The sequence below is a fragment of the Gymnoscopelus braueri genome (assembly GCF_963280865.1).
Source record: "Gymnoscopelus braueri genome assembly, chromosome: 3".
In the NCBI taxonomy this organism is placed as follows: Eukaryota; Metazoa; Chordata; class Actinopteri; order Myctophiformes; family Myctophidae; genus Gymnoscopelus; species Gymnoscopelus braueri.
In genome coordinates, this window is record NC_137612.1 from 3,930,546 (window position 1) to 3,990,872 (window position 60,327).

Genomic DNA, 60,327 nt, shown 5'->3' on the forward strand with positions numbered 1-60,327 from the left:
ACTCCAAACACATTCCTGGAGGTGAATATGTCTTTCTCTTTTTGTCTCTCATTCTACGTCTGTCCTGAACTACCAGAATGTTACTACTAGGCCTGCAAACTCATGGAGGAGGAGGGCAGGTGAAAATCTACGGTGACAAATTATTTTGTGACATAGCTGTAGCAAACTACAAGCCTATCTAATCTACTCACACCTTGACTAACCTGTAAGAACTGTCTCAAAACAGTGTCAGCCGTCTTTCTATGGGTTTTTATAAATATTGAACCAATGAAAGGTATTAAGAGCTTGTGACTAAATAATAACTACATTTGATCCATTGGAACACAGGTTCTTTTTTTCCCCCATTTTCCTCAAAAGTAAGTTTTTGATATACAAGGTTTCCCACCCGACGACATTTTTAGTAGGCTACTACTAACTGACTGTCACTGGGTTGGGTTCAATCAAGGACACCCCTCCTGGTCAGATGGTGTGAGTTCACCCATTTGATTGGATGGCCCTCCTCCATGTAGCTTTCGTTTTGTTTGGCAAGGCTGGTTCCACACAGTTCAAGAGAATGCCATATTGAGTATTCAAAACAGCACGATTTCAGCAAGAGGCGGTGAGGTTGCAGGTCTGTTTTAGCAATAATAATAATAATAATAATAAACCTCCACAGTAAGGTGTGTGTGGCGTGCGGCTGCAACTCCGTTGACCACGCCCCTGGAAGTGATGCAGACGACGACCAGCGAATGGGGCGCCTGCTGACCGACTCACCGTGCTCCCATTTGACGGCCAAGGTGAAAGGAGCCGGGGGCCTGCGTCTGTACAAGAGGAACAGGATGACAGTGACCAATCCTGTAGTGACCCGCAAAGACCCCTCCTTCAACACCACCTACTATGATTGGACTCCATTTGGACTCACTCAGAAACTGGTCAGAATCCTCCTATCCTCTCCTCCTTTTAGATGCGTATATAGGCCTATAAGGCCATGTGTCCACCGAAGCATTCTGTTCCAGTTGACAACTAAACGCACGCACTATTCTAAAACACTCATCCAAACGCCCAAAGTTGAAATTATGCTGCTGGCATTTCCAGCATAGTATAAATATGCGGTGCTCCCATTGAAAACTATTAAAAACATACGCTGTGCTCAGGACAAAAAGCCTTAGTGGACACATCCCCTTAAAGTTGAAATATTCTCAACTTTTAGCACCGCACAGTGCTTTTAACCAAGAGTGCGCTTGCAGCCCAAAAAAAGAAAGGTTCTGGAAACAACCCCTGTTTGCACCTGTAGTCTTGGTGTGATCGTCCCTGTAGTGGGCCTATATGCCCTATATCCTCCTCCTATCATCTAACCCTCCCATATACAGTACTCCATCCTTCTCTTATATAGCCATACTCTTATGTCCTCCTCCTTTATATCGAAAAATTGCAGAAACCTCTGTGTGTCTGTCTGTCTGTCTATCTGTCTGTCTGCCTGTCCTGGGCATAACTCGAGCACTGTCTCACCATTTGACCTCAAAATTGGCATGTGTGTCGCAGATGACCGGATGGTGTGCAGTGCGGAGTGGCCAGTAGGACCAACGGTGTCAGAGAAATGAAAAACCACGAATATATCTATATCTGTCTGTCCACCGGTCTGTGTAGGGTGTGTTTGGGGGGCGTGTAGGCACCGGCTCCCCTGATTAGCCAAACCCAACCCGTCGGCTTCACAGAATGGTGGAGCTGTGGATTTGTGCCGCTACGCCAAAGTGTTAGCGTGTCCAATGGGACTCCATTAGAACTCCAACTATTGTATATTTAGTCGATCGATCCCATGGTAGTGGACACCGCGCTGGGTACAACGGCATCGGGTACTCTGACAACAACGGGTACTGTATAAACGGGTGGGTCATGCATCCCAACTGGCATGGTTCCCGACTTGCATTATTCCCGGTAGGCCAGTGCCCGTTTATATAAATAACCTGTTGATTGTAATATGTAACATATTGTACTATATACTGTACATATTAGTGCTGTGGTAATGGGTACCACACTGGGTACTCTAACAACGGGTACAGTGAGTCCGATGACAGGTACACAGTGGTGGAAAAAGTACTCAAATTCTTTACTTAAGTAAAAGTACCAATACTGCAATATAAAAATACTCTGTTACAAGTAAAAGTCCAGAATAAAAAATGTACTCGAGTAAAAGTACAAAAGTATTGGCATCAAAATGTACTTCAAGTACCAAAAGTAAAAGTACTAAATATTTGAAAATAGCCGATCTACAAGCTCACAACGCGTCGCGATGCGACGCGTTGTGAGCTTGTAGATCTGCTATTTTCAAATAGCCTAGGTATAAAATAGGGTTAAAGTGGTTAATGTATGTTTCATTATATCATAGTTTATATCTGAAAAGTAACTAGTAACTGAAGTTTTCAAATAATTGTAGTAGAGTAAAAAGTACAATATTTGCCTCTGAGATGTAGTGGAGTAGAAGTAAAAGTACTGAAAATTGGAAATACTCAAGTAAAGTACAAATACCTCAAAATTGTACTTAAGTACAGTACTTAAGTAAATGTACTTAGTTACTTTCCACCACTGCAGGTACAACAGGTATTGCATAACCGGGTGGGACATGCATTCCCAACTTGTGTCTTTCCAGACTTGCGTGGTCCCTGAGTACTCTTCCATACTTCTCCTATTAACCTCCTCTCCTCTCCTCCCCTCTAGGCTATGCAGTACATGGACTCACTCCCAGAGGACAGGCGAACGATCTCAGGGACAGAGGGGTGGTTGTTTCGGCGCAGGCAGCTCCTTGGACAACTACCTGTCTATGATCAGGACCCCATGAAGTGTCAGAGCCTGACCAGCGAGGACGAGGTTGGAAGGACAATGGATTACATTATATCACATCACAGCACAAAGCAATCCATCATCACATCACATTTCAGTACAAAAAATGACAATACTTTGCATTACGTTATGTTGCATCGCATGACAAAACATTACGTTAGATGATATTTTCTGCAAACGTTTTCAAGCGGCCAACTCTGGTAGTGCAAGTTTGGGCCCAAAACATGAACGAGCCCGTCAGGCTCGACCAATGAGCTCGACTCACAGGCTTGTGCACAAAGGTAGTTTGTGACTTATACAGACGAATAAATGACATGAATGCACATTCTTATGGGCCCGCCCATTATTATTATTATTTTAGCTCTACATTTGGGGGCCGTGTATGCACCGGCTTCTCTGATTAGCCAACCCAACCCATCGGCTTCACAGATTGGTGGATTTGGTGGACGTTTGTGCCGCTAGGCCAAAGTGTTAGCATGGTTTAGTTGAACTCTACAATAAAATACTGCCTGTGCTCCTCTCTCCTTCTAGATCTCCTCCATGTTGTTGTTCGTGAAAGGTTACAAGCAGGAAGTGCTGGGCGTGGGGGAGGTGTCCCTGCCCACTGAGGGAGGGGCTCTTGCAGAAGCAGCCAATCAGAGGAGAGCAAAAGAGACCAAGGATCAGGGCAGCACCAATAGCAAGGCAGAACTCCCAGGCCGGGGACTAACCAATAGTGCTGCTGGCTCTACCAATGGAGTGCAGAATCCAGACATCACGTCTGAATGTGTGAGAAACATACTCAAAGTTATACAGATAAAGTGTCAACATTATTATTATTATTATTAGATCCTGACATTTCATGACATGGCAGTCAAGTTTGTCAGGGTGGATAAACCTCTCCTCTCCTCTCCTCTCCTCTCCTCTCCTCTCCTCTCCTCTGTAGTTTTGTACCGGTTGTCATGGCGAGTTCACAGACGACTCTCTGGTTGTTTATGCCGAGCGTGCTGGTTACCATGACTCCCGTTGGCACCCTGGCTGCTTCCTGTGTTCAGAGTGTGGCCAGGGATTGGTGGACCTGGTGTACTTCTGGACTAATCAGAAGCTGCTATGTGGCCGACACTATTGTCAGTCTGTCTGGCCGCGCTGCTCTGGGTGTGATGAGGTGAGACACACACACACACGCGCACGCACACACACACTCACACGCGCACATGCACACACACGCACACGCACTCACACGCACGCACGCACGCACGCACGCACGCACGCACGCACGCACACGTACGCACATACACACACACACGCGTGCGCACAAGCGTATTGGGTGTGTATGTACACACAAACACAGAACACACACGTGCATTGTCTGCATTCACTCCTTAATAATCACTAACCTTAATTTTAAACTTAACATTAAATTAAATTGAACCACAACCACTTGGAAAGTGAAGACCTTTTAGACCAATATGTATGAATGTACCCGTTCTGTTTACATTTCTGTCTAATAAAGCATTCAATCAAACCAAAGCGATGACCAAAGCTCCTCTCCTCTCTTCTCCCAGCTTATTTTCTGTCAGTCTTTCCATTTGGGGACAGATGGACGGACATGGCATCATGACCACTACTGCTGCTGGCGCTGTGGACAGAGTCTGGACACACCCTGTATATGTGTACAGGGGTGAGTTTACAAGCAGACATACTGTAAAACCTTGTAATATCAGTCCTGATACGATGGTAGTTGTACCAATGGAGGTGTAGTATATAATAATAGTGGTCGTAGTAGTAGTGCAGTAGCAATAGTTGTAGTGCTGTAGTAGTAGTAGTAGTAGCTGTGTGGTAGTAAAAGTTGTAATAGTGTAGTTGTAGTAATTGTAGAAGTTGTTATATTAGTATACTGTAGTAGAGGAGAAGTGGACATTAAACAGCTACATGCTACCTATCAATCATGATACATAGGTGTATGCCTGTAAAATAATATTTTGAGAAGTTTTCAAATATGATGGAAATGTTCAATGTGTGTGTGTGTGTGTGTGTGTGTGTGTGTGTGTGTGTGTGTGTGTGTGTGTGTGTGTGTGTGTGTGTGTGTGTGTGTGTGTGTGTGTGTGTGTGTGTGTGTGTGTGTGTGTGAGAGAAAGACAAAGAGAGAGACAGATGTTGACATTAAAGACACACTGCAAATCCATTTGTACACTCAGAGTTAAATCAATACTCAGGATTTTACAGTGTAGTATAAGAGAGAGAGGAGAAGTCACAGAGGACAAGTATTGCACTCGTTCTAAAATAAATATTTAGTGTGAGACTTAGTGCAGTACTTAGCAAAGTACTTAGGGAAATGCTTAGTTGAATGACTGCGGCTTAAAATACATAAACATTGAGACATGAGCAACGTGAAGTTGTGGTGTGTTGTTGCATTGTTTGTTTTAAATATTACAATGTGACCCCCGGATCATATAACACACTGGATTAGGAATTGATTGATTTAGCCGATAATGTTTGTATGAACACAGTTTCGTATAGACCAATACTGGATACAAACAAAACAAAACAATTAGAAGAGAGCAATTTAAATCAGCTTATTTCTATATAAACAGTTTTATGTTGAATTTGAATCATTTCACTTAAGATAGACAAAAGACAAAGCTAACATAGTATTGAGGAATATTTTAACACATGATTCGTTTACATGGACAACTATGTTGAAGAATGAATCAGCATTTGTCTTCTTGCAGAGAGAACACGAGAAGAGAGAGAACTACTCAGTCACTTTAAGAGCATTCATTTATAACGTGAAGATTTATGGAACTGGACCTCAAGTAAAAAAACAACAACAACATGAATAATTGCTGATGATAAAACACATCTTAAAAATTAATATTGCTCTAAATTCTTCTCTTTCTTCTCAACATATATTTTACATATCGCCCCCCCACCCCTGCCCTGTATAAATTGTGTGTGTGTGTGTGTGTGTGTGTGTGTGTGTGTGTGTGTGTGTGTGTGTGTGTGTGTGTGTGTGTGTGTGTGTGTGTGTGTGTGTGTGTGTGTGTGTGTGTGTGTGTGTGTGTGTGTGTGTGTGTGTGTGTGCGTCTGAGTGCATGATATTAAAGAGATGTGGATAAATTATGCATGTCATAGTTTTGATGAGTTAGAGCCTAGCCAATACTGGATTTGGGGGCCGATACCGATAGGTACAAAATTCAGATATCTGCCTGTATTCTTATATACAGTACAGTTACAGTATATACAGTCTTTATATTATCACACAGTTTTGCAATGATCCCTCAAATGTGGTTTTCAAACTTGTGACAAAGATATGTTATGGAGGCAAGATATTTTACAGTTTGACAGTAAACGTCATTGTCAAAAATGACATCAGTGAGTGTACTGAAACCGTAAACTTCACTGGGAATTTAATAATTAGCCTAAGCATCTTTACTGCGTTTTGTAAAAAAATGGTTTTCATATTGGTGCATACTGGACAACATACAGTATATGGCTATACGCCATTACCGATATATTCATAGGCAATATTGGCTATAGCGACCAATAAATTGGTCAGGCTCTAGACATTTTCTCTAAAATATAGATTTTCGTGTTTATTTTGAAACATGAGATTTTGACTTTCCGTATAGTAGGCAGGCAGGCAGAGAGACCGAGTAGTGAAAAGACAAGCTAGTGTTTGGGGTGTGATTATAATGTATAATGTTTTTGTTGTTGTTGTTGTAGGCGTATTTTTGTGAAGTACATTTGCACATTATCTGAAATTCTGTTATTTATCTGAATCTGAATCTCTCACAGTAGGTTTAAACCTGTTGCTCAGAAATGGTAGTTTCTTGGAAACTAGAAAATATGCCCAATAGAACAAGATTTTGAACCTAAATCCCATTGTTATCATCGGGTGAACCGGAATGTATGCCCGATGAGTCAAAATTTGAGGAGAAAAGCACGACAGAGAGACAATTTTTAGAGTATAGAATTGTTTTTCCCCACGCTATATTATAATCTCTTCGGTTCAGAGCAATGGGATATACTATAGGTTCAAAATCTGCAAAGTTTCCCTTTAATGATGCATGCGACCCATTATCTTCTTTTTTCAAAATTATTGTGGTGTGGTGTTGTTATGTAAATTAAAGCTGCAATCCTTAACACATTATGTTTTACCAAAGCGAGCTCCACGATTTCTACTTCTGGGCACAGGAGATATTACAGTTTGGTCGGGTAAACAAGGATATACATTTCTCAATGGAAGAGCAGGGAGACAGACCACCAGCAACCACTATACAGATTGGTTCAAATAACATTTTATGTACTAAAGAAGTTATGGATTGCAGCTTCAGAAATTGTGTGTGTTTTTGGGGCAAGCCAGGGGTCAGTTGCACCACCTCACACTAAGTTCAAACTTAGCCTAGTTATAGCTTAAACACATTCAATCCGGGGACACATCTCTGTCATTTTAGATTTCTTTGGCAATTCAAAAATAGCAGATATACAAGCTCATAGCGCGGCACCGAGTGCAGCACCGAGTGCTGCGCTATGAGCTTGTAGATCTGCTATTTTTTGAAAAATCGTGAAAATGAGTGCAAATATATATTTTTAAAAAATTTATATATTTAAAGATTCGCACAAATTTTCACATAAAAAAACAAAAAATAGCAGATCTACAAGCTCATAGCGCGGCACTCGGTGCCGCGCTATGAGCTTGTATATCTGCTATTTTTGAATAGCCAAAGAAATCTAAAAATGACACAGATACTTTACTACCAATGCTATAACTAGGCTAAGTTTGAACTTAGTGTGAGGTGGTGCAACTGGCCCCAGATATCCTGCTCACAGTCAGCCTCCTTGGTGGAGTTAAAGTAACGTTCATGTGTTTTGGTTTGTTAACACTTTAGGTTGTAATAAAGTTTTATTTAAATTAAATACATGATGTCACATCGTATTATTGGACGCGGAGAAAACTTTGGAATGTGGAAACATTCTCTTATATGGGATGCGCGTGAGTTTATGTGTGAGTGGGTATAGTTATGTTAACCCTTTAAGGCCGGGAAGGGAACGCATCTGTGTCATTTGAAGATTTCTTTGGGCTATTCAAAAATAGCAGATATACAAGCTCATAGCGCGGCACCGAGTGCCGCGCTATGAGCTTGTAGATCTGCAATTTTTTCGAAAAATCCTGAAAATTTGTGCAAATCTTTTATATACATTTTTAACTCAAATCTTTGCTTCTGGGGGACCCTGGAACAAAATATTTTTTAGATGGGAGGGGGTCCGCGGTCAAATACATATTATTTTGGGGGTCCTTGACAAGTTTGAAAACCTTTGATAATAGCAACATAAGTAAAAAAAGATAAATAAAAAAGAAAACTTTAGGAAAAAAGTACTTTAGGATTTAGAAGACATTTGTAAAATCCCCAGAACCAACATTCGCGTCAGATCAAGGGTGCGTTCGGAAATGCGCACGGGGGCACCCAGGTCAGTTGCACCACCTCACACTAAGTTCAAACTTAGCCTAGTTATAGCTTAAATGGCTTTTAAAAAAGCCATTTAACCCATTTAGCCGGGAAAGTACCTGTGTCATTTTTAGATTTCTTTGGCTATTCAAAAATAGCAGATATACAAGCTCTTAGCGCGGCACCGAGTGCCGCGCTATGAGCTTGTAGATCTGCTATTTTTTGTTTATGTGAATTGTTTTGCAAATCTTTAAATATATATATATATATTTTATAAGCTATAACTTTTTTAAGCTATAACTAGGCTAAGTTTGAACTTAGTGTGAGGTGGTGCAACTGACCCCGGGAGCACACTCACGTGTTGTTTGTATTGGCCAGTGTGCTCAGTGCCTTATTTCCGAACGCGCCCCCTGCCTAGGTGAGACATGACCTTTGACACGATCTAAATGTCTCAATAGAAGAGCAGGAAGACAAAATACAACCACCCCAAGTGTATAAATGATATTGTCTTAACATACTCTACCATACAGAGCAAAATTACATTTTATTCATTAAAGAAAAGTTACATAGTGAGGCTTTAAGCCATTGTTCATTGTAAAAATGATGAGCTTCAGTCCTATTTAATTGGTGTTTGTAATCTAATCCATATGAATGATTATCATAGTAAAACAAACAGACTTCCCATAGGATCAGTCTGTTAAAGAATCAGTAAGAAAAATTACCTGATTAAATATTCTTCATTCTGAAACTCTGCATGCTAATGTGCTGTGTGAGGCACATGTACAAAACATGTTTCACACACACACACACACACACACACACACACACACACACACACACACACACACACACACACACACACACACACACACACACACACTTTGCTTCAAAAGCTTCAAAGCTACCAAAGAAAACAAATTCCATCACCGTTAGGTCTATTAAATCTCTAAAAATAGCCTAATCTCTGTTTTCCTGTCATGGTGTAGGAAACGTCTGTCAGCCTGATTCCACGGTGACGTAAGGAGCCGGGAACGTTGTCCTGTGGAATGTTGGAATGTTGGAATTCCTTTTTTTCCATTTTTTCCCCTCAGAAAAAGAGAGAAGTGGTGGTTGTTCTGCTTTCATTAACAGAAAGATACACTGCAGTGCTGGTCTAAACCGTCTCCCTCTCCACAGTCCTACTGTCTGTCTCTCCAACACTGTCTCCCTCTCAGTAGTCTGTTTCTCCTACTACACTGTCTCCCTCTCAATTATCCTACTGTCTGTCTCTCTGACACTATCTCCCTCTCAGTTATCCTTCTGTCTGTCTCTCCTACAATGTCTCCCTCTCAGCTGTCTTACTGTCCATCTCCCTCTCAGTTGCCATGCTGTCTGTCTGTCTGTCTGTCTGTCTGTCTGTCTGTCTGTCTGTCTGTCTGTCTGTCTGTCTGTCTGTCTGTCTGTCTGTCTGTCTGTCTGTCTGTCTGTCTGTCTGTCTGTCTGTCTGTCTGCCCTATACTGTCTCCCTTTCAGTTGTCCTGCTGTCTGTCTCTCCTACACTGTCTGTCTCTCAGTTATCCTACTGTCTGTCTTTCACAACAGTGTCTCCCACTCAGCGTTCCTACTATCTGTCAGTCCCACACTGTTTCCCTCTCGGTTGTATTGTCTGTCTCTCCTACACTGTATCCCTCGTATCTTTCCTTGTCTGTCTATCCTACACTGTCTGTCTCACTCTGAGCTGTCCTACTGTTCATCTCCTCTACACTGTCTCCCCCTCAGCAGTCCCACTGTCTCTCTGTCTTACACTGTCTCCCTCTTAGCTTTTCCATCATCTGTCTCAGTAAAGACACATCTTACTGTAGCTTTCCCATCATCTGTCTCAGTAAAGAAAGACAAGCTATAATTAAATAAAGGGAGTGGACCACCAGTTTAAAAAGAGCCAGCTGTATTCTGACTGAGCGCTGAGCACAGCACTTAGACTTTTTCTATTGGAATGAAAAACCAAACATGTTTACATGTTTGACCTAAAACAACAACATTATAAAAGCAGGTACTCAGATGTTAAAGTAACAATGTTACAACAAACAAATACTCTGTTAAAAGGAATGTGTGTTACAAACAAGTAAGACGCGCGAACGCGGGAAGCGAACGCAAAAAAAATTAAAGAAATTATGAAAAAAAAAAGTTACAAAAAAAGTAACCAATGAAAAAATAAAAATAAAATACAAAAAAAATCTGCGTTAAAAGGAGCATCTTAGAAAAATACAAATTCACAAAAAAAAAACTTTGAATGTTTTTGAACAATTCAACAAAGTGTTTGAAGTGCCTGTTTCACCCACTTCCGGGGGGCGGAGCCAAAATCCGAGCCCGAAGTATTTGTTCGTAGACCCCCACTTAGGGGGGGTAGAAAAAGTTTCGGAGCGATTCGGGCACTTTTCATTTAACATGGGGTTTCAATGGGGAGTTTTTAGGAGCCTTCTCCGGGGCGTGGCTTCCGGGGGAAGGGGCGGGCTTAAACGCAACCTTGACAGGTGTGTTCAGTTTTCAAAGACCTTTCATTTGATGTATGGTACGTCTAAATTGGACATTTACTTATGTCAGAGGAGCTGCACACAGGCAGTGCACACAGAGACACAGAGAGAGACACAGAGAGAGACACAGAGAGAGACACAGAGAGAGACACAACCCGAGCACGGTTTCATAGTAAGCTCCACTTGCGCGGAGGCGCGCCTTCGGCGCGCCTCCGCCTTCGGCGCGCCTCCTTCCGCTGCGTTCGCAATTATTTACAAATTAGTTACATAAGTATTGGCATTAAAATATACTCACCAAAGTGAAAGCTGAGTGTTATTTTGTATCTATGATTTGTATTAATAATCTAAATCTGCAAAGTAAAAAGCTATCAAATAATTAGATAGTGGAGTAAAAAGCAAACTTTAGTACCTAATAATTGTACTTAAGTACAATACTTGAGTAAATGTACTTAGTTACTTTCTACCACTGGTTTGATATGATCTATACGAGAAATATAATACAATTGTTAATGGCTGAAAAATGAACAATATGACACTTTTACAACATGCGGAATGTATAGAATATAAAAAGTATACAATTCTCTACTGATTGGGCTGATGAGTATGGTCTCTGTTACTATGAAATCTAACAACATATGTACATGATACAAGCCCAACAAGCAGCATTTAGCAATAATATAATCCATTTTATATTAAGGGATGAAATACATGTGAACATTCAAAGGTTTTGGCAAACAAAATTATGGAAGACTGGGCACCTCCCAGTGACCACGGGTAGAATGTGGTGGTATTTTGAAGCTCCTTCTCTGGATCAATTAGAGAAGAGCTCCCTCTTCTGGAAGACTTACACACTGCATTGTTTGGCAGGGTCTAGAAGTGACAGACAGACAGACAGACAGACAGACAGACAGACAGACAGACAGACAGTTTAGAAACAGGCTAGTTTGAAATGTTTAATATATTCAAGAAATTAGGTATTATTTTAAATTCAATCACAATTATGAAACCGTCGTAGCTACATGACAGTTGTGATACAGAGTCAAGCCTTCATTCATCATTTAAAGCTATATGAGAATGTTTATGCTCAAAGCTATAGTTCTGTGTCTGATGAAATGTTGGGTAGTAGTAGCTACACCACAGGGGGCCTCTCTGGGAAAAGAACTTCAGTTACTAGTTTTTCTAGCCTGTGATCAAAACTTTCCTCTTTTGATTGATTGAATATTTTATTAGGCAAAAAATGTAAAACAGCACAATTACATTTAAAATACTTTGTCTAACAGGTCCGTTCATGAAAGTCCTTGCGGACTTGTTTCCAATGAGGGCCTTGGTATTCAATTCATAGACATATATAGTGGCACCACAGTTCAAATATCAATACAAATAATACAGAAAAAGATAACTATGTACAACAACAACAAAAAAAGTGGGGGGGAAAAACTATATGTACAAGAACAGGGGGGGGGGGGTCGTCTGTCTAACGGGAAAATGGTACTACCTCCTCTTTTGGCCTCCTGAAAGGTGAGTTTTTAAGGCTCTTCTAAATGAGCCCAGCGAACTGCATTTTTTGAGGGATGGGGTTAGAGTATTCCAATCCTGGGTGGCAGTGCTGTAGAAGGAGAATTTGCCCATGTTTGTTTTATGGGTGGGTGGTACCATATTGTTGTTAACGCTCCCTCTAGTATTGTGACTGTGGGTGTCGCTAACTTTTTGGAGGTATTTACTCAGATATGCGGGAATAGGGAGCATTTCGGGCAAATTTGCATTTACAATTTTGAAGACCAGTCCCATTTTTTGTTGTTTAACCCTGTCTTCCACCCTGAGCCAGCCTAGGCTGGCAAAATGGGTGGGAGAAAGGTGGGTCATGGGCCCCAGTCCGAGGAGTAGCCGAATCAGTTTGTTTAGGGAGGTTTGAAGCTTAGTCTTCAGTGACACTGAGGTGTTGGAGTACCAAGAGGTGCAAGCATAGTCAAAAAGTGGCTAGAGATAATTGTGTCATCGACTTTGACCTTGAAATCATTTACATCCATCTGTCTGAGGGAATGTTTGGTCCCAAAGAGAATGGATGCAGTTTTCCCAAGGTGTAGTGACAGTTTGTTATCGGTAAGCCAAGTACGGATTTTGGTGAGTTCGGAGCTGAGCGCTTCCTCAACTTGCAACTTGTCCTCTCCCGAGATCAGGAGTGCCGAGTCATCAGCGAACAGAAACAATTTGCAGTTACAGGCAGCATTCATGTCGTTAATGTATAGAAGGAACAGTAACGGCCCTAGAATGCTGCCCTGAGGAACCCCACAGCTCACCGGGAGGGATGAGGACATGGTTCCGTTGATGTAAACCACTTGTTCTCTACCCTCCAGGTAAGATCTCATCCAGTTTAGTGATGTGCTATCAAAACCAATCGCCCTCAGCTTATCAAGTAAAATTGAATGGTTTACAGTGTCGAACGCTTTTTGGAGGTCCAACATGACCATGCCGCAGTATTTGCCCGCGTCTACCTCACGTTTGATGTAGTCGGTCAAATACAGTAGGCATGTGTCAGTGGAATGGGAGGTTCTGAAGCCCGATTGGAATTCAAACAACAGTTTATGCTCGCTGAGGTAGCTGTTGATTTGTTCTTGAATTAATCGCTCTACAACCTTTGAGATGGAACAAATGATGGAAACAGGCCTATAGTTGCCAGGTTCTAATTTGCTTCCTTTTTTATGCAGAGGGATTACTCTTGCCAACTTGAAATCTTGTGGGACGTGACACTGGCTGATGGATAGGTTTGTGATTTGGGCTACTATGGGGGCAATAGCAGTAGCTGCGTCTCTGAGGAATCTGGTGGGGATTTTGTAAGGCCGGTGGCCTTGTTTGGCTGGAGGGCGAATAGTTTTTTTAAGCACATCATCAACATTTACTGGTTTGAATGAGAAGGAGTCTTTTTTAGCCCCTAGTTTGTCATAGTGAGCATGGATGTGGTCAGAGCCGTACAGACCTGAATGCTGAGGAAGTTTGCTTACCAACTGGGTTGCAATGGTGGTAAAAAAGCTGTTAAAACAGTTTGCTACCGCTTGCTTGTCGGTAATGAGCGCGCCACTTGAAATAATGCAGATGTTTGTAGTTTTGGTTTGAATTTTGTTGTTGCAGCTTAATTTCGGTAGCGCTTCCCACAGCTTTTGTGGGTGGCTTTTGTTTGCCTCAATGTTTTCATATAAGAAATTCTTTTTGGCAGTTTTGACCATTTTGTTTACTACATTTCGTTGTTTCCTGCATTTTTCAAGTAGTTGCACATTTTTGCATTTCCTGAACTCAGAGTACATTTTGTTTGATGGCATTTAGGATGTCTCCATTCATCCAGGGTTGTGTACGGGCTCTGACTCTCACCACCTTCTTGGGCGCTATATGCTATCAATAACAGACAAAAAAGCAGTTTTGAAACCAGTCCTGGTTATGAAACCAGTCCTCTGCTATGAGTCGACATACCAAAGGAAAGGAAAGAAAAACACTGCCTGTATTTCATTCATTATCACTTCTGTTTTTGTGTAAATTACGGGAATTTGTCTTTGTGTATGTTGTGAGTCATTGCTGGTGACCAAGTTCTCAAGAGTTATTATAATATGTCATGTGTTCACAATGCAGTAAAGATAAATATTCAATAATTCAAGGCATACAAGGCAACAGATTATATATACAGTACACTGTGTGTGTGTGTGTGTGTGTGTGTGTGTGTGTGTGTGTGTGTGTGTGTGTGTGTGTGTGTGTGCTGCCTGACTAGGCCGATATGTCAAGCTTGTGGATCTGCTGCTTTTGATGCTTTTGTGTGACGCTGTGGTATGATCAAGTACGGCATTAATTCACAAAAAAAAGTTAGGGTTAAAGTTAAAATATGGAGATAAGAGGTTTCTGCCCGACAGCAACGATATATAGCAACATAGGGTTTTCAGAAAACTGTTAGGATTTAGAAGACATTTTTAGAATCAGCCTCAGGTCTTAATGGGTTAAGGATGTTGTTTCTGACAACGTGGGCTCTTTATCATTCTGCAGGCCAAAGCATACAGTAGGTCTACAGGTCACTGTGGAAGTGTCATTGTGCTTCCTAGATCATCATGTTTTCTATCTATTCCTACACAATCTTCTGTAACAGTCATATCTGACTCACATAATCATCCTGTCATGTAATGGGGCATACTGTGCAAAGGCATCGGTGTGACTTTAACAACTTCAGAACATGGCTGCCTTGGCGTCATTTTGTCCTCTGAGCTCGGTTTACAGATGAATAGGCTAATTCAACTGAATGACCAGTCACAACCTTTATGCAAGTAATTAGAGCTTTTAGGATCATAAATAGGATTCTAATCACATGTCCCATTCAGAGTAGATCCTAATTCCTGCTTAATCACTTGAACTCTAGCATCCCTATTCTGGGGCAAGCATTTTGGCATAAATAGCGGATCTACAAGCTCAGATTGGGTATTTTCGACAAAGAGATTTGGTGTAGGGCAATATCTACCATTAATATGATTGTGAAATGGAACGATCTACATTAGAACTTAACAAGTAAGTACATTTTGATGCCAATAGGCTACTTCTGTACTTTTCTTTTACCCAAGTAAAATTTTGAATACAGGACTTTTTCTTGCCTATAGACTGATCTGTCAACAAGCCAGGTAGGTAAGGTTTGAGGGTACAATACAACAGTGGTTCTCAACCTGTGGGTCAGAACCCCCAGGGGGGTCCCCAGATGACAGTGAAGTGACAATTTAAGCCTTTTTAATACCTAAAGAGAAAAGAAAGAAAGGAAAGAAAATACCATTTATCAAAAGTAATCAACAAACTATACAATAAAAATGGGCCAAACATTGGCCAAATTGTCAAATAACATAAGAAAAAGGCAAAACATTTGAAAATAGCTGATACAAGCTCACAAGGCGTTGTGAGCTTGTAGATCGGCTCATTTCACAATATTTATCTGACGAGACAAAAACTAAATGTAATGCCTCAACTTCTACACTAGGTGCTTGTCAGGGTAGGGGGCCCCCAGTTCAAATATGATTATTTTGGGGGGTCCCCAGTTCAAATATGATTATTTTGGGGGGTCCCCAGCTCAAATATGATTATTTTGGGGGGTCCCCAGTTCAAAAATGATTATTTTGGGGGGTCCCCAGTTCAAATATGATTATTTTGGGGGGCCCCCAGTTCAAATATGATTATTTTGGGGGGTCCCCAGTTCAAATATGATTATTTTGGGGGGTCCCCAGCTCAAATATGATTATTTTGGGGGGTCCCCAGTTCAAAAATGATTATTTTGGGGGGTCCCCAGTTCAAAAATGATTATTTTGGGGGGTCCCCAGTTCAAAAATTATTATGAAACCCCCTGTACAAGTGTGCTATTGGATCCCATAGCCCGAACGGTCGTGTGCTACAATTGGCTACTTGCTCGCATGACAACCAACAGTTCTTTCTTTATGAAGAACTACGCATGTGCGCTGTTTGAAGGGTGTCACGTTGGTGCAAACTTAGAACTGTAGAACTAGTTCACCATTCTGCTGCCATAGGTTGTCATTGCCTTGTGTTTACCTGTCAACAACATAGACAGATTCATGCGGGTGGTAAGTATGAGACTGAACTTAACCATGTCTAATTCATGAGCCTGTATCTCCATTAGCTAACAATGCTAACGCGTTGGCTAGCACACTGTCACACAGCAATGCTGTGTCTTAGCCATTAGCTAACCTAGTGTCAGCAGCATCCACTTCTAGTGGCTGACCGATTAGGTGCATTTCAACCACATTAAAGTGAAAATTACACAACTAATTAACAGTGGTGGAAAAAGTACTCAAATTCTTTACTTAAGTAAAAGTACCAATACTGCAATATAAAAATACTCTGTTACAAGTAAAAGTCTAGAATTCAAAATTTACTTGAGTAAAAGTACAAAAGTATTGGCATCAAAATGTACTTCGAGTACCAAAAGTAAAAGTACTAAATATTTGAAAATAGCCGATCTACAAGCTCACAACGCGTCGCGATGCGACGCGTTGTGAGCTTGTAGATCTGCTATTTTCAAATAGCCTAGGTATAAAATAGGGTTAAAGTGGTTAATGTGTGTTTCATTATATCATAGTTTATATCTGAAAAGTAACTAGTAACTAAAGTTTTCAAATAATTGTAGTAGAGTAAAAAGTACAATATTTGCCTCTGAGATGTAGTGGAGTAGAAGTAAAAGTACTGAAAATTGGAAATACTCAAGTAAAGTACAAATACCTAAAAATTGTACTTAAGTACAGTACTTAAGTAAATGTACTTAGTTACTTTCCACCACTGCTAATTAACCAGCCCGTAATATATATTGACTGATCTAACCGAACCTGACAGGACAAGGACCTGGGCCTGGATAACACTGGCTAACAGGGTTAGGTTAGATTTTACTTACAAGCATGGTATTTATTATTGATTTGATTATTTTCTATGTCTCTCCCCCCTCCACCCCCCCCCCCCCCCCCACACACACAGACAGACAGACAGACAGACAGACAGACAGACAGACAGACAGACAGACAGACAGACAGACAGACAGACAAGACAGACAGACAAATTCACTTTACAGAGACATTTGCACTCAAATTATGGTCAGGTGTATAATTGTATTATGCAATATATTATCATACAAATATCAGTCAATCAAAACCAATATCCATATTTGGACCATTCATGTAAACAAGCCCCCAGGGCTTTTTGTGTTCTCCTTTTTAACAATCTTTGTAAACCTGTACAATCTGCAAACTGTTAAAGGATCTACACCATGAATAAATATCATATTGTTTATGTCCCTCAAACGTTTTTCAAAAGGTTTGAGCCTAAATCAAGCCTCAGATATACTCATTCCAACTAACTTCTCTCTGGCTTATAAAGCACTTTCACCTGTAATACCACATTGTCCTGTTTGGCACGGGGCGCTATTGAGCCAGTTTGTATGCATGTTATCTCCTGGTTCTGTGTGGAAAAAGTAAAAAATAAAAATAAGAAAAAAATAAGATTTTTTATTTTTTTTGTTGGAACTGAAAAACGGGAGGGATTGTACCCTGGCGTGACGTCACGTCAGGGTGCAAATCAGCTTGGCCTGTTTTGAGACCAATTTACAGAAAACCCCAGATTTGCTGTGAAAGCCTGAGTGTTCAAACTGGGGTATTTTTGGGGATAGAAGAGAGGTAGGGGAGACCAAAAACACACAAAAAATGCAAAAAAAAGTTATAATTCATGGTGTAGTCCCTTTAATAAAGTAATCAATCAATTCATGACCATATTTTGTATGAGCTGTATATGTGTCTCAGCCAGGTCCCCAGAAATCTCTCCATATCACTCCATGTTTGTCATTTAAGGACGTGGGGGGGTCCAGTAGAATGAAGCACACTGACAGAACGGAAGAATCTGCAGCTTTCCAAAGAGTCGTGTTGAAAAACGCATCACGGTATCACTATATAAAGTTTTCTCTGTGAGTATAATTATAGTACTGTTGTTACTATGTTAGTTTAACTGTATGTCAGTGTGTGTGGGTCTGTTGTCTCTGTACCATGTGTATGTACTGTTTGTTAGTTTCTTTTTATGACTCTAAGCCAATTTCAAAGGCATCAATCAATTCAGTTTGTTTCTGATAGCATGTGTGTATTCATTCAGTGAGTTGGGGAATCCAGATGTCAGACTGAGTGCTGTGGCTCTGAAGCTCCACATTATTACAGGCCTCAAAAACCTTTATGGAGAGGTAAGATGACCAACTCACTTCCCGGTGTATTTTGGGTAAAGGTACCCACACTGCCTTGTATTATAAAAGTGTTTTCATAAAATAGTGATATTTATCACCACCATAGTTAAACGTGTGTGTGTGTGTGTGTGTGTGTGTGTGTGTCTCTCTCTCTCTCTCTCAGGTTGGTGCCGCATTTCCCTTTGACCTGTTATCGTATGATGAAGACTCTCTGACTTTCGTTCTGCGTGTTTACAGCAGGTAACCTCAGAATCCCTGTTTAAATCAATCTGTTATGTTGAAGAATTCAGTGTATTCATTGCCCAGTCCTACACACTGTCATGGAATTATATCTTCCATCTTGTTAAATTAAACCAGCACTTGTTGATTTTGAGGCTTTTACAGTTTGTACTATGTGCACAAAGAAGTGCATTCAACAGATAGCAATGCATTTCTCTGCCCCCCGTGTGAATTGCAAGCAGTCCTTATTCGTGTAGATAAGAAGCATAACCTTGAGATCTTCCTGAGACCTTCCGCTTTCCCACGCATTCCTGGGCTGTGAAGAGAGAAACATTCAGCCAGTCTGTTCTATGTGTGTGTGTTAGGACTGCATGATTATGGCTTTAATGATCATCCTGATTATTCTTTTGCTTAATATTATAATCCTGATTATTGATAATGATGATTTATTTGGTGTGGGATTTTTTTTTTTTTTTATCATAGTCTTAACACTTGGCTTTGTTATACTTGTGTAATGGTGAGGAGACCAGGGCAAGGGGTTTCAATTAATTGCCATGTTTCATGATTACTGTACATAAGTTGTGAAACATTAAATCAAAATTTGAGACTGTGCAGCTCTAGTACATTGTAAAAATAATAGTGTGTGTGTGTGTGTCTGTCTGTCTGTCTGTCTGTCTGTCTGTCTTACAGAGGTCTGGCAAAGTTGTGGAGCTCTCTGACTCTATTGGGATACTATCAGAACCAACGCTGTGCCTTCATAATGCTACAGGTCAATAATAACAATAGTAGTAGTAATACATATTTTATAAATAATATAAATGTAGTATTACTAAAGGGGTATGAAGTGGTTTTATTATAGTTCTTATAGTTTGTTTTCCTGTACAGGTTAAAAACATACCTTTTATAGTACACCATGATGTACAGTAAGCAATGCAGCTGCAGCTAATAACATTAATAATGGGGGGGGGTGTTAGATTTAGGTGTGCCAATATGCAAGCACATTGACAGTAGTCGGCAGTGTTGCCAGTGCTAGCACACCTAAATAATGCACCGTTATTGTGTTAGGTTCAGCTGAGTTACTTACATCATGGTGTATTATAAGGTCAGTCTGCCATGTTTTTACCCTTTTAGTAGTTTTTAAAATAAACTACAAAATTGGCTTAGGGTTTCACACCCCTTAATGATAGTATTTATGTATATGTTACAGGTAAATTGGCATTCCAGGTAAATTGGAAAAGAAGCGCTTGTTTTCACCGCCACCCCCAGGCAATTCTGTAGAATCAACGCTAGAGGGCAATGCAAGCCAGACATGAGCCCCACACCACACACGCACGCATGCACACGCGTACAAACGAGCATGAACACACCACACGCATGCGCATACGTGCGCGCGCACACGCACACACACCCGCGAACAGCCATATTCCATGCAGTTGAAGCACAAGGGGGCGAGGGGGCGGTGCTGGCGGTGCTGGCGGGCTATGTTAGTGCAGTGAGTGGCAGTTGGGGCAAACGCAGTCCCCACAACATCATTTAAGATTCTGTGCCTATCGGTACATAACTCGGACGGCGCTTTAGTCGACTAGCAGACCATCGGCCGGTCGTCGCGGGCACTCGCGCCTGGAGGCGCTCGGGCGCGACTCCTCGGCCTCAAGGTCTGCTGAGTCGGCCCGCCTCCGTCATGGTCCAAAACTATACTTTATCGGCGAAAAAAAGTAGTCCGCGGTTGTTTGAAAAAGTAATGTCCCAAGCGGGAGTCAAACCCAGACTCCCAGTGGTAGTGAATGGGGAGTCCAATGATTATCGAAGTGCGCCACTGAGGCAGGTGCTTGCAGTTCCTGGTTGCTATGTTCTTGTTGTCTTCCTCGCATCAAAGCCTCGCCTCGCAGCCCCGCGCCTAAAAACAAGCGCTCCACTTCCAATTTACCTGGAATGCCAATTTACCTGTGACATATACATCACTGAACAGCACTATGGCACGTCAGTCACCATTGATGTCCGGAACCATGGATTGATTGATTGAATACTTTATTAACAGTTTGCAAAAAGTACAGTAAGTTGTATAGTTATACAATAATGTTAAAAGAATAACACAAAAAGCCCTGAGGGCTTGTTTCCATTGTGGTCCTACAGTATGTATTAAATTCATCAAGGCATATAAAGACTTACAAGAAATGATCAATACTAGGAGCAGTAAAAGTATATTACAGAAAAACAGTAGGGGTTCATTTCTTTTGGCAATCTAAAAGACTTGTCTTGGTCTCTGTCTATAGTCAGTAGTACAGTAGCTTAATGTCAATATAGTAGCCTGAACTATGGATTTAAAATGTAAAAAGGCATTCAATCTCTCTTTTAAGGTCAGTTTTGCTCCTTTGATGTTTGACACTGCTGTGTGACCAGTAAAGTGACGGTAAATGTGCTTGTGTGTGTTTGATTCTCCAGGTGTCTCCTTTCCTGTTGGCTCTGTCTGGCAATAGCAGGGAACTGAAGCTCGACTGACACACACACACACACACACACACACACACACACACACACACAGTGGAAATGAGTTACCTGTGGAGACGCATCCTTCCAAGGTCACGCCCACCTTTTCACTCTTGGACCATGACTGCTGCTCAGACACCAATCGGACCACATCCTCCTCTCACCACCGCTCCTCCCTTCCACCTCTCCCTGCGCCTCCTCCACGTCGGCCAGAGTGCCTCCCTCGTACGGACGTTCACCTCCCGTGACCTGGAGCTGTTCTCTGAGCTGACGGGAGACACCAACCCCATCCACGTGGACCCGGCCTGCCTCAGCACCACCTCCTCTCCGTTCGCCTCCCCGGTGGTCCATGGAGTCCTGGTGATCGGCTTGATGGGTGCCGTCCTCGGCACCCGGCTCCCAGGACCCGGAACGGTCCTCCTCCGACAGGAAATCCGCTTCCCGGCTCCCCTCTACCTGGGAGAGGAGGTGCAGGCTCTGGCCACGGTGAGGAAGGTGAAGATGAATCTGGCCTTCATGGCCGTGAGATGCTCTGTCCAGGAGAAGGTGGTGATGGAGGGAGAGATCGTAGTCTCGATACCGTAGGAGGGAGGGAGGAAGAAGCAGACAAAAGATGAAGTAACACGTTGAGGAGGAGAAGATGGGCAGGAGGCCTCGGAGGTGCAGGCAGGAGGCCTCTGAGGAGGAGAAGGAGGAGAAGAGCAGAAGGAGGAAGAGTGACTGAGAGGAGGAGAGATGCATCTCTTGTAACCATTGGGTTGTGGTTTGATTCACACAGCAGACTATGTCCTGTTAAAGTGTCTTTGAGCAAGGCACTGATGACCTACCTGCTGTGGATCACATTAGTCACTGTGCCTGTTTAATCTGAATGGACATCTGTATTGATGTTTGACACACGGTTGAGTGGAGGAGTATAGATTATCTCTGTATGAAGTCTGAATCCCAAACTACCAGGTACAAAGGCTTTATATTAGTAAATGATAAAGTCATAAATATGCACGAATGTTCCAGTTGAAGTTGTGAAAGTGTAATTTAATGACTAAAGGCTGCAGCATATTTCTTGTGGAAATTGAGTTCTGCACCTCAAAGATTTTCTAACAAGTGGAACATCACTAGCCTGACACTCAGCCTGAATTTTCATTTAGTTTTCAAATATTTGTTATGGGTGTGGCTAGCGATTCAGGGGCTGGAGCCAGGCTAGAACATCACTACAGATGACACCAATGCAAAAATTGTGTGATTGGTCAGAAATTCATATTCCATACTGAATAGATATTATTAGACCGGGTCAACTAATGTTCGATGCTCAAAGTGGAGCCGCATTGAGTATAGGCTATTAAACAAATCTGTTGAGGACTAATTCAGTTTCGGCAAGCTTAAAGAAACAAATCTTTTGAAGTATCCGGCTGCAGCCATAAGATATTATTCTCAACCAGCAAATGTAATATAATTTCAGCATTCTGTTTTAGTTTTACTGGTAGTTGAAATAGGTCATTAGGTATTGCACGGATCCCGTTTGACTGGAGTTGAAAACATGTATGTTGAGTTTAAAACAAATAAATACAAATACAAAAGGATACAACTGTGGTCGTGTTGATAGGTCAGTGGACAATATGTGTGCACATTTTGTCATATTTTTTTAATCTTCTCTATCTTCATATTCCGCAATCTTCTCTTCTGGGGGTCCCTGTTACAAAACCTTTTCAGGTGGTGGGTCCGCGGTCAAACACATATCAATTTTGGGGTCCACGACATGAAAAGGTTTGAGAACCACTGCGTTAATATCAATATATATATTTGTAATTCTCCTCTCTGCGTTTTCACTGACTTTTAATTTGGGAAATAACCAGCCGGAAGTGTCTGTGTGTAATTCTCGGTAACGTGACGGTGTGACCTGTGTTGCCATGTCCGCTTATTATAAGCGACATCGGGCTTGTTTTTCTGTAAAGGTTGCGGTTTCTAGTGTAGTTGCTTATGTGGGCATGTTTCCTAGATGTTGTTTTAACCAGTGTTTCTCAAACATTTTCAAGTCAAGAACCCCCAAATTAATGTATTTGTCTACGGACCCCCATCTGAAAATGTTATACCAGGGAACCTGGCCCCATACAAGGTTGGGTGGGGCGGCCATAGCTGAGTGGTTAGTGAGCCCGCCTAGGGAGCCAGAGGCCCTGGTTGCCCCAGGTACGATTCCAGGCCAGGCCAGCATATGTGTCGATGAAATGAAATTTGTCCCTGAGCAAGACTCTTAACCCCTAATTGCTCACAGGCCCTCATTGGAAATAAGCCCGCAAGGACTTTCATGAACGTCCTGTTAAAAGGAATTAAAGGTTGGTGTTATTAAAATGTCAAATTGTTTTCAAGTTTTTGTTTTTCTCCAAATAGCCAACGTATAAATGTAAAGGGCGAAGGCCGGGCTCGCTTCTTTTGGCCTTGTTTTCATAGACCTGGTTGCTTGTTTCTCTCTCAAAACCTGGCAACACCTGGCTGGGTGTGACGTCGAAAAACAGAAGCTGCTCCTCTCTTCCTGAAGCTACGAGGTCCTTTTTTCTGTGGAGCTCACAGTCTGACATGTCTGTCATCATGTCCTGATCTATCTCTGACACCTCTGGATACTGAAGCCACGGTGGTCGTCCGTTAAAGGACGTCTTTAGTGTAGTACAACTACAATGTCTTTCCTGGAGAAGCCGTCCCCAGGCAGGGTGTTGTTGGATGACACCGTCCCTCTGACGGCGCTGATAGAAGCGAGCCAGAACCTCCACACACACACGGTGAGTCGGTGGAATAATAACACACAACACACGCACACGCTACGCAGACACACACTGTGAGTCGGTGGAATAATAACACACAACACACGCACACACACACACACACGCACGCACGCACGCACGCACACACACACACACACACACACACACACACACACACACACACACACACACACACACACACACACACACGGTGAGTCGGTGGAATAATAACACACAACACACGCACACACGCTACGCAGACACACACACAGTGAGTCGGTGGAATAAAACCGTGGTTCTCAAACTTTCACATTTTAAGGACCTCTCTATAACTCTGACAGTGTACAAATGGAACCAAATGGACCCGTTAGGGTTCATTTGGTTCCATTTGTACACCGTCTGTCAGAGTTACAGACTTGTAAGGGTCAATTTAGAACCCCGAGATTCCCTGGACCCCACTTTGAGAACCACTGGAATAAAACACACACACACACACACACACACACACACACACACACACACACACACACACACACACACACCAAGCAGGTAGACTTATAGCTAGTTATAAGTCATCGTTAGGCTACTGTGTTCTTTAAGGTACAGTGTTTGTGTTCTTTAAGGTCCAGTGTTTGTGTTCTTTAAGGTCCAGTGTTTGTGTTCTTTAAGGTCCAGTGTTTGTGTTCTTTAAGGTCCAGTGTTTGTGTTCTTTAAGGTACAGTGTTTGTGTTCTTTAAGGTCCAGTGTTTGTGTTCTTTAAGGTCCAGTGTTTGTGTTCTTTAAGGTCCAGTGTTTGTGTTCTTTAAGGTCCAGTGTTTGGGGTCAGACGGGTGGTCTTGTGTTCACTGGCCGACTGAGAGCTGAGCTGCTGACGTTTTGTTGTTGACAGTTGGGGATTTGCGTTGTTACATCGGAAACGGTTACCTGTAGAAACCAGTGACTACAGCTAGGTTTCTCTTTTCTGGCAAGTCACGTGTATAGCTGCTCTGGCGTATTTATTTTTTAAAACCAGAACACGAATTCAGGTGGCAGTTTGGCACGTACGGGGGGACTTGGCAAACGTGATAGTGGTTCCAGTTAGGTCAGAGGACAAAATGCGTCTGTACTGCCGTTTGTCATGAAATGACAAAAAAAGGCAAAATCCTCAGCATTCTGGTGCAATAACCATTCATAGTCGTAGCAGCCCTTTAGCAGGCGCTTGCTAAATGTTACCTCAACACATTGTGATGATAACTCAAACTAGATGTTGCGAATCTGTTGATAGGATCTTATGGTTAATCCCGAAGTTATAATAGTGTTTTTTTTTTTTAAACAAGTTTTAGGATTCACATAACTGAATAGGTCACCGATTAGCGTGTGACACTGTTGTCAGCTGAGGTAACCCTGACCCATGGTTACTACCGCGCTAACGTCACGCCAGGACACCGGAAACTACTTCCAATCTGTGATTTGTTAAACTAGTGGCAGATTGTTAGCATACCATATGTATGAGTACTACAAAACAACCCAGGCACAGGGTTGGTTTGTGTGTGGGTGTGAGACAGAGAGAGAGAGAGAGAGAGAGAGAGAGAGAGCATGAGAGAGAGAGAGAGAGAGAGAGAGAGAGAGCATGAGAGAGGGGTCATAAGGCAGCAGCCTATTGAGGCCAACTACACATCCTGGCTGGCAGATTGCCTGTCAGCGGTTTAGAAGCACAGTCACTGCTACCAAGTATTTGTTTCATGTAACACTGTATTCAGTTTGGCACTTGATGCATTGATAAAGCAACAAAGGAACATTTAACTACTGACGCAGGGCAGCTATAGTACCAACATAAGGTACCTGGCTGAAAATACAATAAAGGGGCTGACAGTCACAAGCCTCACATTAACAACGGTACATTACACAACATCCATTCAGGCACACAGTAGACTAGATACATTAGACACAACATCCATTCAAACCGTAGACTATGCATTAGACACAGCATCTATTCAGACAGTAGACTATGCATTAGACACAGCATCTATTCAGACAGTAGACTATGCATTAGACACAGCATCTATTCAGACAGTAGACTATACATTAGACACAGCATCTATTCAGACAGTAGACTATACATTAGACACAGCATCTATTTAGACAGTAGACTATACATTAGACACAGCATCTATTTACACAGTAGACTATACATTAGACACAGCATCTATTCAGACAGTAGACTATACATTAGACACAGCATCTATTTAGACAGTAGACTATACATTAGACACAGCATCTATTTACACAGTAGACTATACATTAGACACAGCATCTATTCAGACAGTAGACTATACATTAGACACAGCATCTATTCAGACAGTAGACTATACATTAGACACAGCATCTATTCAGACAGTAGACTATACATTAGACACAGCATCTATTCAGACAGTAGACTATACATTAGACACAGCATCTATTTAGACAGTAGACTATACATTAGACACAGCATCCATTCAGACAGTAGACTATACATTAGACACAGCATCTATTTAGACAGTAGACTATACATTAGACACAGCATCCATTCAGACAGTAGACTATACATTAGACACAGCATCTATTCAGACAGTAGACTATACATTAGACACAGCATCTATTCAGACAGTAGACTATGCATTAGACACAACATCTATTCAGACAGTAGACTATAGATTAGACACAGCATCCGTTCAAACCGTAGACTATACATTAGACACAACATCCATTCAGACAGTAGACTATACATTAGACACAGCATCTATTTAGACAGTACTAGACTAGAAGACTAATACATATATACAAACATTATATTTATTTGGTTCCACAGATAAATATTGTGAAATAGCCGAATTACAAGCTCACAACGCCTCGCATTGCGAAAATGTTTACCTGTTTCTTAGGTAATATGTGACCATTTGGCCAATGTTTGACCTTTTCTTCTTGTATAGTTTGTTGGTTACTTTTGACGTAGTAATGGGCTTATGATTAGTTTATTTTCTTTCTATTTTAGAGGTATTAAAAAGGTCTTGGTTAAGAGTCCTTAAATTGTCACTTTAGAAATGTGCAGATGCTTTATGTTGGTTTGTTTAATGTAGAGAGAGAAAAGTAGAAAACAATGTTGCACATTAAGCTAATCATCTGGGGACCCCCATAATCACTTGGGACCCCCATTGCCGTAGAAAACTATTATTGGACAGATTCACATAGTAGTAGCTCTTATGTCAATCGAAACATCTGACTTCAAAAAGTAGTTGGCTGTAAGTGTAAGTTGATATTCTTAAATGAAAACATAAACATTTTGATGCTGATCATTCATTTGACATCAGTTAATTCCTGTGTGTGTGTGTGTGTGTGTGTGTGTGTGTGTGTGTGTGTGTGTGTGTGTGTGTGTGTGTGTGTGTGTGTGTGTGTGTGTGTGTGTGTGTGTGTGTGTGTGTGTGTGTGTGTGTGTGTGTGTGTGTGTGTGTGTGTGTGTGTGTGTGTGTGTGTGTGTGTCATATCCGTATGTGTGTCATATCCGTATGTGTGTCATATCCGTATGTGTGTCGCGGTTGTGACACATGTGTAGCTTTATGCCAGAATGGTTTTACTGGGTGACCTTTGGACATTGGAATTGCCAGCTCTAGCCAATAGGAAAAACACAGGAAAGAAAACAGGAAATTTCTGATCCGGTCTACTGTGGATATCACCAGGCAGCGGAAACTAGAGCAGATATCGCTATAGCCTGTTCTCCTTCAAAATGATTCCCTCGGCCAGCAGCATCGTAATATTAGGGCCTACCCAGTACCCATAAACCTGTGATGCGGTGCACTTTTGCTAATCTTTAAAATGAAAGATTACCATAAATGTGTGTGTTCTGTTTTATTCTAAAGCCCTGTCCACACCAATGATTCACAACGCAACTAGTCGTCGCTAACTTGCAACCATCTGCAAACACTTGCAACATTACCCACAAATTGCAATTTCTTATCTAGTTGCGTTGCGAAGCGTTGTGGACTGGGCTTGGGGTGGACTCACGGAGTTACTATTGTAACTGGTGAGACCAGGCCACTCGATTCAGCATTCATGTGGGGGAACAATAACATTGCCACGCTTTCCCAACCCGATATATAACCAGATATTAGCTGAGGAGTAGGCGTTGCCGAGACTGGGTCGCATTAATCTGTTAGGAATGAAAACCAGGCTTTCTGCTGTGTGGAAAGCCTGGTGAGAGGTTAATCTGTAGTGAATCGCAGATCAGCAACATAACAATCAACCAATAGTCCACGATCATAACACCAGAGGCAGCTCCACTGATCATGTTCAACCCAGATTTGGCACAAACAAGGGAATGAACTCTTTCTCATGCTATACAACAAAAATGTGGAATGCCCTACCCAAAGGAGTAAAGGAGTGTAAAACCCTACTCACTTTCAAAACTGCCCTAAAGAGTCACCTTCAGGAGGCTGCAATTCCAAACTGGCCCCTGTCAAAGTCCTAACCTACCCCCCCCTCCCCTCCTCCTAAAACTGTCTATTGTACATATTTCTTGTTTTTCATACCAGTAACATGTAAGCTGATTGTACGACGTTCTGCATAGTAGTGTATATTTGTATGTCTTAAATGTCATCATGATTTAAGTGCACAGGGATCTCATTTTAAATAAGCCAAGTGCTTTTATGAGCGATCCAGTTTAGAGGACCTTGTATTGTGATTTGTACCTCCATGTACTGTTACCATGTCTTTCTAATTAAAGTATTCATTCAATCAATCAATCAAAAGTAAGGATTACAATGATCAGATCCTAGCTAAGCAACATTATAATAAACCAACTGTAAGGAGGATCAGATCCTAGATCAGCATCCAAATCACATCGATCCAAATCCTAAGGCCTTAACACGTGTGTGTGTCTCTGTCTCTCTCTCTCTTCTCTCTCTAGGAGTACATTATTAGAGTCCAGAGAGGAGTGTCTCCAGAAAACAGTTGGCAGGTAATTAAACAATTTACAATCAATTTTCTACACCAAATGGACAATCATATTTTTTAGCATGTGAATCAGTTAAACATGTTTTTGTCTTATGTGTTCCAGGTGATTCGTCGCTACAGCGATTTTGACTTGCTCAACACTGGACTGCTGGTGAGTCACACACACAGACGCACGCACACGCACACGCACACGCACACGCACACACTCACCTTTCGTCCAGTAATCAGAGTGGCGCAGGTCAGGCCCTGGTTACTGGTTTTAAAGGAGCACATCACAACACCACTTCCTGTTTGACAAGAAGTTCCCTAAGATTTTGCTGAGGTTTTACCAGCTCATTTCCTGTCCAGGACCCCGGGACTGACCCTCACGTTCCTCCCTGTCAGCCTCTCCATACCTCTCTTCTCTCTCTGTCCTCTCTCCTCTTTCCTCCTCTCCCTGACACTGGAGTGAAGAAAACTGACATGCCTGCTTAGTGCTTACAGTTTATGTTCTTCCTCATTCTCTCTCTTTCTTCCATATTCTGTCTCTTGAGTGTCTTCCGTCTCTTTTCTCATTCTCTGTAGTATTCATAAAAAAATGCAAGATCATGAATCCAGTCTATTCTGTGTCATCCAAATCTGCCATTGGCTTCATTCTTGTTCATGAATAGTTAAATTTCCGCACATGCATGTAGGCTAATGGGGGTGGGGGGGGCATGCCTTACATTTTTTGACGATTGGTTTGAATGGTTGAATGACAGGCTTCAGAGTTTGGGCTGTGGGATCTGTCGCCATGGTTACAGCCCTGCAAGCTAAGGGATCATCTGTAGCTGCTGGCTACACACTGTCTGCCACACAGAGAGAATAGCAGAACACACAGATGCTGCAAACCTATAAAGGACTTTCATTTAGGGCCCGTTTTATGAGCGGGAGGGTGCTTTGGGATGGGAGCTATAAATGTTCACAGCCGTGTGTAATGGTCAGGCCGACTCTTAATGGCACCTTTTTCAGCACCAGTTAAACAATGGTTGCATAAACTCTGAATGGGGCGAATGTGAAGTGGACATGGAAAATGATTAACCACATCAAAGCATACAGCGTCAACTTGAGTCTGAGCATCTTTGTGAGGAAATGCACGAGGGCAGGGGAGAATGGCAACTTAATTTAAGTTGCCAGATAAATTGGCTGCATACAAAGCCAAACTGGAGCTAAGGGGATGGTGAGTGAAGAGGGGCATATTTGATGTTCAAACATTAGCAAGGATTTTGGGAAGGACTGAGACCGTCTTTGGTCCATCTGGTGGGCAATCACATAGCTTCACAGTCAATATTATTTTCAGACAAAAGAGAACAGGGTTGAGTCCATTGCATGTAATAACAGTAACTGTTTTGGTTACTACACCCATGATAATTTTGAGGCTTTTACTACGTAATGCCCAGTCTTAAAAAGTATTCCGTTACGTTACAGGATTACCTTCTGAGGAAAGTAGACTTGTTAGATTATTTTTGCGTTACCGACGATTAAAACCCACCTGCGAGGAAGATTGGTATAAACATTAAATCATGTGCAGCCTACTGGAGTGACCAGTTGTGGAGCTGTGCTGGGCTTCACCAAGGCTAATTTGCATTGACGTTCTCCTCCTTTCACCAGTAAATCCAAAGATAATGTGAATACTTCCACGACCGTACTAAAGGGCAACCGCTGTCTTCTCTCAATCTCTACCATGTTGCACAGGTGCGACAAATGAATGTAATAAAAAAACAAGACCAGTAATGCCGTCAGTTTGGTGTGTCACACCAAAAGTGGTGACCCATTGAATAGAATGATTACGCAATTGCCACAGACTGCAAGGCATAGGTCACCTTGTCCATTTATCAGGAAACTGCGCAAATGCGTCGGATGGATTTTCCTTTTCCTTTGTGGCAACATGGAAAGAACAGGGAAATGTAGGTCTTAAATGTAACCGCATTATTTTGGAAAAGGTAACTAAGTAAACAAGTACTCTAAACGCAAAACTAACCCGTTACCCAAAAAAGTATTCCGTTACCGCCAACACTGGTAATGCCTCTGCACAAGCGCCTCAAACTTCATTGTCTTTTTACATAGAAGCCTATGTCTATAATGCATTATAAACACAGTAATAATGCTTCATAACAATATTCATGACACATTGTAAAGCATTTTATAATTACTTACAAGGTCATGTATAAACGCCTTGTAATCTGCTTATAATACTGGTAGTACTCATAATGCAATCATGACACATTATAAAGCCTATTATAATGACTTATAAGGTCAAGTATCATAATCCTTCATAATTACTGGTCACTCACAGACCTTTTCTTTTAGCCAGGCTCACATTGTATTCACATTTTCATAGTTAATAAGGTATAATAATGTGTGTCTCTCTCTCTCTCTCTCTAGGTGTCTGGTGTCTCTCTCTTTCTACCCAGTAAGAAGTTGATAGGTAACATGGACAGAGAGTTCATTGCTGAGCGACAGAAAGGACTGCAGGCCTTCCTGGACACTATTACCCAGCACCTTCTTCTCTCCGCCTGTGAGCTTGTCAAGAAGTTCCTGGATCCCAACAACTACTCAGCGAATTACACAGGTCAGTAGTAGCAGCCCCGACAGCCACTCAGCCAATTATACAGGTCTGTCATTGGGGCAGTCCTCCAGTTCAGTGGACAGATCCAGTGAGTTGACCCAGGAGATCCCCCACACAGAAGTCACCACTTTGTTGTTAAATCAAATCGTCTTTCATATCATTGTGATGTAACATCATTAGATCAAATTAATTGTAATGAATGAATTACAATGATTTTTAAAACTAGATAAAAGCGCCCTTTGGGCGTTTGGCCCCTTCATACATGAAAGCCCCCTGTACTCCCAGACACTACCAGGCCTCCGCCCAGCTGTCCCCTCCCCATCACATTTGAGTGTAGTTTGTATTGATCATGTATTTGTATACATTGTAGGCAGCAATATATTTTTATTGTGAAAAGCAAAAGTCATTAGAGAATGCGTTGTATATGCAGAGTGTTATTTAATAATGAAAACAAATGATGTGTGCATGCATCAAACATCTGTTTGAATGAGTTGTAGGCGAGGCAGAGTAGTATAAACTTAAAATTCAAATCCAGTGCAACTGGCTGCCTAGTGGCCAAAATGCGGAGCAGGAAACATAATTCGATAGGTAACCAAATATGGAGCAACATGTTGCTTACTGCCAAAATTTGGGGCAAAAAAAAAAAGTAAACTCTACAACATGTAAGTACATTAACTCATTTAGTGCCAGAATTAATTAATAAATGAAGTCAGCCAGTGCCAGTGTTTTTGAGCATTTTTTGTTCCAGGACAATCGACACGCGAGTGTCGCAAAAGACGGAGGAGTGTCTGCTTCCATCGGAGAAAAAAAAGAATGTCACCGCGACCCTCCGTTCTTTAGTTATTGGCTGTTGAATATAGCTTGTTCTTGCCAAAAACACAGAAAAAAAGAAAGCAGAGTAATCTTTATTTTTTTTAAATCCTTTAACATTAGATCGGACGGGGATGGGTTTGTTGTGATCATCTAGCGTAAACACTGAAAACACGGTTTTGACATGTTACACGTCATTGGCACTCTGGGCTATAAATGGACACTGAATGAGTTAGCGGTGCGGAAAGCAGCTATCCCAATGGCCAGACCACTGAGAAATATTTGTGTAAAGTGTGGACTGTGGACCCAGTTGGAGCACTGATGTGCTGTGAGACCCTCCACAACGCTGACTTGGCATTACATGGGTGTCACTGCGGGTTTTAATAGAAAGATAATGCTAGTTTTGAAATGAAAATGTTGCTTTTAAGGTAGCATCGTCGCCATAGACCTCTGAGTTTTTCAGGGAGGATTGTTAATGAAGCTACATTACAACAATTACATCAACCCCCTTTCTCATATAGTAAACCGCTCAGGCCTCACCCTGGAAAACCCAACTATTCACATGCAATTAATTCTGGGATAGATGTCTGGCCAGATATTAGCAAGAACAAAACAATAGGGAGAGCAGCTGTTAATGTTTTTATTTTCATGCTGTTGAAGGGATTAGGATAGTTGGGATTAATTTAACAACAAAAAGTCCTCAACTTTGATTCTGATGATTCTACCAATTCTTCATTTGTTCACAATTAGAAAAGTACTCCGCTGTTCATAGTTCCGACTGAAGTTGTCATGTTGCTCAGAACCATGGTCGGTGACGCATCAATGTTATGGGGATCAAACCTGAAATTGTGATTGTGAATTTCATGCAATACCAGTTATAAGGAGTTATCTTTATCACATGGTGGTTCACTGAGATTGCTAGCTGTCATTACATCAGGTATAGCCTACAACCTTTTTTATTCTTTCTCCCACCTTAACTAAGTCCATAGCATATCATATGTACAGTATAGATCTGCTGCTAATCTCAAGCACCTTTATGTCTTACCTCAGGTACTGACCACACCTTTATGTCTTACCTCAGGTACTGACCACACCTTATGTCTTACCTCAGGTACTTACCGCACCTTATGTCTTACCTCAGGTACTATGTGTAAATATGTTGATAATTTGTTTGTTTCTTATCGATTGATCTCTCTTCCCCTGGCCTCTTCTTCTTCCCTTTCTTTTTTTATGGAAACAACTAAAACGATGCAGCATGCACTAAAACAAATTTCACCCACTGTTACAAACCTGTGATGTGACAATAAAGTTGATTCTGATTCTGAGATTCAATCTTTCTTTGTATCCCCTTTTCTTTCTCCATTTCTGTTTCCCTCCTGCAGTTCACTCTTTCTCTCACTGTGCCCCCCCCCTTCTGTTTCTTCTGTCTCCAGAGATTGCCCTTCAGCAGGTTTCTATGTTCTTCAGGTCAGATCCACAGTGGGAGGTAGTGGAACCACTCAGAGACATTGGTAAGTCCTGGACTGGAAACGGAATAGGTTGAACCGAATCAATCAAATCAATATTTTGACATAACATTTTCACTCCACTCACATGCTCTGGAAGTGAGTATTCAGTTAAAATGAATGAAAGGTAAACAGAAGTGCTGTTTCTTTGTTCCCAGGTTGGAGAATCAGAAAGAAGTATTTTTTAATCAAAAACAAAGAGCTTCCCAAAGAAAGACAGCTGTTGAGCTGGGTGAGCTCCTCCGTTTTTTTTATTACAATAAATACATATAATACTGACACAACACAGGCACCGTGTCTAAACTACAACTGTGTGTGTGTGTGTGTGTGTGTGTGTGTGTGTGTGTGTGTGTGTGTGTGTGTGTGTGTGTGTGTGTGTGTGTGTGTGTGTGCGTGCGTGTTTTCTTTCTTGTACATGTGTGACAGGTGGATCTAGGTCCTGATAAGTTCCTGTCCGATAAAGACCTGCAGTCTGCAATGAAGCTATTGACAACGCTGTCTGTATGTACACAAACACAACACACACAAGCAGAAATAATAATAATTATTAGCGGTAGCACCGCTGCTATTCTATTAGTACTGCTAAACTGTCTCCTCTCCTCCATAGAATCCATACATCTGTCCAGTATTGTTTGTCAGTACTGGTGAGTCTTCAGCGTTGGTCATCAGACAGTTTAATGAGAAAGGCTCTCTGAGAGATCACATCTGTAAGGTACAGTAACTGGCTGAGTGTGTGCGTGCGTATGTGTATGTGCACGTATGTGTATGTTTGTGCACACGGGGTGTATTTAACCATTTCCGCTGCTCTCTGTAGGTGAAACCTAAAGATGTGTTTCTGAAGAAGTATTGTAACCCAAAGAAGAGCCAGGGCCTGGAACTACAACACATTAAATTGTATGGAAGACACATACTGGAGGTATATAATCACACACACACACACACACACACACACACGCACGCACGCACGCACGCACGCACACTTGCACGCGCACACAGTCTAAATCACCCTTTAGTCAGATAAGAAAACAAAGCTGACTCAAATGGACTCATGAAGAGATGCATCTTCTCACCATAGGTCAGCGTCTTTCAAATGTGTGTGTTTGTGTGTTTGTGCGTATACACAGGCATTGCGGTTCCTCCATGATAAAGGTTTTCCGTACGGTCACCTCCACCTGGGAAATGTTGTGTTGGACGAGGGTCGTTGTCGTCTGCTGGAGGTGGAGAACAGCATGCTGGGACTTCCTGCGTTCCATAGACCTCACATCACACAGCTCAGGAAGATCAATGTAAGACGCTGTCTATACTCAAGTGGTTCTCAAACGTTTTCGTGTCAAAGCACCCCAAAATGAATATGTATTTGGCCGTGGACCCCCATCTGAAAGGTTTTTGTGCCAGGGACCCCCATACAAGATTTGTGTTATAAAATGTTAAAAGAATATTCCAAAAATATATATTTATTTCAAGAAAATAGCCGATGAGCTATGTTTTTTTTGTTGTAATAACTTTTTATTTACTTTTTCTTTTTTCACAGAAAGTTGTGTCATAAATGCATTCAAATAAACAAACTGGAATAAAATAAATTAAAAGACATACAATACAAAGAGAACAAACAAAAACAAAACACGAAATAATAAATAAATAAAATAAAGGGAGGGCAAGCAGCATATTACAATGACAAGACTATAGACGCACACGCAGTTAAACATTCATATAAAAAGAAACACACAAGAGCACATCAAAAGATAAATTGTAAGAGTACAACCGGGGCTTTCCAATCCAAAGAATCACTTCCCTTATTGATGAGCTATGTTTAAAGTGGTTAAAAGTTTGAACCACTGCTCTACTGTACTCTACTTGGTTCTATTCTCTACTGTATTATACTCTGTTCTACTCCTCTCTACTGTTATCTACTCTTTTGCACTCTACTGTAAAGTATTATACTCCTCTCTACTGTTATCTACTCTTTTGCACTCTACTGTAAAGTATCATTGATGTGTGTGTTGTTTGTGCTTCCAGTCAACAGAGAGTATAGATGTTTATTCATTTGGTCATTTACTGTATGAGATGACTTACGGACGACCTGCTGACAGTGTTTCTGTAGACCAGTACCCTCCTACAGCCTACAGTAGTGTAGGTATGTACCCCCCCCCCCACACACACACACACACACGCAAACACAACTGTCCTACAACCTAAACACACATTAGAAACCTTTGCACAGAAACACTGAGAACCTAATATGTAATATGCATCTCGTGTGTGTTTGTTTGTTTTACAGTGTCTGTACTTCAGTCCATTCTTTCAACTGAAGCTTGTAAAAGTGGAATGCCGACAGTCTCACAACTCATACAAACACCGTGAGTACATCTCCTTCGTACTACAAGTGACTGTTTGTTTGTTTGTGATTTATTTCTTTATTTCTCTGTTAAAACATGAATAACTCTATCAATGTTTACTATTTATTATTTTCCAGGTTGTTCAGTGATGTCCAGTTGTACCAGACAGACAAACTGCAGTTTAAAGTGAGTTCAACCTCTAGAACCAGTTTACACCAGGTGAACCACATGAACCTTTTGCGTTCCTATTCTGGGGTGAACAAAGCAGCAAAAATAGCAGTTCTACAAGTTCATAACATGTTGCAATGCAATGCAGTGTGAGCTTGTACATATGCTATTTCTGGCTAAAAGGTTTTTGGTGTGGAGGAGGAAAAGGAGTCATTATAGAGCCCTGGGGGACCACAGTCAACTAAGTATATTGTAGAATTTAAGTGGTTAATTTAGTCAGCATTCTCAGAGATCCCATGTGAGGTTGGTTTGGTCTGAAAGCCTCCATTCATCAGGCCACCTTTCTTCTCTACTCCTTAACATCCTCTGTTTGTTTACACAACTACGGGTCCCCAGAAAGACCAAAAGGAAGGACGGACACTTAGCGAGCCCAAGAGAGAGAAACACAATTAATTCAAAATAGTATTCAGATATGACATAAGTACATGCATGTTGACTCTTGAGAGTGTCAAATAAATACATTGCTGTTCCAAATGTTGACATTGGACAATTGTTGCAAATAATAAAAAAAAAAAAGATTTTAAAGGGGAATTTATTGTCCTTCTAATAAATGGTGAGACCTACATTTTGATTAGTTATTCCATGCATGGACTTACAGGACTCCTTGATGCAACATTACATTGCAGAAAATATCAACATAATGAAATAAGAAATGTAAAAGTTAAGGTCCCATTCATTAGAAGGACTAATATCAGTTACCCGAACCAGGGACGTGTGTTTTCAATGAGTCTAACATGGAGCTTGAAGTTGAACAGGCTTATATAGCTGGGGGGGGGGGGGGGGGGGGGGGTCATGGGTGCCGATTTATGATTTTGCCGGTGGGTGCTCATCCGTCTTGATCACATGACTATAGAGATAATGCATGATTTGTATGATGTTTGGACTAAATCTGTAGGAGTAATAAAAAATGTTTGTTTTGCCTGGTGGCGCTATAAAGGCTCATGTGAAAGATTTGGGGCAGAGGTTTTTTCTAGGGAGTGTGTGTGCAAAGTTTCACGCTGGTCACTCCACTTATAGGTAAAAACGTGAATCATCCTGTTATAGCGCCACCATGAGGCCAATTTGAAAATTGTAGGATAGCATTTCTTCTTGGCACCTAGGCTCAATGTAGCCTGACAGCGAGTCACGGGTACTAGAGGGTAGCATGGGTCCACCCGAACCCGAATACCCGAGACCCGAACCGATAACCGAACATTTTCGGGTCCAAAAATATTGACTTCCGTCGGGCAGGTTCGGATCGGTTCCAATTCCCTCGGGGCTTGATCGGATCCATTTGAAATGGATAGACCCGTATGGACCCGGGAGGACCCGAGTAAAAAACAAACAAACAATATATATATATATATATCTCAGGGATTCCGTTAGCCAGTATTTACCGGCCATTGACCGGTAAAATGTTTAATTGGCCGGTAATTATAAACACCACCGGCCACCGTGGCCGGTTCGGAAAATGCTGTTATTAGGCTATTTTATCATTTAAGCCTATTATTAATATTATTATTTGGATAAAGTAGTTGGCTACAACCATTAAAATCATAATCATTTAAAGTTTTTACCATGATCTGACTGTGTGTGGTTTAATTCCGACAGCCTGCTCTGCTGCAGTTATAGAATAGCCTATTCGTTGTACGATGGTATTGTGCGTTGAAAATATCAGAGCTACAAGCTCACAGCACGTCGCAACGCGCCGCTTTGTGAGCTTGTATGTCTGCTATTTTTGATACGCCACAACACACAGCTCTCCTTCTAATCAGCGCTGAGTAGGGTGTTCGCTCGGTGTTGATAAAGAGAAACGTGATTTTCCGAGGTGACACTGATAGAATCTGAACCAAGCCGCCCGGACCCAATTGTCGATAAAGGGACCCGAACACGTGTGGGTCGTGGATATTATGCAAGCACAGTGACTGTCTGTCTGCAATGGATAAAGTGGTGAAAGTTGGGCGACGGTGTCGCACAGGGAAAGGCTCTGGCACAGCTCGCCCCAAAACACCCTCGCCCCCATTTTTCAGGCGGACCAGCGGTTCTTGTATTCTTTTGTAAATGTATTTGTTTTACTGAGGATAAGGGTAGAAATAGGTTTAGGATTAGGCAATAGGCATAGTTTTACTGAGGTTAAGATTAGGAATAAGGTTAGGTTTAGGCATAGTTTACTGATATGTTAAGGAATACCAGGCGAATACCGCCGGATTTTCCCCGGGGCGACTGTGTTTTGGGGCGAGCGTGTTTTCATAGTTTTGCGCAGCAGTTCACTCATGCCCACTTTATTCATTTTATTTTAACACCTACAACAGGACAGGTCACACAATGGACAATTGATATGCATCTAGGCTCATTCCTATGTTAATTTATAGGTTGAGCTGGGGGGATATGAAAGTCTGTGAAAACGTAGCTGTTCAACTTCTGCATGACGCAACCCTCCGCTGTAGCTCGCCTCGGAGAGGCGCTGACTCGCTGAGACGAACAGTCTCGATGTTATGGAGAAAATAAGCATAATATAGCATCGGACACGGTTTGGGTCTAAAGACCCGGCCGGATCGGCTCCATTTCCCCCGGGTCCATTTAGGATCGGGTCCAATTTTAATCGGCTCCGTTCCGGACCGGGTCCAATCATTCTCGGTGCCGTTTCGGGTAGGGTCCAGTAAATTTGATTTCTTTCTAGGGTCCGTTCGGTTCGGTTCAAATATCCTCGGATCCGTTTCGGTTCGGGTCCAATTTTTTTGACCCATGCTACCCTCTAACGGGTACGAGTCCTGATCCCGACGCCCTTTGCTGCGTGTCACTCCCCATCTCTCTCTCCCCATTTCCTGTCAAACTACTGTCCTATCAATAGGCATAAAAAGCACCCAAATAAATCTTAAAGTGTTATTTATGTGTCTTCATTTCAGATCCCCAGCAAACTGAAGGAAGCCTTAAAGACAGCAAAAGACAGTCTGGAAAGACGACTGCAGGATGAACAGAAGATGGTTAGTTACAACAAACAACAAAATTAAACAAACTACTACTGTCTAACTGTCTTTGATGATGAAGGTGGTGATGAAATTGATTATTGTAGTAATATTGCTGATGATGGTAATGTTAGTGAAGGTGATGATGAAGTTCACAATGATTGTGTTGTTGATGATGCCGATGATGTATTGTTTCAGCTCCATCAGTTCAGGCGTGTGAGCAGAGCGCAGTCTCACCACGGATCAGAACAGGAGAAGAAGAAGAGGAAGATACTGGCCAGAAAGGTACAGCATCATGACCCAATTTCACTTCACAGATGAGTAAGGAAAAATGTGCAGTGAAACAGGGCGGCTGTCCAGAACCCGGTTACAGTGGTGTCTTGGTTCTAAAATAGTCAGACTGCTAGGACATATCCCCTAGATGCCATCTACCACACTGCTCTAAGGTTCATCACAGGTGAACCATACAATACCCACCGTTGCACTTTATACACTAAAGTTGGTTGGCCCTCTCTCTCCATGAGACGAGACCATCATTTTACATTTTACTTTTACATCTATAAACCTCTGTTAAATAAATCCTATATTTCAAACACGTTCAATCCCATTACTTGTCCCTGTTTTATCCTGCTGCTCTTATTTCAATATTATTACACGGTTGTATTATGCCCTCTGTTATCTCGGCATCATTGAAAATGAGTGCTCTGCCCTCACTGTATTTCCGAGAAAATGCTTGAATGAATGAATGAATGAATGAATCACAAGCGCATAAGCCCAGGACAAATGACATCTTCATGTCAGTGTTGTCACAAGACGTCTCCTCGCACGGCCCAGTACACAAGTCAGCAAGGCCTTGTATTCAACGTGAATACAAGAAATAATTCCTCACTTGTGTAATAAATTACGTTGATACAATTATTTTTTGTTACATGTGGAAATCTAATGAGTCATTCATTGACCTTGCCCTGCCCAGAGTTTCTCAACTGCTCCAGGTATGTGAACCTGCAACCTTCCCTGCCTGCCTGATTCTCATGACATTATGTTAATGTTTTCTGTTGTTGTAGAAGTCAAGACAATCAGCATATGAAGAGGACTCCTCTGTCAAATACTGCAATAACTCTGGTATGTTGCTATTATTTTATACTACATTGAATACTGCAATAACTCTGGTATGTTGCTATTATTTTATACTCCATTGAATACTGCAATAACTCTGGTATGTTGCTATTATTTTATACTCCATTGAATACTGCAATAACTCTGGTATGTTGCTATTATTTTATACTACGTAGAATACTGCAATAACTCTGGTATGTTGCTATTATTTTATACTACGTAGAATACTGCAATAACTCTGGTATGTTGCTAGTATATTATACTACGTAGAATACTGCAATAACTCTGGTATGTTGCTAGTATATTATACTATGTAGAATACTGCAATAACTCTGGTATGTTGCTAGTATATTATACTATGTAGAATACTGCAATAACTCTGGTATGTTGCTAGCAGATTATACTACATGGAATACTGCAATAACTCTGGTATGTTGGCATTATTTTATACTACATTGAATACTGCACTAACTCTGGTATGTACAGTAGTAAATTAAAGCTAAATCCGTTCTAAGTCCTCTCCCGACAAAGAGAGCTAATTGCAACTGTAGCACCTGGGATTTGAACCTGGGTCTCCCTCTCCCACGTGGGTAACCAAACCCAAACCACCCATCCAGATCCAAGAGGGAATTCTTCCTTGGCCAGGGCATTTTTTGGGGCTTATGAGCTTCGGACAGGGCAACTTGTCAATCATTTGGTGTCCTACCCAACACCAGGATCTAATTGTCTCAGTGGAAGAGTAGGGAGACCACCTCTAACCACTGCAGATGTTCTCTCTCTCTCCTCTCTCTCTCCTCTCTCTCTCCTCTCTCTCTCTCCTCTCTCAGCAGGTTCGGGTGCCAGTTCTCCTCACACATCCCCTTCCTCCCCCACTCCTCCCTCCACAACAGGTACACACTTCTTTCTGTGTGTCTCTCTTTGTCTCTCTGTACAGTATGTCTGTCCTCTGTCTCTGTCTGTCTGTCTCACTCACTATATACGTACAGTAAACACTGTATGTACACAGTATGTGTGTTTGTTTGATTGTGTTTGTAAACTGACAGTTTGTGTAGTGCCCCGTGTGGTCAGAAGGGATCACTACTATGATAGTTGCGCTGACTGTTAGAACCATAGATATATAAAAAGGCTAGATGACTCACCCGCGCTGCTGGCCAATGGAGTACGACGTTGCCACATGGCGGCCATCTTGGGACGGTCATTCATAACATTATGTCTATGGTGCATGTACTTTGAAATAACCATAGCGTGCTCAATTTTCATCCGATTTTCAAACGGTTTGGTGTGTTGTAAACACCAAAGATGTAGTTATGATACTGCATACTTAATGTTATATTAAAAAAAAAAACATGATTATAATTATAAGTATGCAGTATCATAACTACATATTTGGTGTTTACAACACACCAAACCATTTGAAAATCGGATGAAAATTTAGCACGCTAATGTTACGAATGACCGTCGCAAGATGGCCGCGGTTGAGCTACGCTTGCGACGCCCCCTTGAGCCATCTAGCCTTTATATATATCTATGGTTAGAACCAGTGCAGCACAACTCTGTCCTGCAGAGACAAACGACACTAACTGCTTTGTGGTGTATTACAGAGCCGTCAGAGATTTTTGGTTTATAAGCTCACGCATGAAATATTATCGTAGTTTCTTGCGCTCTGAGTCTCCACCGCACGTCTCATTGCATTAATATGGTGTGCTACAATTAAATCTGGTATTTTGCCATAGCACTTACTTTGCCATAGCACTTATAACCTATTCCGTCGGTCATACCCTCAACCTCGTTTTGCCAATGAGGAATGGCACGCTTGTCGACCCGCGTGGCCATCGGCTGCTCGGCGTGAGCACTCCCTCGCTTGGCGGCTCTCTCGCTTAGCAGCTCCCTCTAGCACACCTCATGAAACTCAAGGCCGTTAAGTGTGTAGCGACTGAATGCCTTGCCTGGTGGTTGAGCTGTACTATACTGACTGAGTTGCCTAGTTAACTGTGTAGTGGCTGAACATGTTGCCTAGTCGTTATCAGTATAGTGACTGAACATGTTGTTGTCCAGTCGTCAAGTATGTATGTAATGACTGAGCAGTGGTGGAAAAAGTACTCAAATTCTTTACTTAAGTAAAAGTACCAATACTGCAATATAAAAATACTCTGTTACAAGTAAAAGTCCAGAATAAAAAATGTACTCGAGTAAAAGTACAAAAGTATTGGCATCAAAATGTACTTAAAGTATCAAAAGTAAAAGTACTAAATATTTGAAAATAGCCGATCTACAAGCTCACAACGCGTCGCGCTGCGACGCGTTGTGAGCTTGTAGATCTGCTATTTTCAAATAGCCTAGGTATAAAACAGGGCTAAAGTGGTTAATGTATGTTTTATAATATCATAATTTATATCTGCAAAGTAACTAGTAACTGAAGTTTTCAAGTAATTGTAGTGGAGTAAAAGTACAATATTTGCCTCCGAGATGTAGTGGAGTAGAAGTAAAAGTATTGGAAATTGGAAATACTCAAGTAAAGTACAAATACCTCAAAATTGTACTTAAGTACAGTACTTAAGTAAATATACTTAGTTACTTTCCACCACTGATAGTGACTGAACATGTTGTTGTCCGGTCGTCAAGTATGTATGTAACGACTGAGTCGCCTGGTTAAGTGGGTAGTGACCGGACATGTTGTTTTTTCCGATCGTTAAGTGTGTAGCGACTGGCCACGTTGTTGCCTGGACGTTACGTGTGTAGCGTCCGTTGCCTAGTCGTTAACAGTATAGTGACTGGGCCTGGATGGCTGGCGTAGCGGTCCAGGCACCTAGGCTCAGTGTAGCTTGACAGTGTGTCGCGGGTTTGAGTCCCGATCCTGACGGCCTTTGCTGCATGTCACTCCCCATCTCTCTCTCCATTTCCTGTCAGCCTACGGTCCTATCAATAAAGGCATAAAAGGCCAAAAATAAATCTTTAAAAAAAAATAAAAAAATTACATAACAAAACTGAACATTTCCGTTGTCCGGTCGTTAAACATGTATGTAATGACTGAGTTGCCTATTAAGTGTGTAGTGATATAACCACCTTCCTCTTTGACTGAACACGTTGTTGTCCGGTCTTTAAGCGTGTACTGACTGGACACATTGTTTTGTCCGGTCTTTAAGCGTGTGCTGACTGGACACATTGTTGAGTCCGGTCTTTAAGCGTGTACTGACTGAACACATTGTTGAGTCCGGTCTTTAAGCGTGTGCTGACTGGACACATTGTTTTGTCCGGTCTTTAAGCGTGTGCTGACTGGACACATTGTTGAGTCCGGTCTTTAAGCGTGTGCTGACTGGACACATTGTTGAGTCCGGTCTTTAAGCGTGTACTGACTGAACACATTGTTGAGTCCGGTCTTTAAGCGTGTGCTGACTGGACACATTGTTTTGTCCGGACTTTAAGCGTGTACTGACTGAACACATTGTTTTGTCCGGTCTTTAAGCGTGTGCTGACTGGACACATTGTTTTGTCCGGTCTTTAAGCGTGTGCTGACTGGACACATTGTTTTGTCCGGTCTTTAAGCGTGTGCTGACTGAACACATTGTTGAGTCCGGTCTTTAAGCGTGTACTGACTGAACACATTGTTGAGTCCGGTCTTTAAGCGTGTGCTGACTGGACACATTGTTGAGTCCGGTCTTTAAGCGTGTGCTGACTGGACACATTGTTGAGTCCGGTCTTTAAGCGTGTGCTGACTGGACACATTGTTGAGTCCGGTCTTTAAGCGTGTACTGACTGGACACATTGTTGAGTCCAGTCTTTAAGCGTGTACTGACTGGACACATTGTTTTGTCCGGTCTTTATGCGTGTACTGACACGTTGTTGACACGTTGTCCGGTCCCCCAGAAGACAGATGCTTTGTAAAAGTCATAGGGGAATGTTTTTCTCTGGCCATACTCGGTACCTATCTACACACAGAGGGAGTGCCATTGGTTTCATAGTCACTGTGCCACGATGACTGAGTTTTCTTGCTGGTCTGGGATTGGTACCTGCAACCCTTCAGTCCTCTTTTGTCTGCTGTAAATACTAGTGATGTCATTGCATATTTAGATTTCTCCTCTCCTCTCCTCTCCTGGTCATAGCAGTAAATTCTGTCCATCCTGTTGTTCCTGAATGAATAACTGTCATGTCCCTCTCTCTTCTCCCTGCTGTCTCCGTAGAGCATGCTCCACTCTGACCGTAATGCAGGGTAAAGTAAAAAACAAATAATGATTATCTCGCATTTTTTTTAAGCTGCTGTGCACTCTGACCCAAGCATACAGACACACTTGACCACTTGCAACTAAACGTCTCTATTCTGAGCATTTCATAATAGGTGAACATACTGCAAAATTAGGACAGATTTGGTGTAGAGGGAAAATGGAGGGGGCAAGGGATAGAGCCTTGAGGGACCCCGGTCCACAAAGTATGTAGGGTTTTAAGTGGTTATGCGAAGACTGGGCAATATATAAAAATCAACAACCCCAGTTCAATGGTGCATTCTCACAGACATGTGGGAAAAGGGTCCATTCTCAGCAGTGTGTCCTTGTCCCTGCACTACGGAATCAACCCTTTTCACAGCATTATATAACATTTCGACAGGTAAACACAGCAGAAGGTAATAACGTTAAATACATGCATTGGTAAATGAGAAATCGACTGTCTCCTTTTTGTTTTTGTAATTTGTGCTGTGTTTCATTCATGAGTTTCTGTGTATCAGCCAGACTTTTAACTGTAAAGGAGCTGTCCATGACGGCACACAGTTAACACCTACATGAAACACATCCAACAAGTAATGTTATTAGCTTCAGCTGTGTTTACCCGTCACAATATCTGCTCTGAAAAGAGTCTCGGAAATGACTAAATTGTCAAACATTAGTTTAAACAAAAAGCCAATTCAACTTTTAGTGTAGTCCAAATTAGTGGAATCATTTAGTGTAGCAGAGCCTGTCCAGTGAGCCAACGTTCACAATGGCAGCTCCCTGACTCTGTTTGACCTGAATGGAACAGAGCCTTAAGTAGTGTCATTGCTAACACCTTTACAGGATGTAACATTACCCTTCTATTTATGTCACTGTGGCTGTCGTGAAGGTCTATTGAGACTGTTGACTTGTGGACACAAGAGCCCGCCACTTCGACTGGAAAGACTGTTTTAGTCACTCTGTGTGTCACACTAAAGGACCGATGGGCTTATGATGTGATCTGGGTATAACATACTGTGATTTTCTCCGAATACGTATGTAAATGAAGGCTAAAGCCCCTTACACACCGGGGGCGAATTTTTCATGCGAATAATACGTTTTTTTTTAAAAACCTTATAAAGTCAATGCAAGCTTACATGGAGCGAAAAAGCGAAGCGAAAAAGTGTCTTTTAATTATTCGGAACGAGTCCGAATTTTGCGTATATTCGCATAATCGCCGGTGTGTAATGACCTTAAGACTGAAAATCGTTGAGAAAGTCTGTACATGCACTATTGGCTACTCTGCATAAAAGCACATTTCAGTCTCAATCAAACCTTCACACAGCACATATTGTGACAAAAAGTATAAGTCAAAAAGTATTGCACAATGCAGCTTTAACGATTAATTTCAAGACATTTTTGTAATGGATGAGAGAAAGTTAAGAAGAGAGTTGTAGAAAGAGGTTTTTCTTACAAGTACTTTTCCATTCATAGCCACACTGGACATAATAATCGATCCATGGGAGCCTCATTTGTTCAATATGAAGACGTATTGGGTATGGTGTCCATAGCAATAAGCATTATCGTGTCCCCCAGTAAATTAGGTGGCTGTGAACATGGAAGTAGAGTACTTATGACCTATCTGTTTATTTATTGATTGATTTTTATTTGGTGGTTGTACATAAAAGAGCACATTGTACTTACCGACCTGCTGTCAAGTGTAAGTAATATAATATAGTAAGTCACTGCTTGCTTGGGAAAGGGTGTACATGCTTCTTTAAAAAAAAAAACTTTCACAATCTACAATGATTCTAGAAAAAGTTCTAGAAAGGTTTCCCTTCTCTTCCTCTGATTCTATTTGCCCAACTCACTGTCTGATTCAGACCTCTGCTCTCATTGGAGATTGTGATGTGTGGAATCTGTCTGTCTGCTTGCCTGTCTGTCTGTCTGTCTGTCTGTCTGTCTGTCTGTCTGTCTGTCTGTCTGTCCGCCTGTCTGTCTGTCTGTCCGTCCGTCTATCTGCCTGTTTGCCTATAAGTTGTCAATCTGGTTTGTGTTGAAACAGGAGCACTTTGGTGAATGTAGGTAGAATTCAAGCTTTTGTTCCATTATTGGTTTCCTTGTCATCAGAGAGGAATGAACTTTCAGATTTCACTACGGACCAGTTCCCCCACTGACTGTTCTGACTTTCCTCTGCTTCCATCCAACTGTCAAGCCCATTGTAGACAAATGTTTTGCAGTGATCTAAACTTCAGCAAGGAAAATAAATCGGTACAGAAGACAATTGAAACGAGACTACATGCTAACTCCTAAATGTTCCTTGCAATTCAGACTTTCTAAAGTGAAACGTCACAGTCCACGTAACGTAAGTGGTTGGATGGAAACGCACGTCACTCTGCATCTGCTCAACAAAATGTGGTTTCGTTTATTTTGGAATGCAAAAATGTTGCCGATGAAAGTGATCCAACAGAGTGGGACAGAGATCCCTGTCAGTTCAGTACAATGAATGCCACTCCCTCCCTAGTTCCTTGGAACTCTATAGGAAAAGTATAGATAAAGCGACGTTGAACCTTTTGTTGAGCCTTAGATTGTATGTAGCTATCTGGGCTGCCTACCTGGGGCTAACTGAGTCCAAGTATTGTCGAACAACTTTTATCTGTGGTCTCTATCGTGCCCAGGTGGCATGACAACCCAAGGTTTTACCAAAGTTCAACATTGCTTTAACACAATAATGGTCACATAGTATGTATTCATAGATAGGATCTAAAAAACACAAGTTTCAGTTTGTTTTCTTTTTTCTTAATGATTTATTTATGTACCCGTTGTCATTATTTTAAGTATTGCATTACTTAATGTACATTTTTATGTTTTATTTACCAATTAACCCATTAAAACCGGGAAAGCATCTGTGTCATTTTAGATTTTTGCGTCGGCTATTCAAAAATAGCAGATCTACAAGCTCACAGCGCGTCACTTCGTGCCGCGCTGCGAGCTTGTAGATCTGCTATTTTCGAAAATTTTTGAGAAATCTTGAAAGTGTGAGAACTACTGATTTTAGAAGGCATTTGCAGAACCGGCCTTGGGTCTCAATGGGTTAATTAATAATATTCATACACAGTGTGATTCTGACTCCCTTCTCTCTACTCTGACCCATACAGGAGTCCAGACCACACCTCCCCCTCCTCCACCCCCTCCTCCTCCTCCTCCTCCTCCACCTCCCCCTCCCCCCTCCGCCATCCATCCTGAAGGTCAGTGTGATGGGGCGGGGGGGCGCACTGCTCTGCTCAGCTCCATTCACGCATTCAGCAAAGGCAAGCTGAGAAAGGCGGAGACTGTAGACCACAGCCAACCAATCACCTGACTGCATCTGGCCAGCTGACCCCAACATCACCCCAGAGATGGTAAACTGGACGACCTTTGACCTATCGCCCGCCCACCCCTGGTGGGTGACGGCTGTTGGAGAAAGCTGACTATTGCCATGGCGATAGCGTTTTAAGCTACCTGAATGTGGATGCATTGACCACTTCCTGCTACGACACAATACTGCTATTATTTGCTTTTAATTGCTTTTTTTTCTCCTCCATTGAGCTGTTTTTTATATTTTTGGAGACGGGGCTAGCTACCATTTGGAGGTCCTATTCTATTGTAAAATCTTAGTTGGCCAGTGAGTCGCTGGATTATGTCCATCTTCTGACCAGCCCCTGGACCCGCCCACTCTGGACCCACAGAGAGTGGGAAGCTAGCCAGTGGAACTGCAAGTTCCTCTACTGACTCCGCCCAAAGCTCTACAACCACAATGTGATTGGTTTACTCTACCGCCATTTTAAAACATTCTCCACATGCTTTTCATTGTGTTTTAGTGTTTGCGTTGTGTTGGAATGGAGACTCACTGTGTGCCATATGGAAACTTGTGCCTAGAGAAACCCGTTGTTCCCTGTTGGAGGGGAGGTGCTGAACCTCTCTGGTTGACCCCTGACCTCAGAGGTCAGTGCCCTGTTCCAGGACACTTCAACATGGTAGAAAGTTAGGATCAGCGTGCGATTTAACTTGAAACCTTCTGACAAACCTTTGACAATCTAAACAAACGCTCCGCTGCCCTTCCTACCGTGACACCCCAGGACTGGACAGCGGTCATTTAGCTGATGGAAGGACACAATGTCAGCATGATGTGGAACATAAACCAGACTGCAGCACACGCAAAGAGAACATTTAAAAATGCTTCAATTTACTCTGCAGTGAAAGCGTTTGGAATTCCTTTTATTCAGTGCAATCATTTTTCCAATCAGATGCAATGTTTTTTTTTTTTGTGATTCAGTGAATGAATGAAAATGAATGTCATAACGAGAATAAGATACTCTGTAGCACTTTAACCCACAGGGGTGGGATTGAAAGAGGAGTGTGAGGAGGACATTGACAGTGAATGTCCTGACAGAGAAAAAGGCGTTTTCATATTAACATCCTGTGACATAATTATTATTATGAAGAAGATTTAACTTCACCTAGACTGGAACCCTGAACCACTGCTTAATTTAGTTAAAATAACTGAAGCCTGTTTCTTTTCATTTAATTGATAGTCGTGTCCCCAGACCAAGTTATATTTGACAACCTGACTGGCTGAGGGAAATTTTTCAAACACTGTGCTCTAAAGGAGCTGCAAAGAGCTTCCTCACACCAGCAGGGTGAAACCGTATACTGAAGGCTTTTTCTTTTTTTCTTTAATGAGGAAGAAAATTGATAGAGCACTTATGTTATTTTACAACTGTACAGTACAACCATGGTTTTCTATTGTAAAACTGCACTTTTTTTTAAAACTGCTGGCCACTGAGCAGCTCCCATTGAGCAGTTGGTTGTTAAGTGCCTTGCTAAAGGGCACATCAATGGTAGTTTTCTTTTTTAATTTTATTTATTTATTTTTTGCCTTTTTCATTTTATCCCAATGTAGTCATGGCCTATACGCCCTGCAATCTGCATGTAAGTCACCAGCTACAGTTTTTCACCTGACGGCAAGGAGTTTCACTGGCAGATCATAACAGAGGTTCATGCCATCTTCCCCATTTCCCCCCCCCCCCTACCCAGTAGGATTCGCTATTTCAGTGACGCTGTTCATTGGACCGCTATAGAATAGAAATGAGCCAACTGACCCGGATTGGTGAAACACTGGCACCTGTAACTGTGGTTGTTGGTTGTGTGTAATGTGGCCCTGAGCTGGCAAATGTTATGATGTGGTCTCCTGCTTCAACGTGGTATCACATACGTTTGTTGATGATGTGGTTGATCATACTGTCAAGAAACCGGTAAAGAATGTTTGTATGTTATTACTCATAGAAAGGTTTGATGATGCATGGCCGCTCAGTTTACACATTACACACGAGGCAAGGCGGGCAATGGAAGTTGGCTCTCTGTTTGTTTCTACTCTCTGGTACCGCTGTCAGGAATCAAACCCGGGCCTGGGGTAGTGTTTTACCTCACCAGACACCCCATTAAAGGTAGTTGTTGAGAATGGAGAAGCGAACTTTAACCACCTAGATATACCAGGTGGTCGATGTTCAATGAGACGAGGCAAACAATTGTCCCCGAATTGTTAATTCAGGACGAAGGCACAAATCTACAAAAGCTTAAATCTAACGTATTCTTTTTTTTGTGTCTGTGAACACTGCCACAGAAATGAATGATTTAACCCTGCTGTCAGGTGGAAACCACAGAACTCCCAGCATGCATGCATGTGCGCATGACAGCAGTATTACGACTGTGACCATTTCAAGCTTAATACAGCAGAGAACATTTCCTGGACAGAAAATAAACGACGCCTGGTTGGTTAGCGCTTAGCTACTGTAGGTACCTAGGTATAATGTCCAGTAATTATTATTGTAATCTAGATTCTAGTGAAAATAGAGCCTGGGAAATATTGTCTGGAGGTGGGTTTCACCCTGACCAATATTATCTTGTTATTAGTGTCAACGTGCTAACTGCCGATTGGATGTGTTCATCCATAATACAGCTCACTCTCATAACATGATTGCGTTAGGATTAAACAATATTATTCCAACAGAACACTGTTCTACAATATTCAGTGTTTTTTAACCTGAGCAAATACTGTACATGCCCATGATTTCACAACACTGGATGGGCCAGAAACCATAGACATAAGAGAGTGGCAGCCATGTTGACCCTACAGCTTTGGTGGTTGCTAAACATCTTGAGCTTTACCAGCTGGTCAAACAATATTGTCTGTGTCACCATGGTGAGGTTATGGAGGACATTCTTTAGTATTTATAGCAAACCTTTCAACCTGGACTATGTCTCTTAACTAACTGTGTCTGGTATCGCGTCAATGCTACATGTATTCACACTGACAAATTATGCAAACCACCACGTCTACACTCCGATCGCTGTGATTTTTTACATCACTTGACAACAAGGCAGGCACGCCAACAGCGAGGCTTTAAGGCTTGTGAGGTGTGCCCAAGTTCCGCCCAGCCAAAGGAAGGAGAGGCGTAGCCAATTAAAATGGTCAGGGAGTGGCTTGCGTAATTTGTGTTAATAGCGTACATGTGGTACAACTTGGACTAAATGTCTATTGGTCTATATAGTATGTGTCAGGTACAACCTGGATTAACCGTCTGTATATACAGTACATATGTATATGTCTGTACAATGAGGACTAAATCTATCAATAGTACAACCTACACTAACTCTCTGTTGACCTATTAGTATCCGTCTGGTACAACCTAGATTAACTAACTCCATGTATCTGTTACAACCTGGATAAAATGCCTGATATGTCCGCAAGTAGTTGTCATCTCTACAAACAACTCCACACACATCGACACAAAAAGAACAGATAAAGAACTCACCATTAGGAATCAATTGGAATAGTGATGGTAATGCTGGGGAAACATCCGGAAGTTGTAGTCTGTATTTATAATGTATTATTTTAAATGTCAATCTGTTGCTATGGAAGCCACCTGACAGCTTTGGGGGAAAAACAAAACCTGTGTTTTATTTTTTTAACAATCATTTATTTTTGGTTTTATTTGCACATGCTTATAATCTTCTTTCACTTGATGTGTGGTGTAAAGGATTACCCTGATATTTCACATCCTACTGCATATACAATTGAGAAAACTGTCCTGTGTCTGCATCAATTATTTTCCTCAATTGTTTGGCGAATGAATCTGAAATTACATACAGTAGAGGCATTGAAGCATTGGCATAGGTAGGGACTGACGAAGCAGATTTCCCCAGGCAGGTACTGATGAAGCTGATTTAATTTAAGGCGCTTCTTTTTCTCTTCTTTTGTTTGGAGTTGTAGTGTCCCTGGAAGTCTGCATAGATATACGTAGATAGATAGATTGTAGGCGTGTCACGATACACTCATTTCACGATACGATACACGATAATGGGCTCGCGATATCAATACGATATTATTAATTATTTTTTCTATTATCAATATTGGCCATCTTCAGTTTAAAAGTCCTTTATTTATAAAACCTATAAAGTGTTTATATAAACCTACAAAGAGAAATAAAACTAATAAAAGTCAGCCAACAAACATGACCTTGATGGAGTTAGAAAAAGTGTTGCCAGATTTTATGTGAGAAAAAAGCAACTAGGTCTATGAAAACAAGCCCAAAAGAAGCAACTACTATTAGTGTCGGAAATGTGAAAATAGCAGGTGAGCTTGTAGATCGGATATGTCCAAAAGATTTTTTTTTCCAAACATTTTATCAACACAAAACCTGGTACAGGGGTCACAAAATACTTCTAATTTTTTTTGGGGGGGGATATTAATTGAGGGGGATCCTACCTAACCGTCCTTGACATGAAAATGTTTTAGAACCACTGGTTTAAACAACATTTGGAGCCAGCCCCACTTTAAAAACAAGCCCAAAAAAAGCAACCCGCAACTACCAATATTTACAAGCAACTTTACAGAAAAACAAGCCAAAGTCACTTATAATAAGCAGACCTGGCAACACTGGGTAGAAGGTTTATCTAAGATCCCCATTGGTCACTACCTCAGCCGTGACTATTCTTCCTGGGGTCAAACCTTCCAGGGGTCAGCTATAAAGGAGGGGGTCAGCTATTATGCAAGCAGGAGACAACTAAAGGCCTGGTCATAACTGGAGACAACTAACCCAGGATAGGGTTAATTATCATCCTTGTGTGCGTGTATACAGGTACACACACACACACACACACACACACACACACACACACACACACACACACACACACACAGTCATTGAGACATTCAGCATTCAATCACAATGTATAATCAATCATAAAATATATCATCACTCCTGAGCCTACAGCAGGTTGCAGTCTGAGTTGAGAGGTATGTGTAGACCATAAGACTGGTTGAACGTGTCACACATTATATAAATGTATCTTATGACTAACCAACAGATTTACAAGAGAACCTAAATACTGCTCACTATCCCTTTGTGGTGGAGCTGGAGGTGGCAGAATTGAGGATGTTACGATTCTCATAAGGAGGGGTCCCAATATGGGACAAGATCAGAAATGACTACATGGGAGAATCAATCCAGGTTATAGGGATTGAGGATAAAGCAAGAGAGGTGAGGTTGAGATGGTTTTTGAACATGTGCAGAGGAGGGGTGAGGAGGGGTACATTGGGAGGATGCTGAAGATGCAGCTGCCAGGCAAGAGGAGAAGAGGAAGGCCAAAGAGGAGGGTTATGGATGCAGTGAGAGAGGAGGACATGCAGGTGGCAGGAGTGGCCGAGGAAGACGTAGAAAACACATGATCTGCTGTGGCGACCCCTGATGGGAATTAAGCTGAAAGAAGGAGATCCCTTGGTCTGTCTCCATTTCTCCTTGCCTGTCTACCTGTCTGTCTGTCTGTCTGTCTGTCTGTCTGTCTGTCTGCCTGTTTCTTCAAAACCCTCTCTCTCCATCTCTCCAATTGTCTCTCTCTCTCTGCCTGTTTCTTTATAAAACTCTGGAAAAGAACACGTGTCCTGGTTATGTGTGTCCGTGATAGATGTCTATTTATATCAAAATATATAGGCTATAGCAGTGGCTCTCAGAGTGGGGTCCGGGGACCCCCAGAGGTCCTTGAGGGGGTTCCCAGCCAAATGATTGATAGAACTGGAATGTGTCTGTAACTCTGAGAGTGTACAAATGGAACCAAATGGACCCGTTAGGGTTAGAGTTAAATTAACATTGATGATACTACAGTGCAGATTGGGGGTCCCAGAGATGAAAATGGTATCAAATGGGGGTCCGTATCCCTAATACATATCAAACTGGGGGTCCTTGAAATTAAAATGGTTGAGAATCACTGGGCTATAGAACACTTTTCTTCAGAAGAGTGGGGGGAACCACTTTGTATAACAAAACAAACAATAAAAATATAAACAAAACTAACAAAATATAAACAAACTGTCATGCTCTAAAACAGGAGTAGGCCATAACAATATTGTTATAGCCTACTGTAGACTATTTAAAGGACGACTTCACCGCTTTTCAACCTATCTTCATATCATTGGTCCTCACTAATACTCATGAAAAAATTGTACCATTTTTTTCTACTCGGCCTGTGTCTCATAGGAGGGCTGTGGACAGTTCAGAAACCGTCTACCAGTGACATCATCGTTAGGCATGATTTTTTTTTTCAACAAGATTTCACTTTTTTTATTTAGATTTTTATTAACACGAGAACAATGGCTCCTTTTATTGCATTGCAACTTTCCAGGAATAGAAAGCCTGCAGTTTCTATTAGCTTGGATTCCCCATTGATGATGTCACTGGTAGACGGAACTCTGAACTGTGCACAGCCCTCCTCTGAGACACAGACCGAGTAGAAAAAAATTGTACCATTTTATCATGAGTTTTAGTGAGGACCAATTATATGAAGATAGGTTGAAAAGCGGTGAAGTCGTCCTTTAACAATGTTGTTGCTTCCATCAGTGACAGACAGTGATGGGTGCATAGTTGCCCTTGGATGCCTTGGATTGTTTTATTTTTTTCCACTGTCAGGTTCCCTTCCGCTTCCGTCATCGGACAGAACGCCCTGCGATTGGCGTTCCACGACGACGAGCCCGCCCACTGTCATATCAACGTAAAGTCTGATTGGTCGCTCGCTTCCTCGGGGTCAACGCTAAGCTCCCTCCCACTTCCCCGCAGAGGACAGGTCAGACTCAAACATGGCGTCGATTAGGTGTTTTCTCCAGAGCTCTGGGAAGGTAAATAGAAATGATTAAACCTGGTTTTAACGGCGTTAGTTTAGCTGTTTGTCTCAGACATGACATGTTTGTGTCTCTCTTTCCGTCCTGACAGAGCGCTGTGTCCCTGGTCCTGAGGAGGGAGCTCCATCGGTCGTCGCCGCTCTCCGTGCAGGTCTGTCTGTCTGTCCCAATGTGACTGCTATGAGGCTAGGCTAACAGGCTAACTCCTAACCTTATTATAACTCTACCAATAATAATACCAACAGTGTGTCACTGTCAGTGGTGGAAAAAGTACTCAAATTCTTTACTCAAGTAAAAGTACCAATACTGCAATATAAAAATACTCTGTTACAAGTAAAAGTCCAGAATAAAAAATGTACTTGAGTAAAAGTACAAAAGTATTGGCATCAAAATGTACTTAAAGTACCAAAAGTAAAAGTACTACATATTTGAAAATAGCAGATCTACAAGCTCACAACGCGTCGCATCGCGACGCGTTGTGAGCTTGTAGATCTGCTATTTTCAAATAGCCTATGTATAAAATAGGGCTAAAGTGGTTAATGTATGTTTTATTATATCATAGTTTATATCTGAAAAGTAACTAGTAACTAAAGATTTCAAGTAAATGTAGTGGAGTAAAAGTACAATATTTGCCTCTGAGATGTAGTGGAGTAGAAGTAAAAAATATTGGAAATTGGAAATACTCAAGTAAAGTACAAATACCTCAAAATTGTACTTAAGTACAGTACTTAAGTAAATGTACTTAGTTACTTTCCACCACTGCAACTGTGTGTCACTGTCAAGGGCAGGTTTGAATGTTTTTATATAAAAGGACAAAGAGTTTGAATACTTGAATAAAACAGTTTGCCAAAAAAAAGCACAGAGGTACAGATTTATACAAAAGGATGCCCTCATCCTTTTGTATAAAGGAGGTTATCCTCATGGATAACCCCTAAAGCCTATGGCTTATTTACATTGAGTTCCTGTGTTCCCAATTCATCGAGCATGTTATGAGAGCTGTTATTAATCGTGGTTACATGTAGAGTTCTAGTTCTGCTGAGTAATGACTGAATCAGGGACAGTGATGGCAGGTTGTGCGCTTATTGGCTGATGTCCACTCCAGACCTTTCATCATCACCAGTGTGATGGAAGAAGTACTCACATGTTTTACTGCTTGAGTAAAAGTATTAATACTGCAATGTAGATGTACTCTGTTACAAGTAGTACAAGTCCCGTATTCAAAATGTACTTGAGTAAAAGTGCAAAAGTATTGGCATCAAAATATACTTAAAAGTATCAAAAGTAAAAGTACTCAGTGTGCAGAATGTCCAATTTCACAAGTTCAAAATGTATAAAAATGTATTGAAAATAGCCAATCTATAGATCTTCTATTTTCAAATGGCAAAAAATATATATATATAGGACTGAAGTGGTTAGTGTGTTTTGTAATAATAATCCAAATCTATATATTATTATTATTAATTAATTATTATTATAATATTAACTGTTTCTTAATCTGTGGATCAACCGTTGCCGAGCACGTGGGTCAGAGTACAAGATAGATTACACTGTATATTGATCCCAAGTGAGATTCAGTTGCTGGAACAGAATAAAGATTCAAAGTCAGTTAAGGAAACGATACGGCTGTCACTACATAAGTAAGCTAATAGGATTTATGTGTCAGTTGTGATTTTTTTTTTTTTTGTATTCTGATGGATGGCTGCTTGGTGTAAAATACATTTCTGCCAGGACAAATAAAGCATCTATCTATCTAGGAATAGGAGAATACAATACATTAGGGCCACTTTTGCACATAGGGAGAGTTTGCACTGAAATGGCATACTTTGCAAAGTCAATGTTGTTTCAGCTCAACTGTGGACCAATGCAGGGCTTTGGTACTGAAGAACACAACTGCACATGCACAATATAGGCTATGTACTTGTAATTAATTACAATCATTCACTTTGCAAGGAGTGTATTGTTTGTGTTGGTAGAGTTAGTAAAACAATGATGAGAAAACCTAATTATTTCACTAATTAGTTCTGTGTTAAAGGACTTAAACCCGTTAAATAAATTGGTGCTGTGTTTAGTTAGCATGAAACCACTGAACAGATGGCCGCCCACCCTAGAGCCTGGCTCTGCCTGATGTTTCTAACAGTTAAGGGGGAGTTTTTTTATTGCCACTGTTGCAAAATTGCTTGCTCAGGTTGGGACATTGTTGGGTCTCTGCTCTATGATTGTAAAGTGTCTTGAGACACACTGAGATTTGGCACTTAAACCCATTCAATCCGGCTGGGAACATATCTCTGTCATTTTGGATTTCTTTGGCTATTCATAAATAGCAGATATACAAGCTTGTAGATCTGCTATTTTTTTTAAATCGTGAAAAGTTGTGCACATCTTTGAGTGTATATATTTTTTTAAAGCGAACATTTGTAACTAAAATCTTTGCCTCTGGGCGTCCCTGGAACAAAATGTTTTACAAATGTTCGCTTTAAAAAATATATATTGAAAGATTTTGCACAGTTTTTCAAAAATGGCAGATCTACAAGCTCATATAGCGCAGCACTCAGTGCTATTTTTGAATAGCCAAAGAAATCTGACAGACACACGTTCCCGCATTCAATGGGTTAAAAAAAAGGGAATTGAACACACAACCGTGGACCTCAGTGGTACTGGACAGGACAACAGCTGCTAACCTGAGTGCTGTTGTGGCTGCTAGGTGACGGTGCGTGATGCTTTGAACCATGCCATGGATGAGGAGCTGGAACGAGACGAAAGGGTCTTCCTGTTAGGAGAGGAAGTAGCTCAGTATGACGGAGCTTACAAGGTCAGTACACAGTCAAATCTGGAGTGTGAATTTAACTCTGAGGGTGTACAAATGGTTCTGAAAAGGTCTATTTAGAACACACAATAATAGAACGTAGTTGAACAATGGAATGCAAGAGAAGAATAGCAGAGATTTAGCAGTTAACAGCAGCTTGTCTGTCTGTCTATGTGTGTATGTAGGTGAGCAGGGGACTGTGGAAGAAGTATGGAGACAAACGGATCATTGACACTCCAATCACAGAGGTCAGGCTGAAACACATGACACACCATACAACGCAACCATGGACCATCATAATGAGTTGACTCACTCATTAACGTGTGTGTGTGTGTGTGCGCGTGTGTGCGTGTGTGTGTGTGTGTGTAGGCGGGTTTTACAGGTATTGCTGTGGGTGCAGCCATGGTGAGTGTTTGACTGGACTGTTTAATTGTATCTTGGATAGGTGGGCACTAGGGACATCTGGGCACCTCCATGTAAAATAGGCTTAATGTTATCCTTCCTTTTAACATTTTGGGGAAAATAGCCAATTTAACACCTAGGTGCCCACTCTTCCTTGGGGCCCACCTATCCTGTTACTGTTTAATTCTATACATATCTGTTGATGAACTATATACTCTTCTGTGAGTTTCTATCCGTTCTGAATACCGATTGTAAAGAACTGGTCGGTTGACCAGGGAGATTGGATAAATAGGATTCTACTAGCGATGCAGATTTTAAGGAATTAAATGAATTGATAACCTTATCAAATGATCATGGATTAATTGATAATGATTTTCCTGAGAACCGGAATCAATAAAGGTCTATCTATAACATAAAAAGCTAATATAACTTTACTTACTGTATGATGATATACAGAATATAAATGATATGTTCCTTAATCACAGATTTCTTTGTACCGTCTTGAGCATTTTTGTAGCATAACAAAAATAGAATATCATGTACGCTACTTTAACGGGGAAAAACTAAACACTAGCAGACATAATTCTTGTCAGTTAACAGGCCCCCAAGCCCAGGCTGGTCTTGAAATTGGAAAGTTTTCTTCGTCCAGGAGTATATCTTCGATACCATAAGAACTAGGATGATACCTGTGTTTCCTCCTCCAGGCTGGTCTGCGTCCCATCTGTGAGTTCATGACCTGGAACTTCTCCATGCAAGCCATTGACCAGGTTATCAACTCTGCTGCTAAAACCTGCTACATGTCAGCTGGTCAACAATCGGTGCCTATCGTCTTCAGAGGCCCTAATGGAGCCTCAGCCGGTGTCGCTGCCCAGCACTCCCAGTGCTTTGCTGCATGGTAGGTTAGCTGATTAACCCATTAAGACCTGAGAAGATTCTAGAAATGTCTTCTAAATCATAAAAAAAAAATTGAAAAAAAAAACATTTTTTTTTTTCCCTCGATTTTTCAAAAATAGCAGATCTACAAGCTCGTAGCGCGGCACTCGGTGCCGCGCTATGAGCTTGTATATCTGCTATTTTTGAATAGCCTAAAGAAATCTAAAGTGACACAGATGCGTTCCAGGTATCAATGGGTTAATCGGCAAGTCATTCGGTTAGTTATTTAGCCTAGTGTTTCACAGAGCATCAAACGCGGCTTATTCTCAGAGCAGGACTTGTTTCGATAGATGGATACAAACGCACATTTATTACTATGATGTGACCAGTGTGAGTGTAAGTAAGTACATTTTATTTATAAAGCACCTTTCAAAACAATGTTACAAGGTGTTGTGTACAATAGACCACAATATAAACAATCAAGTTAAAACCAGTTAAGACAGGGCACAATAGAGTTAGCCTCGCGTAGCCAGACTATATCACTGCGTGGATATGAGTCTGGTGCCTCTATGAGGAAGTTTTTTTTCCAACGGGGCGGGATGAAAACAATGGCTCTGAACGCAATTGGTTAGACCTACAACCAACAACTACCAATCACAGTCTCCCATATTTGAATACTGGGCACTGATTGGTCACCCCAGACTTCTGGAGCAGGAAATGGATTCACAACGGAGCGGTGCCAGACCCAAATCGCAGAGGGCAATTCTTTTTTTTGCACTGGCAGATTAGTCTGGTCCCAGGCTACAATAGAGTAATAACACAACAAGAATTAAAGCTAAACATTGACCTGTACAAGTGAGTCAGGTAAAAACCTCATGAGACAAAATGCTTACGAAACAAATGTGTGTGTTTAACATGCTCTTAAAACCTCTAACTGACTCAGCATTTTTTACAGCCAAATGTATGGTGTTCCACAGTGTAAGAGCAACCACTGCAAAGGCCCGGTCACCCTTTGTGTGATGCCGTCTATGGGCACATAGCTTGTTCAAGCATTATAAATTAAGCTGTGATTGTAAATTTGACTCCTTTTAGTTTAAAAAGTCACACAAGATAGTCTATATAATTGTGCCACCAAGTCATGCAGATTCTTCTTTTCAGTCTGAGAATGTTCACACCGGGCAAAATGCATTCCTTCTACCCCAGGTCGGCAACAGCATTTATGTTTGCAGTGTGAAGAGTGTAAAAGTTAGTGGTCAGTTAGCGGTCAGTTAACTATTAGTCATAAAGTTAATGTCAGTTAGCTAATATTAGTTACTGTTTTTAAAAGGTTAGTTACTGACGGTCAGTTGGCAGGCCCCACTCAGCATTCAGAATAGCTTGTGGCTATGGTCGTCTATATGAAAAGAATGTGGA

General features: G+C 41.5%; 5 protein-coding genes across 13 annotated transcripts in view; all 5 read left to right on the forward strand.

Annotated features, from left to right (window-relative positions):
* Positions 1–6,049, forward strand: part of lmcd1 (LIM and cysteine-rich domains 1) — a 12,030-nt gene extending 5,981 nt beyond the window's left edge. For all 3 annotated transcript variants that reach the window (XM_080424648.1, XM_080424646.1, XM_080424647.1), the window contains exons 2-7: positions 1–21; positions 656–911; positions 2,695–2,844; positions 3,349–3,585; positions 3,743–3,961; positions 4,362–6,049. The exon at positions 1–21 is cut by the window's left edge and continues 110 nt beyond it. In XM_080424648.1, the coding sequence (XP_080280774.1) occupies positions 1–21; positions 656–911; positions 2,695–2,844; positions 3,349–3,585; positions 3,743–3,961; positions 4,362–4,481 (1,003 nt within the window). In that variant the 3' untranslated portion in view covers positions 4,482–6,049. The remainder of the gene's footprint in view (positions 22–655; positions 912–2,694; positions 2,845–3,348; positions 3,586–3,742; positions 3,962–4,361) is intronic.
* A 10,183-nt stretch (positions 6,050–16,232) lies between these two features.
* rpp14 (ribonuclease P/MRP 14 subunit) lies at positions 16,233–21,296 on the forward strand. The gene is made up of 6 exons (XM_080425269.1): positions 16,233–16,344; positions 18,115–18,227; positions 18,410–18,494; positions 18,658–18,734; positions 19,404–19,482; positions 21,156–21,296. Exons 1-6 carry the CDS (start codon positions 16,336–16,338, stop codon positions 21,210–21,212), a joined length of 420 nt encoding a protein of 139 aa, XP_080281395.1. The 5' UTR covers positions 16,233–16,335; the 3' UTR covers positions 21,213–21,296.
* On the forward strand, positions 21,261–22,752 carry LOC308083118 (hydroxyacyl-thioester dehydratase type 2, mitochondrial-like; the record flags this gene model as incomplete). Its single annotated transcript, XM_080425268.1, has 1 exon — positions 21,261–22,752. One exon carries the CDS (start codon positions 21,261–21,263, stop codon positions 21,783–21,785), a length of 525 nt encoding a protein of 174 aa, XP_080281394.1. The 3' UTR covers positions 21,786–22,752.
* Positions 22,753–23,760: 1,008 nt separating this feature from the next.
* On the forward strand, positions 23,761–51,753 carry pxk (PX domain containing serine/threonine kinase). Of its 6 annotated transcripts, none has more exons than XM_080425087.1 (20): positions 23,761–23,968; positions 28,872–28,922; positions 29,022–29,069; positions 31,322–31,508; positions 33,397–33,426; positions 33,749–33,826; positions 33,979–34,052; positions 34,247–34,321; positions 34,428–34,532; positions 34,635–34,736; positions 34,945–35,106; positions 35,837–35,954; positions 36,099–36,177; positions 36,294–36,342; positions 39,270–39,347; positions 39,528–39,614; positions 40,394–40,451; positions 41,273–41,335; positions 44,624–44,652; positions 47,782–47,902. In XM_080425087.1, the coding sequence occupies exons 1-19, from the start codon at positions 23,867–23,869 to the stop codon at positions 44,638–44,640; spliced, it is 1,563 nt and encodes a 520-aa protein (XP_080281213.1). In that variant the 5' UTR covers positions 23,761–23,866; the 3' UTR covers positions 44,641–44,652; positions 47,782–47,902. The 6 variants fall into 6 exon arrangements, with proteins under 6 accessions (XP_080281213.1, XP_080281214.1, XP_080281209.1 ...); XM_080425088.1 differs by having other exon boundaries at positions 41,276–41,335; XM_080425083.1 differs by lacking the exon at positions 44,624–44,652 and having other exon boundaries at positions 47,782–51,753.
* Positions 51,754–54,769: 3,016 nt separating this feature from the next.
* The window catches only part of pdhb (pyruvate dehydrogenase E1 subunit beta), an 11,881-nt gene continuing 6,323 nt past the window's right edge, over positions 54,770–60,327 (forward strand). For both annotated transcript variants that reach the window (XM_080424749.1, XM_080424750.1), the window contains exons 1-6: positions 54,770–54,833; positions 54,928–54,987; positions 57,538–57,645; positions 57,825–57,887; positions 58,009–58,044; positions 58,746–58,936. In XM_080424749.1, the coding sequence (XP_080280875.1) occupies positions 54,795–54,833; positions 54,928–54,987; positions 57,538–57,645; positions 57,825–57,887; positions 58,009–58,044; positions 58,746–58,936 (497 nt within the window). In that variant the 5' untranslated portion in view covers positions 54,770–54,794. The remainder of the gene's footprint in view (positions 54,834–54,927; positions 54,988–57,537; positions 57,646–57,824; positions 57,888–58,008; positions 58,045–58,745; positions 58,937–60,327) is intronic.

Excerpts from the sequence above, each read along its gene's own strand:
- rpp14 (XM_080425269.1), top strand. Across the intron at positions 18,228-18,409 it reads CACTATATAAAGTTTTCTCT|TGAGTTGGGGAATCCAGATG; the intron begins GTGAGTATAATT and ends GTATTCATTCAG. Across the intron at positions 18,495-18,657 it reads TCAAAAACCTTTATGGAGAG|GTTGGTGCCGCATTTCCCTT; the intron begins GTAAGATGACCA and ends TCTCTCTCTCAG.
- pxk (XM_080425083.1), top strand. The coding sequence starts at position 23,867 with ATGTCTTTCCTGGAGAAGCCGTCCCCAGGCAGGGTGTTGTTGGATGAC. Across the intron at positions 35,107-35,836 it reads CACAGCTCAGGAAGATCAAT|TCAACAGAGAGTATAGATGT; the intron begins GTAAGACGCTGT and ends TTGTGCTTCCAG. Across the intron at positions 39,348-39,527 it reads TGCAGGATGAACAGAAGATG|CTCCATCAGTTCAGGCGTGT; the intron begins GTTAGTTACAAC and ends GTATTGTTTCAG.